General features: G+C 39.0%; 1 protein-coding gene across 1 annotated transcript; it reads left to right on the forward strand.

Annotated features, from left to right (window-relative positions):
* Positions 1-39464: 39464 nt before the first annotated feature.
* FAM98A (family with sequence similarity 98 member A) lies at positions 39465-56014 on the forward strand. Its single transcript, XM_041756858.1, has 8 exons — positions 39465-39620; positions 42808-42956; positions 45014-45148; positions 48342-48526; positions 49620-49700; positions 50260-50376; positions 53818-53985; positions 54074-56014. The coding sequence occupies exons 1-8, from the start codon at positions 39568-39570 to the stop codon at positions 54737-54739; spliced, it is 1554 nt and encodes a 517-aa protein (XP_041612792.1). The 5' UTR covers positions 39465-39567; the 3' UTR covers positions 54740-56014.
* Positions 56015-60948: the final 4934 nt, after the last annotated feature.

Below are 60948 nucleotides of genomic sequence, written 5' to 3' on the forward strand. Positions count from 1 at the left end.
ATAACCTGGGCATCCGTATTTTTTAAAATCTCTCCGTGTGACTTTAATGTGCAGTCAGAGTTGAGAACCTCCCATTTAAGACCAACCAAACGTAATTTAAATAGGAAACAATTTGGTTAAATGTGGAGAGCCAGTGGAAGTGATGGTTGAAGTGACTGAGGAATTCAGTGGAGCTGATTATTTTATGGTGAGGGTCAGATAAGGCAGGGGGAGGTTCTAGGAAGTAATCCTTTTATTGAGAATTTCTCTTAGACTTCCAAGTGATCAAAATGCATACATATTGAAAGGGCAAATCATGGTACTCTCAACATGTACCTTGGAATGATTTTTAAACCATCAGTAATGGGTACAGACTGTTGAGTCTGGCCAAAACCAATGGCCTGCTAACCTATAGGTGTCTGTTAAGCATAGTAGAACCAAGCAAGGGTTTGAATCTGGAGAAATGAGAAAAGAAGGAGCAGGTCAGACTAAATCATTTAAACTGCTCTCCTGCCTATACCCTCAATGCCCTAACCTCTCAGCTTTCCTTTTCTCTAACAGATTTATTCAGTCCTTATTTACTAGGTCAAAATATACTGAATGTGGGGAACTCACTTTTCACTAAAAAATGAAAAGACGTTAACCCTTTCCCTTAGAGCTCAAATTCCAGTTGATGAGCTGATGTCTAGCTTTCCCTTCCTTTTCTTTCAAGTTTTAAAGGAGTAGATTACATTCCATCTGTCAGGTTCCTTGCCTCCAATTCACACCTCACCCTATAGCAAGCTACCACCCCCTCCACTGCCCACAAACATGACCAATAACCTCTTGGCCACCAAATCCATTCACTCAACACTCAATCAAGGTTTGAATGACCACAGTCCTTTTCAGTTTCAGTGTTGTTTTATTAACCATGCCTCAGAATTGTGGAGGCTGAGAAAAATTAAGGCCATCCCACCTAAAGTTTAGCATTAGCACAAGTACAGCCATCTTAGGCCCCTGTGAATAAGAGCTGAACTTCACGAGGGAAAAACTGCAGAATGTCTTCAATGCCCTCGGCAGGGAATCCCATATCAGAAAGACAACAGAGCTCAGAATGGCCCTCAGCAGAGAATCCCATATCAGAAAAACAACAGAGCCCACTTCCGTGGTAGAAAGTCCCATATTAGAATGAGAACAGAAAAAAAGAAAAGAAAAGAAAAGAATGAGAACAGAGCTCAATGCCCTTGAAAGCCCCATATCAGAATGTAAACAGAACTTGAGAAATTCCTCCACCCCTTCTGAAAATCCCCTAGACCAGCCTATAAAAAACCCAGCTGTAACCCACTTCAGGGTCCAAGTTCCTGCTCTGCTGTGTCGGGTATACTTGGACCCAAGCTCGAGCTTGCTAATAAACCCTCGTGCACTTGCATTGGTGTTGGCTCCTTGGTGGTTTCTGGGCTTCGCAATTTTGGGCACAACAAGAATTAGATACTATTGCCCATTTTCTCTCCCTAGAACTTCTTCCCTCCCAGAGTTCCTGAAAGAGTTCCTGTTCCTTTCTCCATATTCCACACTTCTTGTGTCTCCTGCCCAGTGTACTCCTCTACCATAGGTTCACTTTCTCCTTTGATCATCATATTTCTTTCCCTGTATATTATCTCTATCATTACATTACTGACTTGAAAGTCAGTATCATCCACTCAACATTCCCAAGGCCTCAATCTATGTATTTACCTGCCCATCAAACATCCACCTAGGTGTCCCACAGGCATTTCCCTCACTGTTTTCCCACACTCCTACTTCTTTAGAACATCATCTTCAGTTATGTAAGTTATAAAGTAGGAAGAGTTCTTCATAGCAGTTACCCTTTCCCCACCAACCTCCTCACCAGCCAGTGACATAATATAGGAAAAACCTCGATGATTTATTTACTCCTTAGATGACATCTATTCTTTTGAGGAAGATGGGTATAATGACATTTCATACCCTTTTGGTTAGAATTCTATTAGCTGGAATGGCATTTCAGAACCTTGGGTTTTAACAGCTGTTAATGAAAAGAAAACACTATATAACTACAAAAATGAATTTGTAAATCAAATGGAAATACTTAGGTTTTCTATCTTTTTAATGAGAAAAAGAATCAAAGGTAAATCGGATGCTTTTCAGAGAGTTTGATTCTTTCCCATTCGTCCTGAGTCTAATATAAAGATCAGCATCCTTTATAGTAAGTGCTCCTAGAAGAAATCTAATAAGAAACCAAGGAGAGAGGTATATTTAATATTTATTTGTTAAAATATAATAAAAATAAGGGCTCTTCATGGATCAATTTTTGCATAGATTAGCATAAAGAGGACTATGGCCCATCAGCGAAGAAAGGGAATTAAAACAGTAATGCAAACTCTTCTTGTACGTCTCAGGGAACATAATAGAAAATTCGTCCATAACTCTAGATCAAAACTTCTTAAATCTCATTTCCCCTCCTCCCTAAATCTTTCATGCCCCATTCCCCTCTCTTCTCCACTCCTACTACCTAGGTGTGTCCTACCCCACACCTTCATTCTTCTGCTCCCCCCCAGATCTTAGTGTCTCCACTTAAGTCTTTTCTCATCTTGCATTTCTCATCAGTCTTCCCAATCCTAGGTAATTTTAAAAGCCTGGAATTAGGCTGACAAAGACAGAACTCTCCTTAGAGACTGTTAGAAAACAAAATTCAACTGAGTAAATTTAAAGACCTAATTAGCTTTATTCAACAATTCATGAATCGGGTAGCATCACATCTAGCAAGTAAAAAGAAGTTCCCAGAAGTTGTCCAAAATGGAAGGATTTTATAGGTAGAAACAGGTAGGACAAGAAGGTAATTAACAAAAGAAAATAAAAGATTATTTCAGGCAAAGTTACCTTCCGGCAGGGGGTCCTATCAAGTGCAGACCAGGAAATTCCAGACTGATTGGTTTAAAATTCTACTCTTGGAGGGGTTGAAACTGCAATTAAGTCTTGGTTTGCTGTCCTGGGAGCAAATGACTCCACTTTTGGCCTGTTTAGTTTTGTGAATAAAGAGAGGGGACTATGTAAGCAAAGACAAAGTTATTGTTAGCTAGTAAAAGAGTGAGAGAAGAAATAGAAATATATACATATAAGAAATATATATTTGGTCTTCATCCCTATTTCTGGTACCAAGCTCTTTCAAATCCTTGGAATTCCCTGTGTGATAAGAAGAGTACAGGTGTCTTTTATGTTAATGAGGTGACTTGGAAAGCCCCAAAGTCTGGTTACTGCACTCTTGGCAAGGGGAGCTAATCCTGTGATTACAGAATTGGAATTTTTCAGTCCCACCCACCACCTACCTCCAGGCAGGGGAAAAGGGCAGATGTTAAACCAATCACCATGGCCAATGATTTAATCAATCATGAATATGTAATGAAGCCTCCGTAAAAACTCAAAAGAAATAACTTCCGAGAGCTTCCAGATTGGTGAATATTGGCAATTTGGGGAGAGTAATGTGCCTGGAGAGGGCATGGAAGGTCCTTGCCCTTCTCCGTACCTTGCCCTATGCATCTTTTCTACCTAACTGTTCCTATATATCCTTCTATACAATGAATGGGTGATATAGTTATTGAAATATTTGAGTTCTGTGAGCCATTCTAACAAATGAATCCAACCCAAGGAAGAGGGTCAGGGGAACCTCTGATGGCAGCCAGTAAGAAGCACAGGTAATCCCCTAGGCTTAGGATTTGGCCTGTGAAGTGGAGGGCAATCTTGTGGGCCTGAATCAAATACCACTTCCCGGTAGATAGTGTTGAAGTGAGGGAGTGGAAGGGACTCCATTTTAGAAAGGTTCCGTCTCTGCTGTTTTTGCTGTTAGGTCTCATTTACTCGTGTTCTGTCTTTTGCCTCTGAATAAACCAGAGAAGCTATGTTCCCACTTCAAGAGGGAAGAAGATTTTTAAAAAAGGCGGGGGGGGGGGGGGGGGCAAGAAAAGTATTCATTCTTTGAGTTTTGTCCTAGGCCCCAAACACCTAATAACATCCAAGAAGAGCCAGATTCTGAACATGAGCTTCAAACCAAATGGGGCTAGGCAAGGAAAGGTAAGGGAAAAGCCCAGAGTCAGGTTCCCACAAATCTCTAGGCTCCCATAAATCCCAAGGACACCAAGAGGTCCCAAGGTCAGGCTCCCAGAAATTCCAAGGACACTGAGATGCAACAGAGATAAGGCAATAAAAACAGAGATAAGGAAATAAGTCTGCCCCTCTGGTTCCAAAGTACTAGGGAATATCTTCTTTTGACGGCTATCAAGTAATCACTGAGACTCAAAACAGTCATATGTCATTCAGTCAAGATGGCACAAATACTCTCAAGTCCATCAACTCTCTAGTCAGGTTTTCCACAAAAGGCCAGCCAAGAAAGCCCTCAATGGCATCCCTGTCAGGACCCCCCCTCACTCCTGAGAGCTTTCTCTGTATCCTCACTTAATAAACTTCTTTCACTTTACTCACTCTCCTTTGTCTGCAAGATTCATTCTTCAACTCCATGAGACAAGAACCTAGCTCTCCTGCTTCACTGGCATCAATACCCCAACTTTCAGCAATCTATGGTTTACCACCTTTTGTTCACCTGACACTCACCTTTGATTAGACCCTATTCTGGATTCCTAGGAACATGTACCCTAGACCCTTCTGCAATATAAACCCCTGGACTCCTAGGAACTTTACCCTAGACCTTTCTGGACTATAAACCCCTAACTCCAAGCAATGACAAGACTCATTCTCCTTTCCCAAGTCTCCCAGATACTCTATTCTCTACTTGTCATTTATGCTATTTGAAAAACTCTGTTTTTACTTTCTCTGGCTCATGTTTGATTTCTAACCTGCATGAAGCCAAGGACCCTCTTGGCTGGCCCTGTGAGATGCTCCCCTGGGTTCTGGTGATGAAGGAGCAGAAGGCAAGCTGAGGACAAAGCACAAGCTAACACCCCACAAACCACTCTCCCACCCCTGGTGAAATATGTGTAACATTCCTCGGGTACTCCTGGCTGCCCTAAAGCTAAGGAAAAGGAAAAACAAATAATTAACTTACAGAGATTATAGTCCTGTAGACATGAATCTCCCTCAGTTTACAAAATGTCTTAGTGATTTACAAGAAAAAAAGCATTCTTATCAATAACCTAACCTCCAGAAGGAAACCCCCAACCATCTTAATGTTAATGCTTTATTAGAGGGAAAAACAACTTTGACAATGGCAAGACTTCCAATATCTAATATGTCCTCTTTAGCATAAAAAAATTCTTTTGAAAATCTCCCTTTTTCCTTATCCCTAACTCCAAAATATAATCAGTCACCTCTCACAACCATTGTGCAGCAGCTCTTTCTGCCCACAGGTCCTGTCCCCATGCTTTAATAAAACCACCATTTTGCAAAAAAAAAATGTCTCAAGAATTCTTTCTTGGCTATCAGCTCCAGACCACACCCCATCAAACCTCACTTATAGTGAGGTCACAAACCAAAACTATATCACTGGAGCTCAGCCTGCCTTGTATCAGTGTCACAATTAAGTTGAATTGTAGGACACCCAGTTGGTGTCCAGAGCATTGCTTGGTGGTGTAGAGGGAAAATCTCCCTCCAAACATTGGAATTGGATCCATTAAGTAAGTAGCTGAACTCTGACTCATCTACACCAGTTGCCCAATGACTTCCAAGACTGGAGGGAGGCAGAGGACCGCAGGTTCAGAGTTCTATGTCTCCTACATAAAAATAAACTGCCTCTATTCCACTTCTACATAACTTATGAAAATTAAAAATATATAGCTATTTAAAGTCTCTTAAAATTGTCCAAAGGGCATACAGCAAATTAAGAAAAATTTATTCAAAAATCGACTAAATCCTCATAAGAACAGTAAGCATCTATGACATTTAAACCCTGACTTGCTCCTAAAAGAGGACCCAGTTGTCACCTTAACCTCCATTTTGACCTCAGACTGTACTTTCTAAATGATTTCGTTCTTCTTTCCAGCGTATGTCTTAACTCAGGTAAAAGACCTAGAGAATTGGAAACTACTCCCTCAAGCAGCTGCCCTGATACCAGCAAGACCTCGCATAATTGACCCCAAGACCATGACAGACCTGACCTTTACTGCCCAGCACATGTACCCATCAACCTTTGTCCCACACTGTCCTTGTAGAAACCTAGAAGTATTTTTAGTACTTCTGAGACAGCTTTTGAGACACTAGTCCTTGGCCTTCCCCGTGTTGGCCTCACTGATACAAATTCCTTTCCTGACTCACCACATCTCTCAGTCTTCAGATTTTGTCTGTGGTGAGTGGCTGAACCTGGTCTGTTTGAGAGTGCTGGAGCCAGGTGCTCTTAGACTCTCTTTTTTTTTTTTTTTTAAGATTTTATTTATTCATGAGAGACAGAAAGAGAGGCAGAGACACAGGCAGAGGGAGAAGCAGGCTCCTTGCAGGGAGCCCAACCTGGGACTCAACCCAGGGACCCTAGGATCATGCCCTGAGCCAAAAGGCAGCTGCCCAGCCACTGAGCCACCCAGGCATCCCATGCTCTTGTATTCTTGCTGCCTGGTCACACTCCCTCCTTGATTCCCCAATTCAGGATGAGGGAAAAGTTCCACTTTGGGTGAATATGGCCAAAAATATAGGGCTCTCTGTCTCCCCAGTTCCCAGTCAAGGTAGAGTAGCTGTGCAGGAAGGCCATGCTGTCAGCATTGCCTACTCCCCAAACCCCAGCCCCCAAGCTCCCTGTGACAGAGGCTTAATTTTAGGTAAGTACAGCTAAGGGGTTGAGGGCTACCTTCCTCCACCCAGCCCACACCCACAGGGTAAAGGCTCTACCCAAACACAGCAGGCCAAGAATACTGGGTCCCCATTGCCCTCCCCCACTCAAAGAGCTATAGTTCCATGTCAGAAAAGGCAAACCCAAGCAGACCAGGCTACTGCCCCACCCAGTATTCAACACATAAAGCAGAGACATCACTGTAAGAGAAGGCAACTATCCTTACTCCCAGGTTTGGAGCAGTGATTTTTTTGCCCAGAGGTAGATTTTTGTCCAGTGGTAGAAGCAATGGAGAGATTAAAATCCAAATGTCAGTGTCTATAATCTTTCCTCAAGGACTCTTAATTTCCCCAAGGAAGAATCCTTCATGTCCTTTCCAGGATACATACACCCAGTTCCAGGGTGAGAAGAAGGGAATAAGTGTGCCACAAATCAGAATGCAGGCCTCACGTGGTCTTCACACTGTTCCATACAAGGTCTCCAGAGACTAAACTACCTTGTGGGGGTGGTGGGGGGAGCCTTGGCACTTTGAGTGCTCACTATATGCATTTCCAACAATGCCCCCTCTTCAGCTTTTTCCCACACCCCTCTCCTTTATTTCTGGTTTCTCTAAATTCTGAGGCTTTCAAACTTCTGTGTTGAACTTTCCTAATTTTAGACAGTGAATCCTTACTCTCCTGTATCCTCTGTTGCCAAAGAGGCTGGACAGCTAAAATGCATACTTTCTCATACCCCCTTGAAGCCAGGGCTGGCTGAGGGACCCAGTTCTCAACTATAAGATGGAAGCCAATGATACTAAATGGGGCTGCAGGAGAGCTACCTAAGAGATGCAGAACTGGTCTTCATGCTGCTGTCTTCCTTTCTTGATGGAGCTGCAGGGCTCATCCAGGGGCTATGGGGCAGACACCTCTTGCTGAAGTATAGGTAAGTATGTGTGTATGTATGCATATATTAAGTTTTTTTTAAAGTAATCTCCACATCCAACATGGGGTCGAACTCATAACACCAAGATCAAGAGTCTCATGCTCTATCAGTCAAGCCAGCCAGGACCCCCTACAATAGGTCCTTAGAAATCATGGTGAAAACAAAAAACTGAAAATTAGAAGCCAATGAAATCACTAAAGATCCCAGAAATAGTTGTAAGTCTTGGAACAACACCAGAAACTTCCTTCACAGTAAATTCTCAGGTTTCCTAGAGCAGCTCAATGAAATATGAAATGATTTGCTCTAGGAATTTCTACTGTATTGCCCCTTGACACTTTGTCTTCACCTTCCTCTCTCTTTGGCTCTACTATAGTGAATAATTTCCGTTTAAAATACATACATACACATACACACACACACACACACACACATGCACAACTCTCAGTTTGTCTTTCCTTTTCCTCAGTTTCCCTTTAGAAGCAGGAAAGGTATACCACTAAGGCCCCAGAAGACTGCCTGCCTGGAAGCAGTCCCTCTTCTCAGGCACACCTGGGCTTCTGAATCAGGACTTGCTGTTCCCAAAAGAGATCAACCCCTTCCCCACAACCATGGTGGTGAAAAATACTTAGTGATTTCTTGGAAAAGGCTATAAGGTGGCTTTACATCATATGGTAAAACATTTCACTGTCTTTCACTACAAAACTGCCTTAAATATCTGTGTTAGTCCCACCAGTCACCAACCACATCTTTGTTCTCTTCCTTCTCCTCTACCCTTCAACCTCCTCACAACCCCTGCCTTTCTATTTTATGCAGAGTAATTTATTATCTGCTTCTCATCTTTACATGCATTAGCTAACCTCTTAAAACAAGACCCATCTGTAGGATACATCCTTCTTAAAAGTGAGATATGCTTTCCTTTTTAAAAGTGAAATATACTTTCCCAGAAGCTACAATCAGACTTTCTTTCCTATGTTGGTAATCAGAATTGCATTACTTATTTCTAAAACAGTCACTGGTAAGAGGAATAAAATTATTATTACATTGGCTTAAACCAATAAAGATTCAACCCCTGGGTCCAGGAAGAAGCTCAGCCAACCCTGATGCTAAAATTAACCAGCATGTTGATCAATGGAAAGAAGGGAGGTTATGTGGAAGCAACTAACATGTGCCACAGGGTGAACAAAGGAAGACATCTTGGATAAGGCAATGTCTGAGCTAAGGTTTCACATGCTAACTGAGGTGTAACAGACTGCCAAGACTCAGAAGGAATGGCTTGAAGAACAGACAGAGGAACGAGGGCATTCTAAGGAAAGGGGTCAGAATGAGCATAAAGACCAGGAAGATAACGGAAAACCACAAGCTATTCACTGAAATATAAAATGATGAAAGGTAGGATCATGAACCAGCACATAAACTAAATTGTCTGCCTATGAGCAAATGTTTATGAAACTAGAAAAGACAGGTCAAATTTGTATTGGATTTCTCCATCAGACAGATACTCAATAAATGACCCATGCTTCCCTAAAACATCAAAATGAAAACTACTGAAACAAAGAAAAAACTCACAAGTGAGATTGTAACTTTAATCCTCCTACTTTTGCAAAGCATCCCTGCCTCTCTGTCTCTTTCTCCCTTCCTTCCCTCCTTCTCTCTTTCAGGCACAAAAACCTGAAAGCCAGGGCCAGACCTTTTGGTAGCCTGTGTCCACTGGACTGCCCAGTGGTCTGGGATGGAGTGGAGGCTCTTGCCATAAGAGATCCATTCAATGTAAACCTCTTCTTCTCTTGAGCATTTTTGACATAAGGTGTTCCTGCATGGTTGTATGTTTATTCGCTCTGAGTGAGTGCTTTGACTGGGAAAGTAGCTTAGAGAAGTTCACAAGGGAGAGAGGAGACTACATGCCTAATGGGTATTGTTTGGATTCACAGTGCTCCTGTGAAACGTCATCTGTCCTACAATTCATGAATTTGGGGGTGGTCTCCAACTTCTCTCCCCCAGTATTTATGCAATTTAATAACATGAGCTATAACCAGGATCCCACAACCGAACCTGGGGAGGCATCTCTATCCAAGTGTAGCACTGCTTCATATTGAGTTTGGATGTGGCCTCATCAATTTTTAAGCTTAATGCTCCACAAAATCAAAAATAACCTGTTAGACTTAGTATGAAAAATAAAACCAATTTTCTTCCCCATACTAGTCAAAATTAAGCATTGCTACCTTCAGGAATAGAAAAGATAAAGAGGGTGGGAGTCAGCCATGTCATTATACAGGCCTTACAGGTAAAAGGAATTTTATTTACTAAGCGCAGACAAAGAGTAATAGATTAGTGCTAATGTGGAAGAGCACTTTTCTGGTTGGGGTGATCAGAAATCACTGCTTTCACAATGATGAATATGGCTAATCTTTGGATTCTAAGCCAAAAACACCATCTATACCAATGGCAGTAATATGCTGAAACTAATTAATATTATATCCTAGGTCACTCTGGGACATCACCATTGCACCTGAAAAATAGATACAAAAAATGACTTCCAAGTTCCCCACAAGAGAAGTAAAAACCTATAATCACTGAAAATTTCTAATTTAATAGGGAGAGAAAGCAGATGAAAACATGTTTACAGCTCATATCTGCCAAACAGAATTAACTACTATGCACTTTAAAACTCTTCTTCCAGTGGGGGATTAGGTGCAATAAAGCCCAGCACATTTTGTCTCAACCATGAAATAAAATGATCATCTGCTTATCTGTCATTTATTTCACACAGAGGGCTCACACCAATAAAACTCTGATTTTATAGAGCTAGGAAGGAAGATAAAACCCATAAAACATACTGTACACTTTTATAGCTTAAAGATATGTCTCTCAGAAAGGTGAACCAAATATTTACAAACAAGCCTATCTCATTATCTTTTTTTTCAGACTGATTTTTTTCATGATATGGTAATTCCCTGGGTATCTGGAGGTCAGATTCCAGCAATCCTTTAGGTATCTGAGCATGATCATTATAACCAGAATTTCCTTATTAGGAGGAAATGTTCTTGGCACTGTTGTCTAACACCTGCTGCGTGGCAGTGGCCCTGAGCTAACAAGAGAAAAAAATGTTAGCCCCCTCTTATACTCAGTGAAGCAGGAGAAAGGAGAGGACCAAAGGTCATAATCAGGGATGGGAAATGCCAAATAAACAAATAGCCTCTCTTCTGGCATCAGCCTTCATTTAGGGGGATTCTTGCTGAATCTTTGTTATTTTACCATTTAAAATCTGTCTGTGCAATTTGGTAGAAATATATTGAATAACACCATAATCTGGGCACTGGAGAAATAATGAGGCCCCTCAAGGGGCTTATTGTTTGAGATGGAAACAGACAAGCAAACAGATGATGCTAATATAGCCTGGGTATGGGATAAGGATGAAGTCACCCTGTTGGAGACAAGTAGGATATTATGGAAGGGCTCTTAGAAGATGCTTCAACATAACTGAAATGATGTATTATGACTGCATTAAATACTACCATTTTATTTCTGTTAATGAGGTTGTAAAATGTATTAAGTAGTTTAGAGAATAATGACTAATATAAGAAACCACACATCTTGGCTCTGTAGTCCTTATAGACAGATTTCTGATTCCATTTCTTTCTATTTGCAGGATTCCTACCCTGGAGGGGACAGAGATGAGTAACTGTGATTAGAATGAGGGGACAGAATGAGGGGACAGAATGAGGGGACAGAAGGAGTAAAAGTGTCATGAGAGAAAAGAAGCAGGCTGTACACTCCCTTTTCTGATTCATACTTCCTATCCCTAGCAGCCTAAACTGAAGAAAATAAGATTTAATTTTAAGTCAAGATTAAGTATTAACTATGACACACAACTGGAAGGCACCTTTGGCTATCTGAAAATATGAGAAAAATTATGGCATTAAATTTCATTCAAGGGCAAAGAAAGAAAATAAGACAAAAATAAACTGCTCCAGAATTTAACTCCAAAGCAAAGCTTGTTCAACATAAGAGATATAGTTGAAGTCCAAGAAGTAAAGAGAGGGAGGGTTGAAAGGGAAAGAGGGAGGGAGGGAGAGAGGCAAGGAAGTAAGGGAGGAAGGAAGGGAGGAAGAGAAGAAAATTGGAAAGGGAAATGAGTTGAAAACCATACAAAGGAAAACTTCCAAATAGTAGAATAAAAAGGAAAGTCATGTAGGAGAAGAAAAACAATTAAGAAAACTAGAGAATCAATCTAAGAACTTTAAGATCAACTAATAGGATTTCAAAATGAAAAACAAGTGAGAGTCATGTGATTCAGAAATACCACTTCTGGGTATATACATCCAAAGCACTGAAAGCACTTGGAGAGATATTTGTACATCCAGGTTCATGGCAGCATTATTTTCAATAGCCAACAGGTGGAAGCAAACCAAATGCCCATAGAGAGATGGAAGATAAACAAGAAGTGGTATTTACATACCATGGAATATTACTGAGCCTTAAAAAGGAAGGAAATTCTTCCATGTCCCAACATGGAAGAACCTTGATAACATTAGGCTAAGTAAAATAGGCAAGTCACAAAGGACAAATGCTGTATCATTCTATTTATATGACAGTAATGATTAATTTTATATGTCTACTTAACTAGGCATGGTGCCCAGATATTTGATCAAACATCAGTTTCTATGTTGTTGTGAGGGTATTTTTTAGATAAGATTAACAATTAAATCAGTAGACTTTGAATAAAGCAGATTACCCTTCAAAGTGTGGGTGGGCCTCATCCAATCAGTTGAAGGCCTGAACAATACACTTTAAAAATGGTTAAGATGGTAATTTTTATGTTATGCTTCTTTCACCACTATTAAACAAATACACACACACACACACACACAAATGAGAGAATATTGTCACTCATAAAGAATATAAATCCAGATATTGGAAAAGGCTACCAAGAACCAGATAAGAAAATGAGAAAAGACCCTCAATCAAGGCACACTACTGTGAAATTCCAGAACACTGAGGTTAAAGAGAAGATTATAAAAGTTTTCAGAAAGAACAAAACATATTAAGGGTCATTCATAAAAAGAAACTAGAATGACTCTATTAGACTTCTCAAAAACCACAATGGAATCTGGAAGCAATGTTTTTAAAATTCTGAGGGAAAATTGCCTTCTACCTAGATGTCTATACTTAGCCTAAGTATTAATCAAATACAAGAGTATAAATTTAAGATATTAGACATGTTGAAAATGTTCATCAAAATAATAAATAAACCAAGAAACAAGGTATCCATAAAATGAATCTAAAAGGGTGACAAAGAATATTCCCAGAAGATGACTGTGCAACAGGCCAAGAGATAGAGACTAGAAATTTGTAGGCTCAAGGAAAGTCACCAAAGAAAAAGAGGTCCTGATAAAATATCTGATAAGTTTGTCTGTGTGTAAAATTATATTGAGACGTTCTCACTCTTTCTCTCTCCTTCCTTCCCTTCTCTATCACTCCTTTTCTCTCTCTGCTTATTCACGTGTATATTTGTGTTTATATCTTATTCATATCTGTATAAATCTATTTATATAAATATTTTTATATACTTAATGTACATATAAAACAAAGCAAATGAAAAAAGTTATGCAATTATTAATTTCAGGATAAACAAAAAACAGTGTACAAAAAATAAACACAAGTAGAGAAAGTGAGCAATGAAATTAGGCTGAGGAAAAGTTTAGTATTAAAGTGCTAAATCAAAAAAAAAAAACCAAAAAAAAATAAAGTGCTAAATCTTCATCCCTCATAATAGGAAATGAACAAATAATGTATAGAATTAATAAATTAAGACCGTACAGTGTTACTTTAAAATATGGAGGCAAAAAGAAAAGAAAAAGGTGAGAGTTAAGTATTTGCCTCTGGCTAACAAGACTGGGGATTAGGAAGAAGTGAATACAATAGGTTGATTTTTTTTTTCCTTAGTCTTCTATTTTATTTAAATGTTAAAACCATATTAGGAAAAAAGGCAACCTTGAAAATTATAAGGAACTATACAACTATTAGATAAATCCATCTATTAAACACCGCCAAATGCTAATGAGGATGTGGAACAAGAACTCTCATTCTTTACAGGTGGAAATACAAAGTGGCATTGCCACTTTGGAAGACAGTTTGGCAGTTTCTCACAAAACTAAACATACTCTTCCCATACAATCCAGCAATTATACTCTTTGGCATTTACTCAGATGAGTTGAAAACTTACCTCTACACAAAAATCTGCATGCAAATGTTTGTAGCAACTTTATTCATAAATGCTATCTATTGAAAGCGACCAACATGTCCCTCGGCACGTTGAATAGATTTTTAAAATTGTGGTATATTCAGATAATGTAATATTATTCAGAGCTAAAAAGAGATGAGCTATCAAGCCATGAAAAGACATGAAAAGACACATTAAGTGCATAGTCCTAAGCAAAAGAAGTCAGTCTGAAAAAATTGTGAAGGGTAGCAGAATATGCCATCCAAAATATGCCACTTTGGCCTAAGGATTATTTTGAGCTAAAAACAATTAAGTAGAAGTAGATTCATAAAAGCTCTCTGCCCTTTTCTTATGTGATTAAAAACAGGACATCAATTTACAAAGACATCCCCACCTCTTCCCTACCAGAAAAGACAGAAGGTAATCATTGGAGACAACTACAGATGGCACCAAAGGAATCCACATAATAAACCTTGCTAAAACTAGCCTTTATCTTCCATTTATTTCCCTATACATTTGCCGGGCCACAATTTGCTACCCTAGAAACTCAAAGTCTTATTCCTTTGTCTAGTCATTTCTCTAAAAACGTATTTTTAAGATGCTATATAAGCCCAAGTTCTAACCATCCTTTTGAATTACACACCTCTGAGTATTCCCATCTAAATGCACAATATATGTATTAATAAAATTCTTCCTGTTTTTTTCTTGCTAATTTGTCTTCTGTTAGTCTAATTTATAGGTCCCAGCTAGAAAACCTAGAAGGGCAGAAGGGAAAAAATTAAGTTTTTCCTCCCCTACGATTACATACCACAGAATTCCAACTATGTGACAATCTTGGAAAAGACAGAACTATGAAAACTATAAAGAACCAGTGGCTGTCAGGATTAGGGGGAAGGAAGGATGAATGAGAAAAGTACAGGGGATTATTAGGGCAGGGAAACAATACTGTATGATACTAAATGGATACATGTCCTTATACATTTATCAAAACACATAGAATGTACAACACCAAAAGTAAATACCAATGTAAACAATACTTTGAGTGATAATGATGTGTTTAACATAGGTTCATCCATTTTAACAAATGTATGACTCTGGTGGGGAAAGGTGACAACAGGGTAGGCTATGCATGTGTAGGGGAAGGGGGCATATGGGATAGCACTGTACCATCTGCTCAATTTTGCTATAAACCTAAAACTACTCTAAAAAATAGAATTTATTTTTTAAATGTATATTGCAAAAAAGCATGTCATGAAAAAAAAATACTTAGGACTTACTCTAATAGTGGTCTTCACATAGGAAAGCATAACCAGGTGGAGCCAGTATGGAATCATGGAAAGAACAAAGACATGGAGAACTTGATTCCAGCTTTGAGACAGCTTTTCATCATCTGGGTAACCTTAGGAATGTCAATTCTCTCTTCTGGATCCTACTTCCTTCTACTAAAGAAATAAGGAGTCACACTATACCAGCACTTTCCCATATGTGTTTGACTAAACAAGAGCCCCACAAAATGATATGTTGGGAAAAAATAAAATTTGTGGTCAAGTAACCTCAAGAAGCACAGTATGACATAATTGTCCCTTGGAGACTCTATCCCACATTAACATTTTAAAGGAGATATTAAATCTTATAATAAACTTTGCATTTTTTTAACCCCCTTCATAAATCTCTTAGACCCTGTTTTCTCCTCACTGTGTTTTTTCTTTGAACCTACTGATAGCTCTCTAAACTACTCTTCTGTCAAAAATACAGGGATACACCACTTGTCCTAGTCAATTCAGGCTGCTTAACAAAGAACCATAGACTGGATATCTTATAGACAATAGAAACTTATTTTTCATAGTTCTGGAGACCAGAAGTTTGAGATCAAGGTGCCAGCATGGTCAGAGAAAGGCCTCTTCTGGGTTGACTCCTGTCTTCTGATAGCCTCACACAGCAGATAGAGTGCAAAAGAGGACACTCTGTGACCCCCTTTTCTGAGGACACTAACACCTTTCATTAGGGCTCTATCCTTGTGACCTAATTACCTCCCAAAGGCCCTACCTTCTCATACCATCACACTGGAGGTCAGGGTTTCAACATATGAATAAGAATAAGGGATGGAGAGGAGACACAAATATTCAGTCTACAACACTACCCCAAGATAATTTCTAAGTTGAATATTTTAAGATTCCTTCATTTTGTATAAGACTCCATAGCTATGCCTATACCATGGCCCTTGGGTGAATGATAGATTTGGGTAAATGCATATATTTAAATCATTTCATTCTCTGATTTCTTTCCTCAGTGCTATAAAATAACTTCATGAGAAGTCATTTAATATGAGGTTATGAATGTCACTTCAGAAATAAAATTCCTATAAAATGCATGGTCATTTCAAAGTACAGCTTGGATCTACAGAATTGTTTTATCTAAAACTTTTTTATGTGGCATAAGCTACATAACATATAAATGTCCTCTTATCTGAAATTGAATAAACATACATGGAGGCACCATCAAAGTCTTATTCAGTGTTCTAAAAGAACAGAACCAATTCAGCCTTTCGCAGCAAATAGCAAATCTTCCTCTTTGATTGAAATAAATCTGAATAATGAAAATGCAGTGTATTATTTCATGACTGTAAACTAATTTTCTTATGAACTTATGAACAAAGCTGATGAGGGCATCTATCTGTCAATGCAGAAAACACCTCTACTTAGAGGCAGGGAAAAGGGAACTGGATTAAAATGCAGTCGATAAGAAGTGTCCGTCATAGATCATAGAGTACCAAGAGGACTCTTGCTTTAATGCCCTGCAAACTGTGGGAGCAGATGCTGTTATTGGCTCAGGAGACTCATCAAGGAAACATAAATATAAAATAGCAGCTATGCAAGAATGTTTAGGGGCTTTGTGGTAGCACAGGGAGAAAGGTCTTCAAAGCGTATATACCAGGATAGGGCACAAGAGAGAAGTCTGAATTTATAACAGTCATCAGCTACAGAAGAGGCTTGACATCATTAGCAACAATTCCAAGTAGATCTTTCCCCTATGGGAAGTATTATTGGACAATTTACAGTCATTTTTCCTGATTCTTCCAATTAGGATTACATGAAAAATCTAACCTGCCAGAATTAACATTCTGCGGAGGCGTATCTTCCCAAAATCATCACCATAGCCAAGAAAAAAAAGTATTCCTGTCCAGGCCAATTCAAAAATAAATTGCCATCTGCCATCAGTAGGAAACCCTCATTGGCCACAGAACAAAGAGACTATTCCAAAGCCATTGTTGAGTACCTGCTGTAGCAAAGAATAAAAACCAAGGGTTCTCACAGGCTCTAGGGCTCACAGTTACTGAAACAAAATACAAATATTTCCCACTTCATTAGGGTCTAGTCAACTTATCTTTAGCCTTTTTCAGGTCCACAGGCATACGATTAACTTGAAACTACTTCCTCTATATTATCTTTCAGGTAAAAAGATATATATTGTACATCCAGCCCTCGGTAGAGACTAAATCAATCTGGTAAGCCATTAAGTAGATAAAAAGTTGTCAAGCAGGAAAGAATGTTGGTAGATGTTAGTGACTACCCACTAAACATCAAAAAGTAAAAAGAATAAAATAAAAGAAAGCAAGATTTTATTGTGCATATTGATTGTACTCTCTTTTTTTTTTTTTTGATTGTACTCTCATTCCCTATACCAATGTGCCATGTGAGCCACCAGCACCCTCTCCTTTCCTATGCCATGAGGCAGCATGGAATTGACCAATAGAGACACCAGTCAAGGTCCACTAACAAGAATTTATTCCTGCGACAAGCTGAGGTTTCACAGTAAAGGGAATTCCAAGATCACAAATCTCCTTTTGTGGAGGCCGAGAAAAATTAAGGCCATTCCACCTCAAGTTTAGCATTAGCACAAGTACAGCCATCTTAGGCCCCTGTGAATAAGAGCTGAACTTTACAGGAAAAACTGCAGAATGTCCTCGGCAGGGAATCCCATATCAGAAAGACAACAGAGCCCAAGCCAGTGGCAGAAAGTCCCATATTAGAATGAGAACAGAGCTCAATGCCCTTGAAAGCCCCATATCAGAATGTAAACAGAACTTGAGAAATTGCTCCACCCCTTCTGGAGGTCCCCTAGACCAGCCCATAAAACTAAGCTGAAACCCACCTCGGGGCCCAAGTCCCTGCTCCACTGTGTCGGGTATACTTGGACCCAAGTTCAAGCTTGTAAATAAACCCTTATGCGCTTGCATAGGTGTCGGCTCCTTGGTGGTTTCTCGGACACGTAATCTTGGGCACAACACTTTGTCCAAAAACCCATTAGAATGAACATATATTTGATGTTAAAATTAATTATGGTTGGCTTTCTGGGGAGATTAGAGGATATTTTGGTTCTTTTTTTAATTAAACTTTCTTAAAGTGAATTATAATTTTCTTTAAAAGGAACAGGAAACTATTCTGTTTATTTTTAAAGTTTGTTATTCCTTTTTTTTTTTAAAGACTTTATTTATTTATTCGTGAGAGACACAGAGAGAGAGAGAGAGAGGCAGAGACATAGGCAGAGAGAGAAGCAGGCTCCATGCAGGGAGCCTGTTGTAGGACTGGATCCCCCATCCCCAGGATCACACCCTGGGCTGCAGGCGGCGCTAAACTGCTGTGCCACCGGAGCTGCCCAAAAGTTTGCTCTTCTTTATAATGCTCAAATGATTTAATTCTTTTGGAAGATCAGGACATGCCACCCCAAAATATGCCACTGTAGCATAAAAATTATTTTGATCTGAAGGCATTTGAGTTCCTGAAATCCCTCATCTTCCCGAAAGCAGAGTCTCTCAAAAGACTTTAACTGTCAATAATAAATCCCTTCCATGAGGACAACTCTAATCTTGGAGACTAGAACTCAAGAAGTAGGCACGACTTTCCAACAGTCAAGACTCAAGGCTACCCTACCTCCCATCTATTCTCCTAGGAGCCCACCGATCTTTCCAAAAAACCATTTACCTTCCATAGGTGCCCTTTCTCCCACTCCTCCCCCTTCTAAGAAGTCATTTGTTTTCCCCTGCCTTTTTCTCCTCTCCTTCAGCATTTAAGATGGTATATAAGCTCCAAAGTCTAACCACACCCTTTGAGTTACTCCTCACTGGCACCCTCATTCTGCACTCATGAATAAAGTCTGCATTTTTCTCCTGCTAATCTGTCTTTTGTCAGTTTAATCTGTAGTCTACCAGACACTAAACATGAGAGGGTACAGAAAAAGTCTTTTCCTCCCCTCCATTTTTCAGACAGAGGTCCAGTTTGTTTTGGAATCCACATGGATTTTTTTTTTTTATGATAGTCACAGAGAGAGAGAGGCAGATACATAGGCAGAGGGAGAAGCAGGCTCCATGCACTGGGAGCCCAACATGGGATTCGATCCCGGGTCTCCAGGATCGCGCCCTAGGCCAAAGGCAGGGGCTAAACCACTGCGCCACCCAGGGATCCCCACATGGATTTTACCTCAACATGAATTCAAAAACTCATATCTCCTTTGGCACACTGTCAAATCCGTCCTTTGTTGTTCTATTATTGGCAGCAGTGGGCCTTATATAAGTGTTTGAAGTCTCAGATGAGAAAAAAATTTAAATTATGGAGATGCTTCTGAGTCCAAAATTGAGGCACTATTTATCTAGAGGCAGACTGTCTTGTTAAATGAGCTATCACTAGAATGGTAACTGTTCTAGTGATGCAAATAAAGGAAGGCTTGGAGCCATGTCCTGGGGCAAAATGTAACAGAATCCTGGGAGTATAGTTCCCCTACCTAAGACTCCTTTGTATGCAGCACTCAGGAAGAGAGGATGACTACTTTGCTAAGGATCCCAAGACCCCTGGGAGAGAAGATACTTGAAGCCCCACAGGACCTGGCTAGATCACGATATCTAAGACAATAGTCCACTGGCAGGAAAATTTTTCAGAAATCCCATAGTGGAATCATGGGGGAATGGGGTTCTAGGCAACTAGTCCAGGCTCCTCCAAAAGGTAAAATATGGGAACTGACCTGGTATAGACTGGGCTTGAGTGTGGAGCCCCTCTGGATCCACTATGACTGTGTCAGAAAAAAAATGGCTGTGGCTCAACATGTCAACATAACCTCAAAGTGGGACATCAGCCTTTGCAAGAATGCCAAGAAGGGCATCACTAAAGAAATGGACATGAGGCCATCAGGCGTGCATTGAAGCCAGCAGCAGAACTCTGCAGTACTATCTGAAGCCACAGACAACTAATAGGCTGATTGGATGCCCCATCTCATTCTCTGCCTGGTGTGTGGAAGGAAGATTTGGTCCACTGAAGCTTTGGTTCAAATGTTCTTGCACAGTTGGAAGGGCAGAAAAAATCACAGTGGAATTATATTTGACTTCTTTTCAAACAAAGCATGTGAGAACAAAGAGTATGAATTGATGTTTTTCCTCAAACTAATGAAACAAGTCACATCAATTGCAGAAAGGTCATTTGAGTTATTTTAGTTAATAAGCGTATATCTAACAACTGCTGATTTAAATAAAGGTATTAATCATTTTTAAGTGATGGAAACTAGCAGTCATTCATACTCCCCGATCCACAGAGGAAAAAGAGCCACTCATTTGAGAAAAGCATCTTACAAATATTTGTTTTCTTTTTAGGACTATAGAGATACCAATTTCAACATTATTACCAGGGCAAATAAATAACAAGTAATAAAAACAACCTGAAATACATGTTTCTTTTTGAAGGTTCAAGACATGCACTATTTTTAAAGACCTTGGAATCTTACAAGTCCCTTTGTTTCAATTTTGCTTCCAAGGGCAGATTTATATTAGCAGGAAACAAGTTAGCAACTACTACGAATATTCACAGAAATCTCTTTACTGCACAGAAAGGCAAGATTCAGAGTCTCATGAATGTTTCCAATGCTTTATCAAATGAGATTATTTGACTGCTTTCTATGGCACAGAAAGCTTCTCTCCCCCAGAAGCTGCAGGGGAAAGAGGACCTCTTTCTGTGCTTTCTTCATTAAACAGAAAGATTTGCACTCACTAGAGAATTATAAGCAAACAGTAGCCTTATAGAGATCAATTTTACTGGTAAAAATGGGGTGAGATGGGGTTCCTGGGTAGCTCAGTCGGTTAAGCTTCTGCCTTCAGCTCAGGAAATTACCCCAGGGTTCTGGGATCGGGACCCACGTCAGGCTCCTTACTCAGCAGGGACTCTGCTTCTCCCTGTCTCTCCCTGTGTGTGTGTGTGTGTGTGTGTGTGTGTGTGTATGCTGCACACATGCTCACATACATGTGCATGCACTCTTTCTCCTTCTCAAATAAATAAATAAAATCTTTTTAAAAATGGGGTGAAAAACGGATGGAGTCTCACTAATAGTGAAATTAAGAAAACATAGCATTAATCTTTCATTTTACTAAGCTGGTATTTTAAAATTACTATTTGTAAAGACCACAAATTAGATAATCCATAAAAATATGTGTATATGGCCTCTAAGTATTTTGAGAGAAAGAGAAATCATAGGTCATGAGAAATGGAAACTGTTAAGAATTTTTTTCCTTTTTTTCTTTTTTTGAGGTGAAAGTATAGTTTATTGAAGATACAGAGAAAGGAGATACAGATGAAATGTCTGGGAGACTCAGTAAGGAAAAAAGGAGCATTAGTCTCTTCTAGAATTTTATTTCATTATTGCTGCCCAAGCTGGTTTTCTGGGGTATGTTTGTTTTAATTTTGTGTGTGTGTGTGTGTGTGTGTGTGTGTGTGTGTGTGTGTTTTAATTTTTATATGGAGAGAAAGAGTATGAGAAAGCTGTGAGTACAGTATACCTTTATTAGCTCTTCATGTTTGGTAACTTCACTCAAGCTTTCTGAGCTACAATGTTATCTATAAAGGTGAGAAAACACCTCCAAGTCCTCTGGATTGTTGCCTTGTCTGTCCCTCCTAACTTCAGGCCCCTGGCCATGCTATATTCCAGCAGCCCCTCCCCCACGTCCTGTTCACTGCTACCCCTATGGTCACATGGCTCAGTCTCAGAAGCCCAGTTTTCCAATTCCAGACTCACCACAGAGAAAAATATTTGGGCAAGCTCATCTTTTCACGTAAAGCTAAAGAGCTCAGGAAACAGTATTCTTGGGTCACATCTTCTCCTCTCACAAAGGCAACTACAACTGAGGTGTGAGGACCCAAGGTCATTCTGTTGTTGGTTTAGCAATAGCAGAGAAAATTTCAGTAGAAGAGAAGCCAGGCAATGATCCACAGCTCTGGGATAACAATAAAATATTTTAAAACTTCTATTAAAATATTTCTCCACAATGCATTTAGAATAAACATTTCTAAGGGTTCTTTATCAGTTTTTGACACTCAAAAATTTGTAAGGTGGGGCACCTGGGTGGCACAGTTGAGTGGTTGAGTGTCTGACTCCTGCTTTCAGTTCAGGTCATAAATCCCAGGGTCATGGGATAGAGCCCCGTGTTTCTTGCACTCAACGTGAAATCTGCTTAAGTCTCTCCTTCTCCCTCTGTTTCTCCAGATTGCAGGCACATGCTTGTGCTCTCTCTCTCTCTCTAACAAATAAATAAACAATTTTTAAAAAATCTGTAAGTTATCTTTTTTTGTAAGTGACATAAAAAATGAAGTTTTGTAAAACTGAAACAGAAGTAAACTCAAGGCAACTCTAAATTTGAGAATTTTAGTCACTTCAGAATACTATAGTTTGAGATCAAATAGATATGATCATGGGATAAATAAATCACCAAGACATTTATTGGAATAGATTTTTTTTTTTCATTCTCAACCACCAAGTGATACCCTGCAGTTCTGTGAATAATATTTGGTCTCCTCTAGTAGACAGCTAGGGAGGGGAGCATGACAGTAGCTCAGGCTCTGGATCTTCATTAAAAATGATACCACATAGTGGTACTCGGTAAATGTAAATGCACTAATGAATCAATGTTTTGGTTTCCTATTGCTTTGGCAAAGTGAAGCAATTAGGTATTTTCAACTAAGATGGACTCTAACGCAAAGTATTTTTTAAAGATAGGTTATAATGCAAACCACAGAAGAGGTGACTTTAACCAGGCAAATTCTGGCCAAGGTGAGGAGAGGCATATGGCAAGCAAAGATGGGGGTGTGTGGTCTTGCTTGGGGTTTTTTTAGTGTGAATGAATTTACCAAGGAATGATATTTCCAAGGAGAAAGCATATGCCTCAGTTGCTTAGTAATGTGGTTTCTAGGAACCTGGAGCCCAGTCTCAGGGCACCTCTGCATAACCAGCAGAGACAACTAGGTCTTCCAGGGAACTGTCTGCTCTCAATAACAGGAGCTGGGGGGGTCTAAGCAGATGCTGCATCTTAACACTCCCATCTTTTTCTGTTCCTTTCACAATTACCCACTCCTCCCTTCCTCTTTCTCCAAGCTTTCTTCCCTAGGACCATTCTGCCAATGGAAAGCAAGGCAGTAGTGTGCTTCTGGAGTCATTTGGCCATGGTTCTTACCATCGCACTCTCATTTACTGGTTCAGTGAGAAGTTACTCCCCTATGTCTTCAATGTTCCTATGTCTCAATATTCTCATTAGTAAAATGTGATGATAATTGTATCAATCTCTTATAGTTGTTGCAGGCATGAATGAGATAATATTTGTGAAGCTCTAAGAATAGTATCTGGAACACTAAGTGTTCAATATGTTAGTTATTTGTATTCTGACATTTGGAACACAGGCTAGCATTGGTTGCAGAGAATGGAAAAGGTATTTGAGCACTAAGTGTACATCTTTCTCTTGGCCTTTCAAATAAGGAGCTTCACAGCTCAAAAGTTCAAATTTAATGTATTAGCAGTTTTACCATCTCAGACAGTTCACTCTGTGGATACTGAAAGACTGAAGGGCAAGTTTGAACTTAATGCCTGTAAGAATAGAAGGCTGCACTTCCATCCATAAAATAAGATGCCATCTTGAAAGCCAAACATGAATATTCAACCCCCTTCCTCTTTACTGCTATGATTTTTTTTTCTGGATTCTCTTCCTATAGCATTTGTACAGATAAAATGTAATCCAATGAGATATCCTGTCAACAAACTCTTTTATTGGCAAATTTCTGTAACAAGAAAGTTGGACAGATGAATTCTCCATGCTATTTAAGAGAAATAACCCTTACTATAAATTTCTATTTCAGGAAGGCTTACTGATACACCCTGTTTAAATTTAAAGCCATATCTCTTTGAGTTTCAGTTTCTTATCTGTGAAAACAAATATGGCTTTTTCCCCCTTATTCAAATACACTGTTCCACAGTGTATTCTGTTCCACAGTTTATTGAAAAGAGCTTCAAGCTTTGTTTTGCATTTCTGCAAAATAACAATAAAAACGTTTTCTGATAGCTTTTGTATGCCAGACACTGTTCTAAACACACTGCACAGATTATGTCATTAAGCCTCAAAACAGCACCCAGAGGTAGTTTCTAACACCTATCATACAGAATGAGGAGGCTGAGGCTTTACGGTTTCCTAAAATCATACAAGTAATAAGTGATAGAGCCAGGGAGTCTGTTACTAGAACCTAGTATACCATATCATATACAGAAAGAGGACAGTTAAGACTGTTTTTAGAAACTTTACATAAGAAACAAGAAAAGCCGGGGTGCCTGGGGAGGCTCAGTCAGTTAAGAGTACTCTTTCTCAGGGCAGCTAAGGTGGCTCAGCAGTTTAGTGCCGCCTTCAGACCAGGGCCTGATCCTGGAGACCCGGGATTGAGTCCCACCTCGGGCTCCCTGCATGGAGCCTGCTTCTCCCTCTGCCTGTGTCTCTGCCTCTCTCTCTCTCTCTCTCTCTCTCTCTGTGTGTGTCTCATGAATAAATAAATAAAATCTTTAAAAAAAGAATGATGAAAAGCCATATGTTGCATAGTGCCTCAAGAGAGAAATATATTTAATAAAAGGCATAATGTTGAACCTTCTGATATCTAATTCCTTCATTTTTTTTAAGATTTTAAAGATATAAAGATAAGAAACAGACATCTTGCTTTTGTTACTCAATTTTGTTGACTCACTGATACAGTTTTGTGTAATTATGGTTTGTATAACATCATTTATGCATAGTATTCCAATGTATAGGTACACATTTGGCCATTTTCCAGAGTAACTATACATAGAATAAACCCAGATCTGCTAGATACAAAGTCTGAGCTGGCACCATATGAAGGGAACAGAACTGCTCTCATGCTCACTGCCCTTCAGAAGGAGAGCAATAGAGTCAATAGTTCAAATCCATTCCCCAGGTAGTCAAACAGGTCCACCTTCCAGTCATTTCCCAGCTTATTATAGAGACAATACACTCAGCAACTGAAAGAATCCTCACACCAGCTGCCTGAACTGTGGAATAAGAACCACGTGGTGGGCAAGGTCCAGAAGAAGCCTCTGAAACTACCTCTGTGACCCCTGGTTTCACCCTCTGGAAGGTTCTTCCTATTCATCATCCTCCTTAGCCACACCTAAAGTAAGATGGGTAAAAGCTGCCGCCTTCATTCTGAGCAGCTTTTTCAGGCTACTTCCTGCCCACAGAAAATTCAGGACCCAAGATTGTTATGTATGAGTCAGTCACGGCCTTCTTTGAGCAGACTCTTTTGTCAGATTAACTTTCCTACACAAATCTTTCACATTCTGATTCTTTTAAAGTCTGTATCCCTAATTTTATTTTTCATTCTTTTTTTTTTTTCTTTTGGCAGAGTTCTCAGAATCACTACATTCCTTTGCTTTCTTGACCTCAAGACTCTCTCACATAAATTAATTGTATGTACCTTGCTTATAAGGTTTCTGTGGGAGTGCCTCACAATTAATCTCTTTTCCTTGAGGTGCCGAAAGGATGTACTGGGTAAAACACATTTAGGTGGATACTAAATACACCTACTTTGAAACTTTTTACCTCCTTCCATTGTTTTAACATCTGAAGAGTTCAACCCTTGACACAAAATTGATTTTTAATTGACTTTTATTCCCCAGACAGCCTTCTTAGTATTGGCTTTTTCTAGATGAAGTTGAAAGCAATGGTATCTTCCAAGAGTAAATCCCTGAATTTGAAGACTTTCTCTACCCTTTTTTATTCCTGACAGCAAACATAGCAATTCTTTTCTGAATTCATCTCTTCTGAATAATATCTTGCAAATTCAGCCATTAGAAATCCACATAAGCTTCTAATATTGTTTTCCCATGTCATTCCCTTGAGCTTAGCCTTATTAGCTATGTGCCTCCCAAGTTATTGCAAGGAATAGTTTAATCAACTCTGTCACCATTGCATAATGTGGATTACCAGTTTTCCAGCTCCAGGCATTTTCATACCCTAGTAATGCTAAAGAAAAAATTATTCATGATACTTTAGACTTTATTCAAGGGAACTGCTACAATGGGGTCTTCGCAAGAAGGGAGAAAGATTGAGCTTAACTCCAAGTACATTAAGGACAGGTGGAGGTACGTAGTCTAGGAGCAGGATGGAGGTCAGTATATGGAAAATTACTAAGAGGGAACATCAGGGGTGGGGGATACTGGGTAAACTGAAAGGATGTCTGCTGAAGGCAGGCCAGTGTGATAAGACATCAAGGGTGGGAAAGAGTTGAACAGATATAAAGGGTAGGGGATATGTGCTAAACTGACTCAGCAAGATTCTTGATAAAATTGGACTAAATGGGGAGGGCCTCTAGACATGGATGGAGTCCAAGGTCAGGGCCTAGTCAGAAAGAGGATACAGAGGAGGCTGACTCAAGTTTGGTCAAAGGAAAGAGTCTTTGTCAATATTTTGGATCCTCTCCCCTCTCAAACTTTGAAAAATATTACCAATTTGGTCTTCTTTTGCTTGTATAAAATCGCTCACTTTCTGTTAGATCCTCTTCATTAGCTTTCAAACGTGCTCAGTGTAGGGTTGCCTTGGTGACTCAGTTAAGCATCTGCTTCTGCTCAGGTCATGATCCCAGGGTCCTGGGATGGAGCCCAGGAGCTAAGGCATCTGTCTCTCTGCTGTCTGCTTTTCCCTCTGTTCCTCCCCACCCCCCTCTGCTCCGCCCCTGCTACTGCTCACCTGCCCTCCCTCAGGCTCTCAAATAAATAAAATCTTAAAAAAAAAAAAAAAAGTTCCCAATTAAATGTAAACAACAACAACAAAACTTTCTTGAGTCTGCATATCTTTCTAGTAACATCTCTGCTGCTCTCAGCTTTACATCTTCAAAATCAAACTTCTCAGTTTTTTCTCCATGCTCACCATCCTTACTTCTTCAGCTCTCATTCACTCCATAACATATTTCAATTTACTTTAGCCCCCATTACTACACTGCAACAGCTCTTCCTGCATCATTGACTCTATGTAACTAAATTCACTGGACATTTTCTGATCTTCATCCTATTAGGTCTGTCTGCAACATTTAACACAGCTGTCCCCACCCCCTATCTGAATCTATTCCTAACATCCATTTTACAACACTCCTCTGATTTTTGTCCTTTCTGCCCTTCTCATTTGTAGCTTCATCTCTTTTTCTCTGCCATGAAATACTAGCACTTCTCTAGGTCTCCCTTTCCTCTCCCACTCTACTCCCTTTAGGTAATTAACTGCATGCACACTTTACCTTCGAGTCCCATTCTTTTCAGAAGTAACTCACAGATCTACATCTCCAGCCCAGACTCTCCATTTAACTCCAGACTCTTATCCAATTGCTTATTCAACAGCTCCAATTGAAAAATCTCAAAGGAATGTGTCAAAATGTCTCCACATGTCCAAAATTCATCTCATGTTCTTGTTCCACAAATCTGGTCTTTTTTTCACGGGTCCCCGTAGCAGGTGAAGGCATCCCGCTCCATTCAGTCACACAACAGTCATCTGAGGGGGTCATTCTTCATCCCTCAATATTGCTCAAACATCCTATCCAATTGGTCTCAATATATCATATCACGATGCTGTGCAAGTTTGTCAATGGCAAAAAGTAACCCAGAAAAATATTTAGATTGTCAATATATAAAAGGATTAAACTCAAACTTTGACTGTGATCCTATAGTTTTTTTAATGTGAAGAAATGTCATGTGTTTTGCTTTGCCAAAAATCTATTTTTTTTAATCAAAGATTTTTATTTTTAAGTAATCTCTACATCTAATATGGGCTCGAACTCACAACTCTAATAATGAAGGATAATTGGAAGAAAGGTAGGCAGGGAAAGGGGCCCCCACCTGAAAAGGAAACCACCCTTGAAAGGATTTTACACCACTCTGGAGGGAGCACTCCACCCTTTTCTACGGGAACAGCTCCCTGATAAGTAGATGAGCCCGTGGACAAAAACCTGACTGGGTGACAGGCACCTGGAGATTAATCAGATTAAAACAGCCTGCCAACAAGCCATAAATACCCCTAGATTTAATGCCAAACCGGCAACCCTCTCAGGTCCCTTCCCTTTTTAGGAGCTTTCTCTTATCGCTCGATAAACTCTGCTTTCCTGCCCGCCACTCTCCCTCTGGTCCACCTCTTCATTCTTTCAAGCTGCCTGACCAAGAACCACAGGCACTAACTAAAGGAAAAGAAATCCTGAAACACTCTAGTCAGGAGTTGCATGCTCTACATCCTGAGCCAGCGAGGAGCCCCCCAAAAATCTATCATATTGATAAACTATCTGACAATAAATTGTACTTCTCAAAGAAGTATTTTTACACAAGGAAAATATCCTGGATTAAAAACAAGGGTTGCTAGACAGGCCCCTATGCCATTAGAACAACAAGGTCATATGGGGCCTGATGGTGACCATGATTCAAACCTTCTCATCCAAGGTGTAGTGAGGGCACCATAGCCCCAGGAGGATGCCCTGGAGGGACAGGACAGGCCCTGTTCAGTAGGCCTGGAATGCCTGGTGCCTTGAGGGCAAGTATGTGGAGCAAACTGCATTTTGCAGGCCAACATGAGCACCCAGGTAACCCTGGCATCATCTGGTATCTGGGACACGTAGGGATAGATCAGGTGACCAGTGAAAACGTCTGGAGGACACATCCCCACACCAAGGTCCACCTCCCTCTTTTGCCGAAGAGGGATCTCACCAGAACTTGGGCTGGCCATCCATGTGAAATCTGCTGAAGAGAGACACCTGGGAGACCTGACGTCCACTGTATCTTCCTTGCCTGTGGCCAGGAGCCTGACACAAACCATCTTCCCCACTTCAGCTCCACATGTGGAGTGCAGCTCTGAGAACCCGTAGCTCCAAGAAGTTGGGCTGCAGTGCTGGGATGCCCATACTCACACAAGCCTAGGAGCTGTGGGGCAGGTGCGTGCACAGTGAACTGCCGAGTTGGCGCCCATGCTCCCAACAATCTGTCTGCTCTTGGCAGTGGTGGAGGGAAAGTCACAGTCACAGGCAGAGCCATATGGGGGACACACTGGGCTGCCAGAGTCCGTATGCACAAAGTTGAGAATCAGAGAATATGAGTTTAGGTGTCAGTTCGTTACACATGGCCTGGGATGGGTCAGTTCACACAAACTGGGAACTCTTTTTCCTAGGTAAATATATTGCGCTGGATACATCGGCCTGGTGAACAATCATAGATTGTGAATCACCCTAAAAAATCCTCAGTCTTCAGACACTCCTCAGTAAAATCCAGGTAGCAATCCATTCCGATTTCTTAGCATAGTTCTAGTTCCTGACATCACTTCTGGTATAGATGATGTTCCCATACTACTAACATTGTCACCCATAGTTTTCCCATTTCCAAGGTCACAATAATAAAATGGGCAATGAACAAACACTTTTCTTCTCTCCTGCCCCTCCTCCTGTCTTTAAGCCATTCAACAAGGCTTCCTTATAATCTAAATGTCTGTGATACTCCTATAATGTTTTGTTGTTTTTTAAAGATTACTTATAGTTCTCCTGTATCTCTCTTTTCCTACATTTGGAGTTAGACATGATTTTCCTTTGAGCCAAGTCAGAAGTCCATTTAAGTGTCCTTGCCCTATAATGTGCTCAGAACCATTTCTCCTGGACAAGCTCTAGTCTGTTTCTGATTAAGTTTGTACGGTCATGCTCTCTATTAGTGTAAGTTCTTTACCTAATCTAATTGAGCACCTGAATGTTGATTTTTCACTGCTAAGGATGCTGAAGGCAAGCTTTTTGTCTCAGGTGTCTGCTCATTGGGTCCCCAATATGTTCCCGTTAGCCTCCCCGAATGTGTCTGAATCCTTAGTTGATGGCTATCTTCTAGGCTCCTGTACTTGGAGCCTCTTGTACTTATCTGTAAAATGAGGGCAGTTAAGCCAATGAGTGAAAATTACTTAAGCTAAAAGAAACTGAGACATCCTCATCTACTGTTTTTTAGACTGCTGTTCACAACTTGTTAGTGAGCTGGAAGATCTATTTAGTGGCTTCCAATCAGCATTTTTTTTAAATAAATAGAATAGTTTTAAAAACAAACAAACCAGGGCAGCCCAGGTGACTCAGCAGTTTAGCGCTGCCTTCAGCCCAGGGCATGATCCTGGAGACCCAGGATCGGGCTCCCTGCATGGAGCCTGCTTCTCCCTCTGCCTGTGTCTCTGCCTCTCTCTGTGTGTCTCTCATGAATAAATAAATAAAAATAAAATAAAAAATAAAAATAAAAACGAGTGTACAGCACCTAGCAAGGAATGTGTCTTTATCACAAAACTGTTTCAGCTGTGTGTGTGTGTGTGTGTGTGTGTGTGTGTGTGTGCACGCGCGCGCGCACCTGTGTGTACTGGGTCATGATATACATTTATTTTCTTACTGATTGACATGAGTCTTTTTAAATAAGGTAAGAGTTGGTCTAGATCAGTGGTTCTCAACTTATGGTCTCTACACCAGCAATGTCAGCTATTACCCAGGAACTCATTAGAAATATAAATCTTGGAGGATGCCTGGGTGGCTCAGTGGTTGAGCACCTGCCGGAGTGTGATCCTGGGGTCCCAGGATCGAGTCCCACATTGGGCTCCCTGCATGGAGCCTACTTCTCTCTCTGCCTTTGTCTCTGTCTCTGTCTCTCTCTCTGTGTCTCTCATGAATAAATAAATAAAATCTTAAAAAAATGAAATACAAATTTTGGGGCCTCATCCCAGACCCACTGAGTGAGAACTCTAGGAATGTGGACTGGCAATTTATGTTTTAAAAATCTTCCAGGTAACTCTCATATACACAAAAGTTTGAAAACCGCTGGGCTCTAGATAATTTAGCCTTTCTCAATCACAGAAGCGATTTGAGCCCTAGAGAAAATTATGTCAGTGACTCTTTTCTCATTTCTCCCAAGTATTACATAGACAGAAGGTATTCTTGATGTATAGGAGAAAAGCTAATTATTACATATGCTGGATACCTTAGAGTATTAGGGCTTAAATCTCTCTTGGAAATGCTTGAAAAGGACTGGTCTAGAATGATGCCCCAAGATTCCCTACAGTGTCAAATTTATGTGACTTTACCCAAATTTTCCAAAACATAAAGAAATCCAACACAAACATTTAAATACAATTATTTCTGCTTAAAATACATTTCATTCTTATCATTATGCTGTTGTAAACAATGATCCCATTCTGATAATAAAGAAATTAACTCTTGGGATGCCTGGGTGGTTCAGCAGTTGAGTGTCTCCCTTTGGCTCAGGGCATGATCCCGGGATCAGGCTCCTTGCAGGGACCCTGCTTCTCCCACTGCCTGTGTCTCTGCCTCTCTCTCTGTGTGTCTCTCATGAATAAATAAATAAAATCTTCATTTATAAAAAAGAAATTAATTCTTAACTATAGAGAACAAACTGATGGCTACCTAAGAGGAGGTTGATGGGGGATTGAGTAAAATGGGTGATGGGGATTAAGGAGTGCACTTGCTGTGATGAGCACAAGATGATGTTTCGAAGTGTGGAATCAATAAATTGTACACCTGAAACTAATATTACACAATAGATTAACTAATTGGAATTTAAATAAAAACTTTAAAAAAGAAATTAAGTGAGTATTACTAAGAATTGGAAACTAAGATTGCTGAGGATATTCAAAATTAGCCTCATGTTCATTTATCTAATCATAATGGTTGTATTGATAAACTCTCCTTAGGACAGTGATTTACAGCATTTAATCAGCTTGAGCCCTGTTTCTTCACAACACACTCCCAATCAGCATCTCTTATCACAATGCTGTGATTCTCCTGGGGACTGGGGGGTGGGGAAGGGGGGGTGGGGGTAGGAGGAGGCTTGAAAAATCTCCTTAAAGACTCTAATGCCACACACCATAAAGAATCACTACACTAGGATAAGAGACAAAGTTGCTAATAACAATCTAAGTCAGCAGAGAACATATCATCCTACCAGAATAGCCTAGTTTTAAATAGGCATTGACTGAGTTCCAGGATGATACAAGAGCTCAGAGCATAATTTATCGTTGTATACTTATTTATTCCCTGAAAAGAATCATTTTATTCTTTCAGAAGAAGCAAAATCTTGTCAGGAGAAAGGAAAAATTATCTTGTCAATCAACTAATCAACATTTTTTATGCTTATTTTGTATGCATCAATGTACCAAACGATATGTAGGACATGCATGGTTTTATAGCAACTGGATAGAAAAGATCAGAACATATTAAATAAGCAACATAAAAATATAACATTAATATATGTTAAATTATGAAGGACTAATTATGAAATCATTTGAGGGGGTTTTATGAAAAATAGATTTCTAAATTAATCCCAGAAATGATGGCATAAGACACATCAGAGGCAAGGCCCAGAACTCAACATTGAAGTACTCCAGACAGTTATGATAGTCAATCAAGTTAGGCACCACCATCTTAGAAATCCAAAGAGGAAAATCAACTTTTAATTGTTGCAGTGAGTGAACACATTCTTTGGGGGGCAGTGAAGCTGAACTAAACCTTGAGGATCTGGTAGGATATGAGCAAAGTAGCAGACAGAGAAGAGGGGATCTATGTGCCCCCACCTGGAACAGGAATATTACCTGGGACAAAGCACTAAGGAATCTTTGATTGGTAGAGAATGAGTGCCTAAGCAGTCAGAGAAGACTTCCCCAAAACTGAGTCTGGAAGACTCAGCTGCCAGTCAGAGAATGAGGGAAAGGAGACTCCAGGTAGAAGAAACAACTTGTACAAAGTACAGAGGAATGGAAGGGCAAGGCGAGGTGTGTTAAGTGAATAGAAGTTCCATATGACTAGCAAAAAGAATCAAAATATGCCACTTTGGCATTTGGATTATTTTGACCTGAAGGCAACTGAGATTCAGTTATATGCTGAGATTCAGCAGATGCAGAAAGAAGTCTTCTCAGACCTTCCATTAACTCACTACAAACAGAAACTTCTGAGAAACTAGGCCTTCCATAAATCCCACCCCAGAAGAGTTTTATGGCCGTGAAAAAAGTTGACCCCAAGATGAGTCTACACAAAAACAGACCTTTCTAAAATATCCCTATCTTCCATCAGTTTCTCCTATATACTTACCTTCCCACAATTTACCACCCCAGAAGCTCAAATCCCTTCTCTTTGTAGTCACTTCTCCACAATTTATCATTCATTGTTAAAATGATATCTAAACTCTCAAGTATAACTATCTTTTAGAGATTTTTGCTTCTTTCCTGTGAAGCACCATTAATAAAAATGTGTATGTCTTTTCTCCTGTTAATCTCTTTGTCAGTTTAATTTACAGGCCCCATTCATTAACTGAGAGGGCAGAGGAAAAATTTTCTTTCCTAGAATAGGCAGAGGAAAAAGGAGAGGAGTCCTATGAGAGACAGGGTAGGAGAAGTGATCAACAAAATTAAGAAGTAAAGGAATAAAAGGAATTGGAAATCCCAAACTCACATGAAGGCAAGTAAATTACTGGGTGTACATGTATATTATACATTGTGTGAGTGATAGGATCCAAAAACCATAGAGAACTGGTAGATTCACACCAAATCTATAAGGGGCAGCCTTCTCAATACAAGCCAGTCATTGTCTCGAGGGGCAATGGGAGCCCAGTGGTGCCAAGTTATCTGATTTATGTTTTCAAGAAAACACAGCAATCTGGATTTTTAGATATTATCTTCAAACTTTTAAATGACTCAAAATTCTTTAAAATATTAGAACAAACAAAAAGTGACTCTTGGGCTGATTTGGATACTAGCTCATCACCTCTGAGCTAGAGTCTAAAAAACTCTTTACTACATTCAAATTAGACCAGTGTCTGTCTATTCCTACATATGTCTGCTTAACAGGTTGGCAGGAAATGGCAACTAGGCTGAAGCATCATTGGATAGACAACAGAAATCAGGTTTGGAGCTTTTATTCAGAAAGACCCAGAATAGGGATCCCTGGGTGGCGCAGCGGTTTGGCGCCTGCCTTTGGCCTGGGGCACGATCCTGGAGACCCGGGATCAAATCCCACATCGGGCTCCCGGTGCATGGAGCCTGCTTCTCCCTCTGCCTGTGTCTCTGCCTCTCTCTCTCTGTGACTATTATAAATAAATTTAAAAAAAAAATTAAAAAAAAAAAAAAAGAAAGACCCAGAATAAATAAACAAGTGCCTAGGTGGCTCAATCAATTAAGCATCTGACTCTTGATTTCAGTTCAGGTCATGATCTTGGGGTTGTGAGATAGAGCCCTGCACCAGGCTCCATGCTGAGTGTGGAGCCTGCTTAACGTTCTCTCTCTCTCTCTGGGTGCCCCTGTGTCTCAATCCATTGGGCACCTGACTTTGGCTCAGTTCGTGATCCAAGAGTCATGTTACCAAGCCCTGTGTCTGGCTCCCTGCTCAGCAGGGAATCTGCTTGTCCCTATCTCTCTATCCACTGCCCCCCAACACCCAGCTCATACTCTCTCTCTCAAATGAATAAAATCTTTAAAAAAAAAAAAAAAGAAGAAGAAGAAGAAGATTCTCTCTCTCTCAGGGCACCTGGGTGGCTCAGTCAGTTAAGTATCTGACTTTGGCTCAGGTCATGATCTCAGGGTCCTGGGATGGAAACCAGCGTCCGGCTCCATGCTCAACAGGGAGTCTGCTTCTCCCTTTTTTTCTGCCTTTCCCTCCACTCATACTCTGTCTCTCAAAAAAAAAAAAAAAACTATTAAAAAAATTATCTCTTTCTCCCTCTGCCCCTCCCACCTGCACTTACTTTCTCAATAAATAAATAAATAAATAAATAAATAAATAAATAAATAAGCAATTATAAAAAATAAAAATTAAAAAAGGAAAGACCTAGTTATATCTCTATCATCAGTATCTATACTTTTTCCTCAATTTAAATACAGACAACATATTGTTCTCAAAGTTTGTAACATTCTCTTAAAATTGCCCAACTATATACTAACATGGTCAGAAATATATACTAACATGTACTATATATACTAACTGAAAATATACTAACATAGCCAGAGGCATGATTTGAAAACAGGCATTCTTTATTAAAGTAAAAGTGTTTGAGAGGCACTCAGCTGGCTCAGTTAGTGGAGCATATAACTCTTGGTCTTGGGATCATTAAATTTGACCCGCACATTGGGTGTGGTACCTACTTAAAAAAATAAAATATTTCAAAAATAATAAAGTGAGCACTTGAGACCCTACAAGATTAATTCTAAATGCTAATATTTAGAGGAGAAAAGTACTGTTATGTGCAAGCTGAAAAGGACTTTATTTAGTGCACATACAAACTCTCATTTCATGAGCAACACGAATAAATCTATGGTCTTTCTTATTTTCTTTATTTTCTCCTTGTTGGAAGGTTATTCTAAAGGCAGTTTTATTAAAACTGGAAAATGCTACTATTTTTCAAACTCTCTGAGAAAGAAAAATCATTTAGTTTAGATGCCTGTTTATTTGACTCCTAGAAGACCATTCTTTGACAAATGACAAATCTTATGTTCAAGTTTGTACATACTGCATTGCCATTATAAAATTTACCCTTTTAATAGATTTTAGAAATAACTTTAAGAATCTTAGCTGCAGGGGATCCCTGGGTGGCTCAGCAGTTTGGAGCCTGCCTTTGGCCCAGGGCGTGATCCTGGAGTCCCGGGATCGTCCGGGCTCCCGGCATGGAGCCTGCTTCTCCCTCCTCCTGTGTCTCTGCCTCTCTCTCTCTCTCTCTACCATGAGTAAATAAATATAAAAAAATTAAAAAATCAAAAAAATTAAAAAAAATTAAAAAAGAATCTTAGCTGCATAATTCAAAACTTCCCTTATAAAAATAAAAAACCTCCCTTATAATAATCTTTAAGATTATTACATGAAAAGATGTTCCGCTGAAAACTAAAATAAGTTTTCATTTCATTTTTCCTCTCTGTATTTTTTTTCACAAGTATGAAATATGATGTTTCTTTACTCTTTTCAAGAAGCTCTGAAAAGGCTGGTCTTTTAGATCCTTAAGATTTCTGCTTTCCAGGAAGGGCAGTGTGGTAGGCAGAATAATGGAACACTCCCCCCTCCCCCAATACACACACACATACACAAAGTTATCTGTGTCCTAATCCTCAGAAATGTTAGTTTACATGGAAAAAGGGACTCTGCAGGTATGGTTAAATTATGTATCTTGGGGGAACCCTGGGTGGCTCAGTGGTTTAGTGCCTGCCTTTGGCCCAAGGCATAATCCTGGAGTCCCGGAATGGAGTCATGGGATGGAGTCCTGGGATCGAGTCCCACATCAAGATCCCTGCATGGAGCCTGCTTCTCCCTCTGCCTGTGTCTCTGCCTCTCTCTCTCTGTGTCCCTCATGAATAAATAAATAAAATCTTTTTAAACATTATGTATCTTGAAATGGGAAGATGATTCTGGATTATCTGTATTGACCCAATGTAACCACAAGGGTGCTTATAAATTATAAAGAAGGAAAGAAACTGATGTGACATCAAGGAAGCTAAGATTAGAGTGATGTGATTATTGAAGAAGGAGAGGGAGGGTAAGAAGCCAAGGTATGAGGACAGTTTCTAGGAGCTAGAAAAGAGAAGAAAATAGATTTTTCCCCTAGAGACTCCAGAAGGAAGGCAGCCTTGCTGACTTTAGGCCTATGAGATCCCTGACATCTGACTTTCACAACAGAAAGGTAATCAATTTGTCTTGTAAGTCCCTAGATTTGTTGTCACCTGTTACAGCAGCCACAAGAAACTAAAATAGACAGTAACCACAGGGATAGATACTGGGAGGAATTTTAATTTTTTTTTTTAAATTTTATTTATTTATGATAATCACAGAGAGAGAGAGAGAGAGAGGCAGAAACATAGGGAGAGGGAGAAGCAGGCTCCATGCACCGGGAGCCCGATGTAGGATTCGATCCCGGGTCTCCAGGATCGCACCCTGGGCCAAAGGCAGGCGCCAAACCACTGCGCCACCCAGGGATCCCCTGGGAGGGATTTTAATTGGTATTTTACATTCTTTTTGGGTAAGAGTTTAATCAAAGGTTACCAGGATTAGTAAATAGCCCCATGCCTCCTCACAAGAGCACTCTCAACAAGTCATCATCCAGCCTCTACCTGAACACCTTCTACACAGAAAATTCATCTTTCATAGATACCTGATGGACTTCAGATACTTTTAAGTATTAGAAAATTCATCCTTGTACTTTTCTGAGGCCAAAAGCAGGGTTGCTTAACTCTTAGATCAATATTCTTTTCATTCTATCAAATTCAGCTTGAATGAGGTCTCTCTCTCTCTCTCTCTCTCTAATATATATATATATGTATGTGTGTATATATATATATATATATATATATATATCCAGTTTACAATATAAGCAATTTCAAAATAAAATGTACAAGATTCCTAGGTGATCCTATAGAAAAGAAAATATTTACTTTTTAAAGCATTGTTTTTACTGCAGCAAAATTCATTATAAAATTATTTTTAAAAACTATGTTGGCTAACCTCCATTTAAATTGATGATTTGTATGAGAGAAGAAATTTAGAGCAATATGACTTGTTCATTCACATTATGTGTTACAACTTACATCAAGAAGTGAGTCAAAAATGAAAGCCTTCATTCTCCTCAATTGATTTTGCATTAAGGATTACTTTCTGTTAGCATCTTCAACAACCCTAGGGGAACAAATAATTATTCCATTTTCATTATAATTAGGTAATTATGTATAATACATATAGGCTTAAATTCCACTAGCTACATATTCCTATTTTTTTCATATCCTACGTATAAACCCTTATTTAACTAGTCAAATTAGAAAGAATATGGATTCAGATATGACTCAGTCTCAAAATCCAGTTCCTTTTTGGCCTTCTGACTTTTGACAGATCGGTAAGCTACTGAACCTTAGCGTCATTACCTGTAAAATGGGAGTTCTACTTACAGAGGCTTATGATTGCATAAAATAATATGGATCAAAGGAGTCGAACCCAACACAGGTACATACATAAATATTAATTTCTTTCCCCAGTCCAAATAACGCAAACTAAGAAACTAAAAGAGGATTAACGTTAAGGATAGGTGCATTTAGCCATTAGACACAAAAACATTTGAGATAATATTCTTTTCCCCACTGCAAATAATGCAAACTAAAGAACTCAAAAAGGATTAATATTAAGGATAGGCGCATTTAGCCATTGTCTAATGGCTCTCAAAAATGTTTGAGAACTACAAAATTAAATTTACTGGCTGAGTGTGAAAATTCTTTGAATGCCTACACAATTCAACATTATGCCAGCTCGTGATTAAATACAATTTCCTAAACGTGCCGTCACTCTGAAACAATTTTCCTCGTTTATCAATAATTTCTAAGGACGTACCCAGCCAATCACTGGCAAGGAATCCCAAGCCATCATGCATCGAATGTCACAGGGAGCCAAGTGTCAAAGATAATAACATCACAACAGCAAACTTTACTCCCTGTTTAAATTGTGTGGGATTTAAAATATACGCTGTTCAAAATAAATAAATAAATAAATAATAAAATAAAATAAAATAAAATAAAATAAAATAAACGGTGTTCTATCTGATATAGAATAAACCCCACCCGCCTCTTAAAACAGGACGCCTGGGAATACAATGCCCGGAGAGGGCCTAAGGAATCGGGGAGAGAAAGCAACAGGGGGAAGGAAGCAACTCTCTGGACACACCTGTGTCAAGGGACAGTTGCCGCCTCTCTCTAAGCCTGAAATAAAGCTACTGCAGCCACAAGGAAATCACAAGGCATGTTATCTGCCGCTCTCGGCGCTGGTCCGTCTACGCCTGTCCTAAGGAATTACGAGATTTCCCTTCCTGCACGACCCCACACTTCAGGTGAGGCCGCGCCAGCACGGGGCCGGCATCCACTCGGGTGACTCTGCGGGACCCAGAGACCCCACTTCCCAGCCAACACCCACGGAGCGTCGAGACAACCCCCTCCACCCGCCCCAAGCTCCTTCCGCGCCCGCCCCGCCCCGCCCCGCCCCGCCCCGCCCCAAGGCTCGCACATGCGTACGCCCAGTTAAGAGAGGTTAGGGTCCCCACGCCCAGCTGCCACGCAGCCGGTCCTCCTGCCCTTCTTCGGGCGGCCGGCTTCACCAGTCACTAGTGCGCATGTGTGAGGCGGCGCCGCTCCGCAGCGCTCTAGCCGGCCGGGGTGGGGCGGCAGGCGGGACCGAGTTCCCTGCGCACGCTCGGGACATGCGCAGTGCGGCGGCTGAGGCGCCAGCTGTCGATTTGGAAGTTCCGGGGAGGCGGCGCATGCGCGAGTGTACGCGTTGCCGGCGAAGAGGGGAGCCTGACGACTCGGAAATTTGAATACCACAGTAGCATGGAGTGTGACCTCATGGAGACTGACATCTTGGAGTCGTTGGAAGATCTAGGGTAAGACTGCCAGGGTGCGGGGCTCCTGAACCGCACACTGCCGGCCCCCCGGGAACACCCCCTCCGCGCCAGGCGGGGACACCTGCCTCTGCACGCCGCGCCCGGTGGCTCGGGGACCCCAGTGCCACGTCCACTGTCAGCCCGGTCGGGTCGGGGCCCTCCGAGCGCGACGACCCGAGGCCTGCCCTCTGCTCGCTGCAGCCCAGTTACCCGCAGCGTTTGTCAGTCATGCGTGTCATTGTCTGGGCTCTGGGCTCTCGCCACCCCCCCTCCCGAGCTTGTCTTCTTGCTCCCCATCCACTTGCCCTACCCCCCGCACTCTAGAGGTTGCCGGAGTGGACTCTCTCTCTTTTTTTTTTTTTTCCTACTTGTCCTCCAAACTTCCTGCTCCTCTCTTGAGCCCCTATTTCTACCCCACCCCATTTCTCTGGAAAAACAAACAAACAAACAAACAACAAACCAACCAACCTCTCCTTTGCCCAGTCATCTCTGCATGCGCTCCGGCTTCCCCAAGCCACATGCCTGCATCCGTACCGCTCGCCAAGCTCGCTTGTGCACCTAACCTGTCACTCCTTCGTGGGAACCACTCCCTGGCTGTTGCCCCCGACAGTGACACGCTCCTCCTTGAGCCACCATCAGTCATCTTCAACCACCAAGTGCTTATATGTGTGCCGTGCATTTCGTCTCTCTTGACAATTGCCCAACCGTGATTTAGTGCCCAGAAGCTGGGAATGGGGCTTCTTACCTCACTGGGTCACTGAGGTTAGTGGACTCTCTTAAAACTTGAGAATTTAGAACCTGTTGGGCCAAGTGCGGTTCCAGAAACAAACTGTGGGATTAAATATTTTGTCTACAGGTGGATGGTGTCCAAAAAAAAAAAAAAAAAAAAACCCTAGATTTAGCTAGCTGTATTTATAAAGTAACAGGTCCTTTATCAAAACCTTTCCCGAAGGTTTTTCCGTGACATGGAAACCTTTGGGCAGCTTTTCTTCAGCAAGGGACACGGTGAGGTTCTCAGAGTCTGTCCATTTAAGTAACTTGGCTGCCCTGACGATGGAAATTTGGGGGAAAAGAAGTGGTGGTGGTGATCTTCTCTTTTGTCAAATTGAACGACCCTTGTTCTTTTCATTGGAACTTGCTTTGGATTTTCATGAATATTCCAGACTTTAAGGGACTCGCTTCTTCGATAAGGAGATAGATGAAAGTCACATTCAGTAAAATGGTCTCTTTGGTGGACATCTCGGACTAAATTGCTCGCTCACATACAAATCCATTTTTCAGTCAGTTTTTTTTTTTTTTTTTCTTTTTGAGGAACACTTGAGCTATGGCAGTGTTAGGCTGATTATTTATGGGCACAAAGTGAGGTGGAAGAGAAGTTCACACTGTGAGAATATGCTGTGAGGAGAACTAAGTAAGGCCCCCTTGGTTGGAAAGGACATCAAGTCCTGAAAGCTTCCTAAAAGAAATGACACGTAGGGTTAGCGTGGAAGGAGTAAGTAGAATGAGAGGAGGGGGCCTTACTTACATGTGGTCATTCTGGTTGGGTAGACTTGCCTAACAACTCGTGATGGATGCTGTTTCTTCCCATTATTGTTCTTCTACCCTTTTAACTATATTTTTCTGGAGTACTAAAAAGTAATTGTTGCTATAATAATGGTTAATCAAGTAAATATTGGAGATGGATTGTAACGCAAATTATCAGATTTTCTGAAAACTTTGCTCTAAATTTTAAGCATAACTACTTAGTTTGGTGGCATTAAAATTAAGCTTAATTAATTGACATGTACTTTTAAAGGATTCACTGAGAAATACGAGAATTTAAATGATTTATCTTTTATCTTCAGTGTGGCAGACAGTAGGAATTCAATAACCACTTGTAGAATAAACTCACAAATTCTAAATGTGTTAACACAAAGAGAGATTTCTAGGCCTCGTCTCTTGATTGCAGTGTCTAAAAACATGTGCTTTTGAATCTAGGTGCCAGACTATATATAATCTGACTTTTTGTATAAGACTTTTTTACATTCCATTCAGTGTATGAACATAGGTGCATTTTGAGAGAATTAAATGTCATTTCTTTTACATCTCTATACTTCCAAACATCAAATTATCTTAAGTTTATTTAATGTTTCATCTTTAATAACTTCCTATGAATATCACCCAAAAGATAAAATAGTCTTCTGCAGAATATGTATTTTAATATTACCTTGAAAATGACAGAATCTTTAGTTCTAGCTATATTCTAGGTTGGGGCTCAGTATTAATATTGTCTTTTATGAATGTTTGAACATTTAATAATATTTTAAAATTATGCTTCAATCACTTTCAAAGGATTAGGATTCGGATGCAACAGTTCACCGAGACATCAACTTGCCAGCAATTATTAATCATTTAAATTATTCCAGACGTTTCTCTGGGACTAGTATGTCTTAATAGTCTTAGCTGTCATTAAATATAGAAAAAGGAAATAAATGATTAATAGGAGGGTTTTTGCTTTTAAAGTAAGTCATTAAAAAAACTAACCTAATTTATTTCTGGAAAAATTTCTGGGAAACGTAACTTAACTTTTATGTCTGAAATCGTAAACTATAGTATAATCAACTATCATTTGTCAATGTGGTTTTAATATTCATTTCAGTTAAAGTAAGAAAATCTGTACAGTAAGAGCTCTCAACAAATGTATAGGAGTTGACATAATTTAGTAGTATATATGATTTTCTTAAATATTTATATATATTCTGAAGGGTTGAAATGCAGTTACATTGTAGCTTATTTTTCTAATAGATTTTTTTTTTAATTTTTTTTATTTATTTATGATAGTCTCACACACACACACGCACACACACACACACACACACACACAGAGAGTCAGAGGGAGAAGCAGGCTCCATGCAGCGGGAGCCCGACGTGGGATTTGATCTTGGGTCTCCAGGATCGCGCCCTGGGCCAAAAGCAGGCGCCAAACCGCTGCGCCACCCAGGAATCCCTCTAATAGATTTTATTAGATTAAATTTAAATTTTAGATTTAATTTTCTATAAATTTTATTTACATTTGCAAGTTTGCAAATTGGTCATCATAACTTATGAAAATTGTTTCATCATACAAATAATACATAGATATAGTGTTTATATAAAACATTAGGTGTGATTTTATATTCTTCTGAAGTATAATTTTTTTACTCACCAGTTACAAGGGTCCATTGTTGGAAGATGGTGCTCTGTCTCAGGCAGTCTCTGCTGGAGCCAGTTCCCCCGAGTTTACCAAACTCTGTGCTTGGCTGGTGTCTGAATTAAGAGTGTTCTGTAAACTAGAGGAAAATGTGCAAGCAACTAACAGTAAGTAAACATTCAGTTTTAGGTGCAAAATATAAAAATAAAATTGGGGTATTGTCAGTTTAACATTATTAGTACTAAACTTGAAGTTTTAAGTTCTTTGTAAATGTAAAAAAAAAGTTTATAAAGAAACCCAAATACTCACAGGATATAGTTGTGCAACTACTAAAACACTGTGGATGTTGAAAAGATCTTAATATTGAGATTCAGAAATGGGAGGCAAGTATAGCATATGTGAACTTTCCAGTCTTTGTGAAACATGACTTGAGTTTTTAAATCAGTGGCTAGAACTGGCAACTAGGATATTCTTAGATTTCAGAAGTACATATAGCATATAAATGCATTATAGTTTTGTTATACATGGGGAGAAAGAGAACACTCTTAAGAAGTTAGGAATGTTATCAGTACATCCATCACAACCAGATTTATGGTGTTGAGATCGGTTTTATATTTGCCAATTTTGTTATTGTATAAGCACTAGTTTGTTGACTCTGCAAAAGAGACAAAAGCTTGGAACCCAACACTCCACCATCTGGTTCCCTCCTACCATAGGTAAAACCTACAATAGGAGACAAAGAAAAATGCTCTCTTATTAACTTTCCCTCATGGAGAACTAAACACATAATCCCTATTTTCTCCCTCCACACAGAATCCTGTTTTAAAGAACTCACTTTCTTGCATGTTCAGTATATTTAATGTACACATTAGTTGCAACCAGTTCCAATTACTAAGGACACTGTAGTGTAACAGTAAGGGTAGCAGCAGCTTACATTAATTGATGATATAAGTACTTTCCATGTGTTAACTCACTTAAAACTTGAGGCAGGGAAGCACAGCTAGGTTAAATGTGTGAGTTGAGGTCACACAACCAGTACCTGATATACAGCCAGAATTCAATCCCAAGCAGTCAGGTTTGGGACCCAGTGCTCTAAATGCTGCCTCTTGACCTCACATTTCAGAGATTGTAGGAACTTGTGAAAACACCTGTAGTAAATGAAATCCTGGAACGCCTTTGTTCACATGATTTGTATGTTGGCTTCTATGTTTTCATGTGAACAAAGGCGTTCCAGGATTTCATTAGCCAACATACAAAACAAGTAGCAGTGTACCTGTTTAGTTGACGTTAAGAAAGATTACTTTTTGCACAACTCTTTCTTCCTCTTCCCCAGCTGTTTCTAAATTTCTGTGGAATTTGAGTTCACAAAACAATTTACAAAACATTGATAATACAGCCTTCCCATTTTACAGTTGAGAAGATGGACCCAGGTCAAATGACTCTTTCAGGGTTTGTTAATTTTTGCCTGTATGTGATAGACAAACATCAGAATAGTAAGGAAGAAATAGCATTATTTCTCCTTGGTTCGCCAGATGAACTCTGTATTTAACATACTTGGGAATAAAGAACTGTAAGTCATGTTTGCTAACTTAAATTTAACCTCACTGGGAATATTAGGCACAAATGAAACAAGTGGAGATTAGTACAGTCATTAAATGCTTGGCTTTGTGGTTCACAGGGAGAGAAAGTCAGGGAGTGCTTCAGTACTTGGGGAAGGTTTTATCAAGGAGCAAGAGCACTGGGCTTTGGAGAGGTGGGATTTGATAGATGAAAGGAAAGTATAGAGTATATCAATCACGGGGGATAACTTAAATGAAGGCACAGAAGTAGAAATAACACTGTTCTTGGGACAATGAAGAGATTGGCCTAGTACAAATAAAATATTTGTGGAGGTAAAATTTAACTACCACATACATGTCATAGGTACTACTGCATAGCAATATGTAGGGAAGGCGAAGCAGAGGGGCTATAAAGAAATCTTTCAAGGCAGATGATTAGATTAGATGGAGTAGAAATTAGGAAACCATTAAAGATTCCCAAATAAGGGAATAATGTAATGAAAACTTCTTAAAAAAATTGACAGTGGTATGAGAAAGGGTGAATTAGAAGTCAAAGTAACTTGTACTAGGAAGATCCTATTAAAACTTTCAATTTATATATAACTTTTATGCTAATAGGAAAAATAATCATTTTTATTCAATAAGGTTATTTTAATTCTTAAAAGGCCCGAGTGAAGCCGAAGAATTCCAGCTTGAGGTGAGTGGGCTACTAGGGGAGATGAACTGTCCATATCTGTCACTGACATCTGGGGATGTGACCAAGCGCCTTCTCGTTCAGAAGAACTGCCTCCTTTTGCTCAGTAAGTTCATGGCTACTAGAATGTAGCTGTTATTTTTTATTCATATTTTTATTTATATTTGACTAATAAACTGGCTGCTGTAGTACTGTGTCATTACCGATTTAATTCAGAATGCTACTTAAAGGAAACTATTACATTTCCAACTTAGAGCTAATGGTAGGCCTATGCACTGGTAACAGTGTTGTTTTATAATTACTACTCTTTTATCATTTAACTTTGCTGGTATTATTGTGCTTCACCTAATATGACCAAAGGTAATGCTGAATGTTCAAGTGTGTGATCATTAAACCTTAGTGTTCTACACTGGAAGCACATTTTAAAATAGACTAGGAAGATAGTGTGGGAATAATGATGTTTTTAAAAAAATTAAGATGTTTTATAATGTGGATTTTTTTTGTAGTTGGGTAATTGTTCAGGGGTTTTGGTTTGTAAATATATCAAATTACAGTGTAAAATGTTCAAAATAGTATTTGAATTGTTCCTGTGCTTACTGATCATTCTGGGAAATAGATTGTTACCAAAACCCTTTCCTTCCATGTTTTTTGTATACTGACTACTATTTCTTTCTTCACCCTGAAAATCAGTAAGTAGACTCACAAATTTTATTGCCCTTAAATGAACTCTCCAGTAAATAACAGGCAGTAGTCTTAACTCACAATTTTTGTAGCAGTCTGAGAAACACATGTAGATTAAGCTTTGGTTAACTGAATATTACAGTTCTTACTAGGACAAACACAGTTCGGAGGGTTTTTTTTAAATACTGTCTTTACAACTATACTGGTTTCTGAAAAATGAGACAGCTCCAATTTTGAAGGCTCAGTATTTTAAAGAATGTATTCATTGCCATTATACCCAAGCACTGAGGTATTCCAGGATCACTTACATAATTTCCTCTTTGTTGAATGATTATGGGGAGGGAAGGTAGGCACATAAGGTCAGATACTGCTTTAAATAGTGATTTATTGCTGCATGTTCTTCTTATGCATGCATTTAGTATCCCTCAAATTGTGTGAATTTCATACACTCTTCATTCCTCTTTATCTTTGCTTCTGCTGTTTCCCCTTTAAAATATTCCCCTCAGGATCGCTGGGTGGCTCAGCGGTTTAGCGCCTGCCTTTGGCCCAGGGCGCGATCCTGGAGTCCCGGGATCGAGTCCCACATCAGGCTCCCAGCATGGAGTCTGCTTCTCCCTCCTCCTGTGTCTCTGCCTCTCTCTCTCTTTATGTCTAAAATAGATAGATAGATAGATAGATAGATAGATAGATAGATAGATAGATAGTCACATAAAATATTCCCCTCAGTTTATATTTTCTGTCATGCTAGTATTTATGTGCTCATTCTCTATTCGCTCTGTATAAATATTTCTCATGTTTCCAAGTATCAGTTGTCATCTCTTGATGCTATAATTTTACTTCTTTCTCCAGCACCTTTTACCTTACTGATTTGAATCTTCTAATATGTTGTATTCTGAGGGGGAAAATAACCAATCTCATTAGAATTGTTAGTAAAATAGAGTAGTCTTTGAATGAGTGGCTAAAAAACTCTCCTGTATCCCGTTAAGAAGTTTTGCCTGTCTGGTTGTCAGATTATTTCCCTTAAGTAAGAAAAAAAGTCAGATATCGGAGTTCCTAATAGATGAAGAATTATTCATCTTTAATGCATATATTCCTTATTCCTAACTAGATTGTCAGTAGAGATCATTTGTTTTGTTTGTTTTGTATTATATCTCCAGTGCCCTTCTTAGTACTTTGAACACATCAGTAACAGATAATGTGTTTTAATGGTAATTATATTGGTAAACTAATTTTGTGGGTGCCTGAGATTATGATGTCCCAAATTTAGAGAACCAGTTTATAAAATCATGAGTTTCTAGAAGAGGGGTTGGCAAACTTTCTCTTTAAAGGGTAAAACTATAAATATTTTCAGCTTCGCAAGATGTAATATCCTTGTCACAACTGTTTAACCTCTGTTGTGGTAGCATGTACCAGCCATAGAGATTCTGTAAATGAGCATGGGAGTGTTCCAGTAAAACCTTGTTTAGAAAAACAGTGGAACTTTACTTTTTTGATCTTTTAATTCCTACGGTTTGTAGTATAGAACACATTAAGATGTTATCAAAGTCCTGTAGAGTGACCTTTCCAGAAACTTAACTGTATTTATTGTTCCAGCATTACACCTTGCGGGTAGGAAATGAGATATTCAAGCTGGTCATTCTTTCGAACTTTTAATAGGACTTAGGGGCCCAGAAAATGTCTTTTTTCCAAAACTATCTTTCTAATGTTGTCAGAAGGCATCTGACTTTGTCATATAACCTGAAATCCTGAGGTCTTTTAGGTCTCTCCTAAAACTTTAAATGTCCTTGGGAAGGTTAAAGGAATAAGATTGAATATTTATACCTTCATTACAGCCCTCATTATACCTGGCTGAAATCAACACAGGAGGGGATAATATTGATACAAAAGAACTCTGCCAAGAAAAGATTAGAAAGTTTTGTTGATGTAGTTTTTCAATGGAGTTGGGGAATGGTGAGAGAAAAAGGAAGGTAGGGGTAAGGGAATACTGAGAAGAACATAGATGGAAGAGGGTTTTCTCTAAACAGCCAGAGAGGGTGGTATTAGGCTACTGGAAGCCAAGAGAGGAGCTTTGGGGAGTTTTGTGTCTTCCCCCTTTTGAAAGTTAAGTTTTGACCACTTGAAAATGTTTCCTGCCAGTTCTGAACAACCACCTAAGTATTGGAAGGTAGGAGAGCAAGAGAGTTATATCACTGGTGCACGTCAGTGGTGAGAAGTAAAAAAATAATATCAACCAGTTCCAGTTGTTGCTGAAGATTGGCCACTTGCTACCTTTTTGTAAATTTGTTAACAGATGCCAACCCCTGTTCTAGAGTTCCTGAATAGTGGGATATTAGAATCCATATTTTTAGATGTGATCTACCTTAATACTTTGGTTTCAAAGAAGAATCACTTATTTTTAAATTGCCCTTTAAACATATACTGATTAAATAACCTGAATTACAGAACCAGTTTATATGTTATGTCATTTGCAGGTAAAAATGGTTTTCTTTTCTTGTTTTTATCCATTCTTGCAGCTTTAAAAGTTACATATTCATTAGGTCTATAGAGTTGTGACTCCAGACTTATGACTATTAACTGTAGCTGTATCTCATTTTGAAATCTTATTTTGTTTACTTCAGCATACCTCATCTCAGAACTAGAAGCTGCCAGAATGCTCTGTGTGAATGCTCCTCCAAAAAAAGCTCAAGAAGGAGGCGGTAGTGAGGTCTTTCAAGAGTTGAAAGGCATATGTATTGCTCTAGGAATGTCCAAACCTCCAGCCAATATAACTATGTTCCAATTCTTCAGCGGGATTGAAAAAAAAGTAAGACCTTTAGTACCAGATTGTAGTGTATTAAAGGCATAGTTCTACATTTGTTTGAAATGAATCAAGTTAATTTCTCTTAATGGGAACCTAATGTGCATATTATTAATTGTTACTAAATGAGTTTTGGGTTTAAATCCTATCTACCTTAAAGAGAAATTAGTATTTTACTTTTTTTTTTTTAACTTGTTAGCATGTTTCTTTTTCAAAAAGGAAACTTTACACTTTGATTTATAAACTGAAATAAGCTAGGTATAATGTAAAAAGGATGAAGACTTAAGTCCTTTTTAAAATTTTATCCTTGAACTTTGAGGCAATTAATTTTTAAGGTCTTTAATCATTAAATGTTGCCACCCTCCTTTCCACTGACTGGACAAAAAAGGTTGTAAACGTTTTTGGTTTTTAATCCAGTCACTATGAATCTTACATGTTTCAGTTGGCAAACTAGGTTTGTTGACAGCTAACATACTCTAGTATGTGAAAATAATTCAGAATTATTTTTATGCCACGTGTGGCAAACTAGGTTTGTTGACGGCTTACATAATCTGGCATGTGAAAATAATTCAGAATTATTTTTATGCCACACATTAACTGTTAAGAGGTTTTTAAAATATAATGGACTAGGAATAAGCAATTTTAATAAATTAATGAATATAAGAGAATGTTATTTGTTGTAGCAGCGTTATTCTCTATATGCATATCTGCTGGACTCTAAGAATTGGTACATTTGCATTGTGGGGTAGGTGGACGCCAGGATGCACAATTTTGGCTGAACTCTACAGGGGAGCAGCACTGTATCCATAGTCCATATTTTTCTGTGTGTTCATTCATCCGTTCAGCAAATACACATTGAGTGCCTGCTGTTACCAGGCACTGTTCTAGGTACAGTGAAGGAATCATGCTTCCATAGGCACGTGAGGAGTGGGACAAGTGAATGTCTTTATCGTGTGGGTCCTGTACATTTTCAAACATCCTCCACCTTTGCCTCTGTCAGGAATCTTCTTTTGATGGCAAGATATGATGGGAATTGGGAAGATGAGGATATGTTGTACTTTTAGATTTGTTTGTTCATTCATTTATGTGTTTGTGTCAGTTAAAGGAGACATTAGCAAAAGTTCCACCTAACCATGTGGGAAAGCCGTTATTGAAGAAGCCAATGGGACCAGCTCACTGGGTGAGTAGCAGTCGTCTTAGGTAATCTTAGTAAAGAACCATCTCCCTATCTCATGATAGAGCCACTTAGAGCTTGTCCTTTTTAAGTTACATTTTCCAATAGGTAGTTTCCTAGGTGGACATTGTTAGAGTCATTTTTGTGAATCTGAAGATTTAGTCAGAATAATTGTATTTGTCTAAGATTAGAAATACTTATCTCATAATTTATAAATATATCACATAGCTGGTAAAAAGAAATTGAAGTTCAGTTCTAATTGTTCTAATTGCCAAATGGGTTGCCTTCAAGCCAAAGAAGTCATTGGACTAAACTTTACACACAGAATTAATAGGAAGGCCAAGTGAGAATTCTCTACTTAATCTTTATTATGTTTTGAGACGTTATTTAGCCTATCATTTCATCAACTTAAAAAGTTATAACTTTTTATACTATATTAAGTAATTTGGTACTAAGTGTTGAGGAATTAGTTATGAATGAAACAGACACAGCCTCTGCCCTTCTGGAACAGGGGGGTGGTCAAGCACATTTAAATTCTAACTGATCTTTTAAATTTCCTTTTCAGGAAAAAATAGAAGCAATTAACCAAGCCATAGCCAATGAATATGAAGTTCGGAGAAAGCTGCTAATAAAACGTTTGGATGTCACTGTCCAGTCTTTTGGCTGGTCTGACAGAGCTAAGGTACATATTAAAATATTTTAAAAGAGCAGAATATTTATAGTCATGATCCTAGCACAGTTTAGATACAGTGGAAACTACAAGAGAAATGCCTAGGAGACACACATCAGAATTTTTCTTTAGTGAGTTGCTAAGTACCAATTTTTTTCTTTCAGCAATAATGAAAACACTTTCTTTTCAGCTTTTTAATATCTTTTAACAAAACCATATTTTAGGGCAACCCCGGGTGGTTCAGTGGTTCAGCACCTGCCTTCCCCCCAGGTGCCCGGGATCGAGTCCCATGTTGAGCTCCCTGTGTGGAGCCTGCTTCTCCCTCTGCTTGTGTCTCTGCTTCTGTCTTTCTCTCTCTGTGCCTCTCATGAATAAATAAATAAAATCTTAAACAAACAAACAAACAAACAAACATGTTTAGACCTTACTGGAAGTACTCATTTGTAAGAGAAACAGAGAAAGTATTTGAAAATCACTAAAATACTAAATATCACTAAAATAATACATTTTTAAATTACTCACTGTACTTTAAGCTAACAATTTCATTTGCTACTTAAATGAAAAATACTGGATTTAGCAAGACCAAATATTACTAAGTATTTATAGAGAATTGGAAAACCTGGTAAGACTTCAGTTTTATTCAGATTAAATAAGATAATTCAGGTCAAGATCTTGGTCATTAAACAGATGTTTATTAAATATCTACTGTATGATTGGTGATGGGGAAGTAATTGGCACACATGACTAATTTGACCTCCTCAGGACCCTAAAATGGAATTCATCCTTGAACTATGGAGAGCGTGGTCCAGGTGTGTATTACATGTTCCCTTAATTTTAGTTAATTGACTCCAAAAAGTTTTTTTGTAGTTCTCCAGTTATCTTGCTAATAATGTTATTTTCACCTAAAATCTTTTTTTTTTTTAAATTTTTTATTTATTTATTTATTTATGATAGTCACAGAGAGAGAGAGAGAGAGAGGCAGAGACACAGGCGGAGGAAGAAGCAGGCTCCATGCACCGGGAGCCTGATGTGGGATTCGATCCCGGGTCTCCAGGGTCGCACCCTGGGCCAAAGGCAGGCGCCAAACCACTGCGCCACCCAGGGATCCTTCACCTAAAATCTTTAAACTTTACCACAGCCCTATTTGGCTGCTAAATTGTTGGGGAAGGTATTTATTGAATTACACTATTTCAGCATTGGAAAGGGATGTTAGATACCGGTTTTTTGTTTTTTAAGATTTTATTTATTTGAGAGAGAGTGAGCAGGAGTGGCAGGGAGAGGGAGAAGCAGATTCCTTGCTGAGCAGGGAGCCCAACATGGGGCTCTGATCCCATGATGTGAGCCAAAGGCAGACACTTAACCAACTTAGCCAGTTGTCCCTAGAGATCAGTCTTAACTCCCCTCATTTTGCAACTGGAAAAAAAAAAAAAAACCAACCCAGAGACCCTGTAAATGGGAGGCTTTGTCTCAGATCTCACAGCTAATCAGTAGCAACACAGGGAGCAAATCACTCTCTCCTCTGGCTATCCTGTAGGAAATGCCAGTCCTTCTTTAAGTTAATCTCTGATAGAAACAACCATTATCTTTTTTTTTTTTTTTTTTAAGACTTATTTATTCATGAGATACACTGAGAGAGAGAAGCAGAGACACAGAGGGAGAAGCAGGTTCCATGCTGGGAGCCTGATGCAGGACTCTATCCGGGACTCCAAGATCATGCCCTGGGCAGAAGGCAGGTGCTAAACCACTGAGCCACCCAGGGATCCCCTCAGAAAACATTATCTTTGATAGAAATAGTCATTTCACTCTCAGCATGGTTGATATACTTCAACAGGAACCTGCACCTCTTATCTAGAAAACTACTGATCTACTGACGGTGTCCCGCACCAACTGAGGCATTAACACACAGTGGTTCTGGTTTTGGCCCTGCCTTTACTGGATTGTATCGCTGGCCTCCTGACCCACTATGTGTGAACTTCCATTTCTCTCCCCATTTCTGACATCTTTAAAATGCTGTGTTTAATCTAGGTGATATTTAAGATCCTTTTGAACGGTAATATACAATGATTTTATGAACTATATAAATATATTAGAGAAGATAAGGAAGAACTATACAAATTATACAAATTATTTGTTTCATCTAGTGGAATTTATATACTGATAATCTCATTTTGAAACTTGGTTTTAAATCACTTTCTAGAAATACCTTTGCACAAAATGAACTTGTTTCATATAATGAAATTTATATACTTACATCAGTTTGAAATTGCATTTTAAATCAGTTTTGTTTAAAACACTAAGCTCTCTTCTCAAAGGTGTTTGTTGCCATTCAACAAATATTGAGCACTTACTGTAGGTACAATGAGTAACTATGAGAAAGAAGTACATGACCTGTTCAGGAAACTTTCCTCCAGACACTGTGAACTAACAATCTCTTTATCCTTTTAATTATTAAAATTTTTCCAAATAAGTTATGGATTGTCACATTGTCTTAAACACAATAGCTATTTTCATTTTTAGTATTATGTTCCTTTGTCTGTTTGTACAACCATAATAAGCATACCTTTTTACATCCTTTTAACATAATTTAATCAATATTTTTGAGTACCTGCATATAACTGACAGATTTACCAAATATTTTTTGTCTTTGTGCTTATTTTACTGTGTATTGTAGCTGTTGTTTCCAAGATTTGATAGGAGATTATTATTTCTCACAGTTCAGGTTAATTTACATTTATTGATTCCTATCTGGGAAACATTTCTTAAATTTGTTCAAACTTTATTTTCTCATGTGTGAAATTTCTTTGTTCTTTGCTCATTTATCTTTGATGGTCTTTTGTTTCGCACACATTTAAGTGGCATGGCCAGGTGTCCCAGATTCCCATTGGTTTGTCTCTCGGGAGTTTGACAGTCTTAATCATTAACTCTTACTAAATGGTTAAAGTAGACCTTTTTTCCTTATTACTTACAATAGAGGAAAGTATTACACAGGAGGGACCACTTTGGAATATATGTACCCTGTTAACCTAATTAGTACAAATTAACCATAGCTAGCACTTTTTATCTCACTGTAAGCAAAGATGGGAAAATTCAAAGGCAAAATTATTGAAATAGGTTTACATCCTTATATTTAAATTGATAAAATGAGTATGTTTGAACTGAGACCGACGGCAGGGGGAACATTTTTTACCTTTTGGCCCCACAGTCCTAAAGGGAAGCCCCTCTACCCTGTGTGTCCCCTTCCTACCCATCTCCCAGCATCATTCCTTGCTGTATCAGCAAGCCCGACAACTGTATCTTAAGGTGGAACCAGGTAGAAGCAATGGTGAGTATAACCTTTTTTCTTCCTGTCTTAAGCCTAGTAACTATTATCAGCAGTCTTTAACTTACTTAATATCAGTGTTTCTATGTCATTTTGAAAACTGACTTTTGTCTCTGGACACTTTGTTTCAACAGAGTCAGACAGAAAAATTAGCAAAGGTTTACCAGCCGAAACGCTCAGTCTTATCTCCTAAAAGTACTATTTCTGTTGCCCACCTTTTGGCTGCCAGACAAGACTTGTCGAAGATTTTAAGGACAAGCAGTGGCTCTATAAGAGAAAAGACTGCCTGTGCCATCAATAAGGTGATTAAAATATCTTTAATTTTCTTTCACATACACTTATTTCTATTTATAAAATACAGTAGTTTAAAATATCTTTCTTATCCCACAGGTGTTGATGGGCAGGGTGCCTGACAGAGGAGGTAGACCCAATGAAATTGAACCTCCACCTCCAGAGATGCCACCGTGGCAGAAAAGGCAGGATGGCCCCCAGCAGCAAGCAGGAGGCCGAGGAGGAGGGAGAGGTGGTTATGAACATTCCTCATACGGAGGACGAGGAGGTCATGAACAAGGAGGAGGGAGAGGTGGACGTGGTGGCTACGACCATGGTAGCCGAGGGGGAGGAAGAGGAAATAAACATCAAGGAGGCTGGACGGATGGAGGGAGTGGAGGAGGAGGTGGCTACCAAGATGGTGGTTATCGAGATTCGGGTTTCCAGCCAGGTGGCTATCATGGTGGTGGCCACAGTGGTAGCTATCAAGGTGGTGGTTATGGTGGTTTCCAAACATCTACTTATACAGGAAGTGGATACCAGGGTGGTGGATACCAGCAGGACAATAGATACCAAGATGGTGGGCACCATAATGATCGAGGTGGTGGTCGTGGAGGGAGAGGTGGTCGAGGAGGCCGAGGTGGACGTGGAGGCCAGGGAGGAGGTTGGGGAGGAAGGGGGAGCCAGAATTATCACCAAGGGGGACAATTTGAACAGCACTTCCAGCATGGAGGTTATCAGTATAATCATTCTGGATTTGGACAGGGAAGACATTATACTAGTTGAGGCTACAGAACCTTACATTTTGCTAGAGCTCAAGTAATAGAAACTTAGTTTCAGAATCCTGAGTCCAGCATCAGTTTTGAATTAATGTGAGACCACAGGTGGCAGGCAGATTCCTGCTTGGCATAAGTATTCGTAGGTCTTCATTCAATTCTGTTGGGGTTGTTGTTGTGTTTTTTTTTTTTTTTTAAAGGACTTACATAACTCAGTTTGTTTGAGAAACATCTCTCCTTTATATGAAGAATTTTCTAAAAGGTAATTAAAATTGCCTTTAATTGACCAGTAGACTAATGCCACAGTCAGAACACGCATACTTTTTGGGGAAGAAATTACTTGAATAAGTAGTTTTCAATAAGCAGTTTTGAAAATGAGGATTCTCCTAGATTTTTTTAGATTTACAACTAGGAAACCTTCCTCATATTAACAATCCATTTATATGTGTTTTCCTTAAAAGTATTCTAATGCCTATTTTCCAAGCACAGTTCTGCCCTGATTGGCTTTTTATTCCGAGAGATTATGCCACATTTGCTTCATTATAGAACTTTCAGGTCCGTTCCTATTAAATGAGCTCTTCTGCAGATAGCACATTCAGTAGCCTTATCCTTTCGGTGGAATACTGTACCATATGCTCAACTCTGAAAACCTTGAACACGGCCAAAATCCGTAAAGATTATAAAAGCAAACTAAGTTGTGAACCTATAGTACATGTAGGCATTTATATAGTATAGCAATTCAAACTGACCTGCATCCATTCAAAACAAGTTCCTCCTTAAACCTTATTTTTACTTGAAATCTGTTAGAAGAAACAGCAAACTGAAATTTGTTTTATGCACGAGTTAATACCACTGGCTCAGCAAATACAAGTTAGTTTGCTTTGGGCAGGAGACTTTTTTTGTAATGGAAGAAATGCACTACCAAGTAAGAGGACAGATTTTTGCTTAGTGCAGGAGGCCCTTTATTATTGCTGCAGAAAACAAAAGCCTGGCAGAGTTGATGTTTGACATTCTCCTTGACTGAAATCTACATGAAGCTTCTTGCTGGGTTTTTGTATAAGTAAACATTGTCAAGCTGTGAAAGAAAATGGCTGGAGGTGTGCTTTGTGTGAAAGGTGAGCAATAAAGTATCTGTATGTTCTCTCTCTGGTTTGAGTTTTATTTTAGCTACTTATAAAAACTGAATTAATGTGGATACTCGTTTCAAGCTTATGAGCTAAGGCGTTTTGTTCCCCCCCAAAATTCTTGAGTGTTCCCTTAAAACGTAATTTGTAATGAAAGCTAACCCTTACCCTAAAACCTTAAATAAATTGAAAAATACTTATTTCCAGATTTATCTTTTACTCTATCATTATAGCTACAAAACCTCACTACTCTGGCCACTGGGTGTAGCTGTTGTTACACAATGTATTAGGCAAAGATAAATTAATGGCCCTAATCTTTCAGGGTTTTTTTGGTTTTACTTTGTTTCTCCATTCTTCCTAAGAATGAGGGACATTTTTCTTAAAAGGAAGTAAAATGAACATATATGTTCATAGAAACAGATTTAGGATTTCCTTTTACTACTAATTTGGGCTTTATAAAGAATCAACTCATGTCTTAACATAGGATGGCAATATTCTATTTGCTATTGAGATAAGCGCATTGTTTTGGTACTTAAAAACCATTTTGAAAGCCTACCTTAAAAAAAAAAAAGAAAGCCTACCTTATCATTTTGTTAATTTTACCTGTTTAATAGATTTTTTTTTTCTAGCTAGCCTTGACCATTCTAAAATGTTTGAACTTGAAGACAATTTAAAATACTTTGATTTATCATTAAAGATTTTAAGGTCTTGAAAGTTGTAACTATTAGTCTCTTTATGCTGTTAAATATGTCTAGTATGTATAGGAGTTTCCTGTTAGAGATAAAATTGTCAAGGTTTCGTATCTTAGAATGTATTCACATTTACCTTAGCATTTGCTTTAATCTGTTTTGTAACCAAAGAATCCACGATATATCATGAATATGTTTAATTCTTTTGACAAATATAATTGATTTATTTTTATGGTTAATAGATTGCTTTTCAAATTTGAGCATATAAGTGAGCAAATTATACATTTCTCCATGATGGCTCTAAAATTTGCATCTTCATTTTCTGCTTCAAACTAGAATTTTTACCCCATTACAAACCCATAAAAGAATTGTCTTTTAAAAGTTTCTCTTTTGACATAAGTTCTCGGAATAGGATATTTCAACCCACCAGTGAATAAAGTTCTTAGATTTTGTGTAGAGTGTGTCTGTTGATTTTACATCCATTCGTAACCTTAACTTCTAGTAAATAATAACTTACTGGAGTAGGGAATGTGGGGATTTCTTGGAGAAACAATAAAATTCTTACGGAATTTTTGATACATGAAATTTTAAAATGCCATTACTTAAACAGATTGAGAAAGTTTCCTCTCTAAACCAGGAACTAAAACAATGTCAACATTCTCTGTGAAAATTATCAAAGATATGCCATTATCATTTTCATTTCTTGCTCTCAATCCAAACAGCTAGTGTCCAACTATGCTGGGCATAGAAAAGTTAAATTCTTGCTAAGGGAAAGCATTTTAAATAATTTCTATAAACACTTATCTATTTTCCCACTGCCCAAATCACTTATACTCTTACACTTAGATTTTTTTAGGTAGTGCCCATTCTACCTTTCTGGTAGGTAAAATATTAAAGTATATTTACCTGTATTATATACTTTTGAAAATAGGTTTTAAATGCATGAATATCATTTGACTATCTTTTAAGTATTTTGAATGGTATTTGATTCTTTTTTTTTTTTTTTAAATTTTTGATAGGGCCATTGGGTTTACTTAAAAAATACATCACAGGGTTATCAAATGTTATATATAAGAAGCCTTTTTTTCCCCTGCTAGTCTTGTTTCTCTCATTCCTCACTAACAATTATAATATTAGAAGTGCTCTTTCTGTTCAGTGTTCCATTTCCACATTTGGCTATGTTAATGTTTCCCCACAGTTCAAACCACTGATAGAAACAAGTATGCATGTCAGTGTTTGAACTGACTTTTTTACCTTGGGTACTTCTACTCACCTGTGGAAGTGTGTTGGTAAAGATGTTGCATAAACAGAACCATTGGCATGAGAACCTCCCCAATATATCATTTACTTCCCACTAAATGTAAATGAAGCTTGGGATGGAACTAAAAACATTTTTTTAACATGTTCCCTAGGGATTTGAGGGAAAACCTTGAAAAAAATACAAAGGTCAATTAGAAAGTCCTGCCTTAGAAAATGTCCAGGGGAGACCCTGAAACATAATTAGAGCATAAAATAGTAAAAAATGAAAATTATGCCAGCGACCTAGGATAGCAGATTTAGTATTGCTCATATGAAATGGAAATTGACAGAAGTTGGAAAGGTGAGTAGAGGCCAATTAATAGAGGCCCTGTATATCTTCTTAAGTAACCTGGATCCTGTTTATGTCCCTTAGTATACTAGAGTAGGCAACACGGTCAGATTTGGATTCTATATAAATCACTGGCTAGAGTAGAGAATAGATTTAAGGAGGGGCAAGTAAGAATCAGAAGCATAGAGCTTACACTAGTGTATATAATAATAGGGATGGGCGGATTATTTCAATCTGAAACTTTGGAAAATGTCTGGAGGTAGATTGGGGAATGATCAGCATCCAGTGATTTTGCATTGTCATAGAATATTGATACTATATTAAGTCAGCCAAGAAAGCATTAGACCAAGGATAGAATCTTGGGGAATCACTTAAGGCTGATGGAGCATGGTCACAGAAGCAAGAGGAAAATGAGCAGTTTGGGAATCTAGGTTTAGTAGTAAGGGCATTAGTCTATTTATCAAGAGCATTGTGTTAACCCAGTTTCACATATAGAATGAAGCCCAGGATGGTTGAGTAGACTGTCCATATCCATGTAGCTAGTAAGTAGGGAGCTGAAATCAAACCTAGGCCATCTGGCTCCAGAGCTCAGTAACCAACAATTCCAATTCCAGATGCTACAGAGATTCAGAGAACCAGAGCTTAAAATATCCATTACATGTTATGACCTTTACAGTAGAACTTTCAGAGTAAATAACTGAAGCCAGCTTACTGCAGTTTAAGAAAGACATGAAAGCAAGTTTAGGCTTTCTAGAAGCTTCACAGAAGAGAAGGACAGAGTAAAATAATAATGTAAAACTTAATGGGGTGAAGTGTTATACTCAGAGGTTATAAAAAGTCCAGGAAATTTTCAACAACATGTAAATGAATATCTACAAGACGGCCAACTGCAGAATTCTCTAGGAATTCAAAGCAAACTGACTGTATCTTAATGCCATCTTTTTTGAATGAGGCATTTACAAGATGGCTGAGATAAATCAGGTTTTCTTGGGGAAAGGTGTGAAAAGTACAATTTCTCAGAACAGAGAGGCTTACTCCCAGCTATGCATAGATTTCAGCACTTAACCACAGCCTCAGCCAGCACTGGAATTCTTTCTCTCTCAATGGAGACCGGTTGTGGGATATAGAAGACCAATCAGAAGTCAACCACATTCAGTGAAACTGTATAGAAATTTGTTCATTCTAACTATCTTCTGGTAATCTTCAATTACCAGAAATCAGTGAAAAATATTCTCATGAAACAAGTGGTAAGTAAATCCCAACCTAAAGGGATGAGGGAGGACTATTTGGTAATCTTACAATGATGATGAAATACAATAGTTTTTTTTTTAAAGGTTTTATTTATTCATGATAGAGAGAGAGAGAGAGAGAGAAAGAGGCAGAGACATAGGCAGAGGGAGAAGCAGACTCCATGCAGGGAGCCTGACATGGGACTCGATCCCGGGACTCCAAGATCGTGCCCTGGACCGAAGGCAGGCACCAAACTGCTAAGCCACCCAGGGATCCCCGAAATACAATAGTTTTAAATCTTGTAGTGCTGCTCACTACCTTCTTAGCCCTGCTATGTAAGTGCTTACCATGGAAAAACAAAAGTAATAGAAAGCATGTATCCCCTAAAGTCACTTATCTGTAACAAACTAGGACAATGAAATGTGTACCCGTATTAAGTTAAAAAGCAATGTGTAGATACAACAAATAACTTGCCTAACAATCCATTTAGAGCACCAAGAGACAGGTGATCTGGATCAAGATCAGAACTCTAGCACACGAGCCATTATCTCCCAATCTGTAAAATGAGGACAGTAATTCCCACAGTCTTAGAATAGCTGTGCAGATTGATCATCTGTATAAAATGCCCTCCGTGGTGTATGGTACATAATATGCACTCAGTGTTTTGTTACTATCAAAACTATCATAATTACTATGCAGGAACACCTGAAACAGAAACTTAGGGAGAATCTCTTCCCTTCCGGCTTCAAGTTTGTAATAAATGTTGCAAAGCAGTTCACAGCATTCAGTTCTTATTATAACTTCAAAACAGCCTAAAATATCTTGATATCCCACATACAGAACCTATGATGGACAATCTTCAATGCATCCTTCTTGATTCTAGTTTTTGTCTAATAGAACTTTTCCAGTGCATTTGGGTGTGTGTGTGTGTGTGTGTGTGTGTGTGTGTGTAACAGCAGCTTTGCAACAGCATCATTAAAGACAACAAAGGAAAGATGTGAAGATTAGGAGATTTGTTCCTTTTAGATCGCTGTCAAATAGTCGCTCTGGTTGGGCACTTTTTTAAAAACAAAAAACAGGTAAAATAAGAATGTAGGATGATGCTTCCAATATAGCATAGAGTTTTCCAAAATTGAATTATCAAAAATATGCAGTCTTTGCAAGGAGGTATGCTGCTTGAATGGATTGCTCTAAGCAAGGCAATAAATTCCCAATCCTTGTCTTCCACAAATACTCTTTTCCAAAACTAGCTGAGAAAATCACTTTTCCCACTTTGCCAAAAAACAGACAAGCAAACACAAAACGTCCACAATACATCTCTGACATCTTCCTCTTGTGAATTATGCCAGGTGTAAAACCCTCTGGATACCAAACGCAGAGACCGTAAAAAAAGATACTGGTCGAAGGAAGCCTCCTTTAATATCTATACAAAGCATTCTAGCCCTTTAAATCTTTTACATTTATTTCCCTTAAGGATCAAATTGGCCTATCTAGGGATATTCTGAATTCAGGGCAACCAAAACAGTATTGGTTAATTATATGGATTTTTAAAAATATAACCGGACCATTTTATAAAAACCAAATCTAT

This window comes from Vulpes lagopus, chromosome 5 (genome assembly GCF_018345385.1).
Source record: "Vulpes lagopus strain Blue_001 chromosome 5, ASM1834538v1, whole genome shotgun sequence".
Taxonomy (NCBI): Eukaryota; Metazoa; Chordata; class Mammalia; order Carnivora; family Canidae; genus Vulpes; species Vulpes lagopus.

What these genes read in the sequence shown, in the direction of transcription:
- FAM98A (XM_041756858.1), top strand. Translation starts at nt 39,568, where the DNA reads ATGGAGTGTGACCTCATGGAGACTGACATCTTGGAGTCGTTGGAAGAT. An exon ending in GAACTGCCTCCTTTTGCTCA is followed by an intron (nt 45,149 to 48,341) that starts GTAAGTTCATGG and finishes TGTTTACTTCAG; the next exon opens with CATACCTCATCTCAGAACTA. An exon ending in CAATGGGACCAGCTCACTGG is followed by an intron (nt 49,701 to 50,259) that starts GTGAGTAGCAGT and finishes TTTCCTTTTCAG; the next exon opens with GAAAAAATAGAAGCAATTAA.